General features: G+C 32.5%; 1 protein-coding gene across 1 annotated transcript; it reads left to right on the top strand.

Annotated features, from left to right (window-relative positions):
* Nucleotides 1-9320: 9320 nt before the first annotated feature.
* On the top strand, nucleotides 9321-17615 carry LOC133206254 (cholecystokinin receptor type A-like). Its single transcript, XM_061342202.1, has 2 exons — nucleotides 9321-9521; nucleotides 16486-17615. Exon 2 carries the CDS (start codon nucleotides 16490-16492, stop codon nucleotides 17576-17578), a length of 1089 nt encoding a protein of 362 aa, XP_061198186.1. The 5' UTR covers nucleotides 9321-9521; nucleotides 16486-16489; the 3' UTR covers nucleotides 17579-17615.
* Nucleotides 17616-65967: the final 48352 nt, after the last annotated feature.

Raw genomic sequence — 65967 nt, 5'->3', positions numbered from 1 at the left:
TTATGTTGATTCATACAATCCAACTTCCATATAAGAATTAAAACATTCTACCCCATTTGACAAGTCATAACTTTCGACAATTCCAAAACCTCTTAACTACACCCTTAAGCGTTTAAATAACATTGTGTACTAATTCTGGATAAACCTGAGTTTATGTTAATATAAAACGTTTTATATATTTATTCCCCTTTATTTCGAAAAAGAGTAGGCTCATTGGGGGCCGCCAGAGAAACCCAAAAACTTTCAAAACCGTTCATGGAGTGTTATAATTCCTACCGCCGAAATATGGCTGAAATATTGCCGACTCGGCGTAAAACAATAACAATCAATCAATCATTAGTCTGAATGAAGATCACTGTATTCCCCATTCTTTCCCTATCAAACAAGTGTTGTTAAGTTTGTTTTCACTCAAAAAATCTCAAATACATTAAAATTCGTTTCAGGGTACAATATACACAATGTAAGAATTTGACACCACTTCGGATATATTCTATTCTTTTTACTACCTACAGATGGCTAGAGACTTCGTTTTTTTGTGATCTCGACATCAAGTGTATTTCTAAAGGGATCCCGGTAACGCATAAACAAAAATAAAGCCATGATCATACAATATTGTTTTAATATCGCGTTGTTTTCCAAACAATCAGTCATAAACCATTCTCAAAATACGCTGGCTATTTCAAATATGTAAAATATTCATATATTGAAGACAAATCTACAAGTTTGTACATACGTGTAGATGCCACCCTACATGTAGGAAAAACTGATGACGTGATGATAAAATGATACATATACATGTAAAGTGATCACGTAGCATATGTTACCGGTTGCTATGTATATTTTCATCAGGTTATTGTCTGACGTCTTGGCATCAGTTTTGTCATGGCTTGTTGGACGACGTTCGATAGATCCTTGTGATAAGTCATTCCTGGAAACCCCATACTATCTTAACTATCAATTAATAGGAGAACATTAAGGTCACTGGAAACAGGATTGACACCCGGCCAACCAAGACGAGAGCACTGGACGTTAAACTTGATATTATCATGATAATCATTTTATACATTACAGATTTCATAACATTTCAGGCATATTCTATCGTGTTTGAAAGGGGACACGCAGCCAGAAAAAAACTTTTTTATGTGTGTGGAGGGGGGGGGGGGTAGATGTTCCAATTTTTTTCACAACCAAATTGTATTAATACAAGCCGTTATTTCACTATACAGTATTCACCATTAAGTGGATGGGGGAAGCCTTACAGTATACATTTTCAACAGTAAAAGATCTAGATTATGTTTTCAAAATAGTAAGGGGCCTGCCACCCCCCACCCCACCTCCCGATATTACGTGCATCATTCATGTCCAGCAAAACAGCAGGAGTGAAGCTGGTCAGGTCAACAATTGTCGAATATCTTTATCATAGGAACTTATAAATGTGTATTTTCAATGTATTCTAAGTATCTCTGAATTCAAAATTAAATCTGCATGTATAAATAACTTAATTGATATTCGAAGCAATAAAAAATTAAGTGAAATGAAAATTCTTATGTTAAAGTGCAACGATGCAACTTATTTGTGTCAAGTTCGTGTTTTTAACATTCGATAATGATCCAAATTGTCCATTCAATTGTGTTCAAATACTATTTAGAATAAATTCAAGTCTGAGTCTCATGTTTCTGTTGATGACATTGCATGAATTAAACTTTTCTTGATTCTTTAAAAATGAATGAATTTATGTTGAATACTCTGGATTAAACTTTTCTTATTTCTTCACACAATGATAATAATAATCTGTTCACATCAGAAAGCTTTTCAGGAAAGCTAATACTTGTCATTTTCAGCTTTAGTATTCTTGCAGTGAAGTCATATTGAACTTTAATTTAAAAAGAAAAAAACCAAGAATTTCTCGACTTTATTTTTATTTGGGCTAAACCAAATAGGAATAAGCTAAAAACTGCACCGAATGCACCCCCTGTTTCCTTCAAAAAGTTTCAAATATGATTTTATTACCAACATATTTTCAAAATTTCAAATTTCGAATAATTTAATAAGGCAGTTGCATTAAAAACAGGATAAAGAGGTAAATACTTTCTTACGCTCCTTTTCCTTTAATATGATGTATGCCTATAGCCTCATAACTTTGATCCTGACGAGAGTAAATTGATAAAACAGTTTTGAATTAGAGTGATATAAACATCCATTTAATGTGGGCCTTCTATCACGATTGTTCTTCATATCCGCTGAGCAATCGATGTAAGGAGATGATTTGTGGTCGAGATTTGTTGATTGTGAAAGTGCAAGGTAAGGTAGTTATGTTTACCCTTGGGAAAACTTTGTCAATAGGCTTAGAAAACAAGCATTTTTACTATAATCAACCAAAAAGTTAAGAATATTTCGGAGTGCACAATTACCATTTATATAGTCGAAGTATATCATTTATCACTCTGGAAAGATTCCAGAAAGTGTCCTAATCACACTTATTTTACGGAGGGAAATTGAGGGGGAAAAGTCTGATTATGTGATTGATCTAAAATCATGCCTGCACCCGAAATGAAATATATTTAATAACAAATTTATTGTACCAATACAAAAATTAATTTTAAAAAGATATACGCTATATAAATCAATATGGTCATGGAATAATGACGTCATGGCAGTTTAGGAATCAGTAGCGTTGTGGATTTTTCATGCAGTACTTGTCCTCAATGCAAAACGACATACGTACAGAAAATTTAAACAATAAAACAAACATACCAAATTCCTGTGAAATTTGTTCTGATTTTTGTGAAACTGAATACAAAGGAGGTGTTTTCATAATAAATGAATGTCTTCTCCGGGAATTTCGCGAGCTTGGCTTGAAGCTTATTACACATTTGTCAAATTGTTTCGCTTTTATGAGTTAGCATTTGAATCCTAAATTATTCGATTCTGACATTTTTATCTATAACAAGAATGCTTTGGGAGGATATACTAGATATCTAATTTGAAAAGTTGTTAGTTGGCAATTTTGCCAAGTAATCATTACGACTTTTCATTTTTGTCGTAGATTTCTGCTCTGCTACCTCTTCATTTCCAGAAATAGCGTTCATATGAAAATACTCAAAGCCGGCTTTAAATGTTTGATACTAGTACTTTATTGAAATGGTAGGAAATATTATCACTATTTACTCATGTTAATACTTAATTGCGTTTATCTCTGATGAAGTTTAATACTTAGAAAGTTATATACTGTTCCTTGTATGATTTCACGAAATTGAACAGGAAATTATGTTATCAATTTACAGAAAAAAATGTTTGCGTATTCATTTAACCAAATATTTTAGTTTCAAGAATATCATGACGTTACTGTTTCAACATTTTATTTGCCGATATTAAACATTATGTTTGGTCCTAGCTGAAATACCTACCGGGACAAAATGTAAAATATATGATTATCTTGAAACTAAAACTTACTTAAAGAATTTATTTATCTCAGATGAGTTCATATTTTGGGAACTAGACAATTAAATAATGCATTTTTTTCCAAGCCATGGTAATCAGATTGTAGAATAGATTAACAGAAAGAAGTTTGCTCAGTCAAACAAGGGACATTCCCTAAACTAATTGAGTTCTAAAAAACTATCGAGTATTCACTAGGTTTCTCTGATTTATATTTTCATTCAATCAAAATTTAAGCTTTTAAACTATTTTTTTCCTCGTATTCTCACAAGACGATGTAAAATTGTTTATTTATATTTCAAAATATTTGCCCAATTTCTCAACGAAACAATTTAAAATGTCCATAAAGGCAAATTTTGCGTCATCTGTTATCTTTGTTTGTTTTGATGTAAGTAAACAGAGGCATTATAACGTCCTGTCTTGTTTAAACATCCGCATCAACAGTTTATTGTAGGAACTTTACCACTGTGATGTTGATTTCGACCAGCAGTCAATTATGGGCATCCTTATAAGGGGGAGCTAGCTAGAAATCTAATATTTTTAGACAAAAACAGTGCCTTAAGTTACGTAACCATCACAAGTACTTTTCCATGCAATAAATTATACATTACCTCTTAAATCCTCCAATTTTTTTCTCATAGATTGGAGTATTTGCCCATCTGTTTTCAAAATCAAATATCACCTGACAGCGTTAATTGATGTATTAGCAATGCTTTGATAATAAATATAAATGGGAATCTTTTTTATTCGCTCTTTCTCGTTTTATTCACGTCTGTTTGAACAGTCATTATCTTTATCACAAAGTCTACAATCAATAAGACGAAGCTAAAGCATAACACAACTTTTTTCCTGATTTGAACAATAAATTGTTAACAAATATCATCAGGGAGTTTTTTTTTCATTGTCAATTGAAATGATGTTACAAGTGATAAAGGAACGCATTCGAAATTTTCATCTTCAAAAACCTTCAAATACTCAAGAAGCATTGCATTTTATACATTATCACCTGATTGTTTTCAATTAGGTTAAAAGTTGTGTTTTGAATTAAGATGATAAAAAATATATCCATTAAATGAAAAAGGTGAACATAACGAACAGTTATCGATCTCATAATTCCTTCAAACAATACCAATCGTTGACAGGGCAAAAAATATACGGACCCCTGGAAACACTACAGGGGGATCAGGTGCCTCGGAGGAGTATGCTTTTCCCGTCGACCGGTCACACCCGATGTGAGCCTCTTGTATTGAACAGGTCAACAGAGTGTCCGTAGATAAATTCAGTATTAAACAATAACCTAACAATTGGTATATAAATATAAACTTTCGACAAAACGATTGGTTGTATTTGCAATTTAAACTCGTAAAATTTGCCAAATTCTGACTTTAAATGACATTGTTGAAAACCCTGTAAAGTAACTAATTTGTCAGTAGCCTGCCTTGGTTTAAAATTAATGTGGATTGTACAGAGTATGCTTTTCGTAATGAATCAGGTGGGAGACATACCCACCATATGCTGTTGATATTGGAAAGTTACTACACCGCGGGTATTTGGCGATGGAGAAACTGAAGTCGTCTATAGTCAGTAAAACATCCAAATATGAAACAAATTTGGTAGACTGGTGTGCTTCATTTCGAATTCACTAGAATATTTAGAGTCGATAAACGAATTAAAAATAACTATTGATAAAACCATGCAAGTCGATATACATTATAAATTTCGAATATAACTCCACAGCAAGAGATTTCTTCTTATATGTAGAAGTTTTTCACTCTTTTTAATCATGCCATATTTAGAGGCTTTTGCGCAGAAGTTTAATGCAGCCAAATAAGAATACTGTTTAAAATCTTATGTATTTTTCTTCCTAGAAAGTGTGACTTCTGACGAAAATGTCACTGATCATTCCGATAGACTGTAAGACTTATATTGCCTGTCTTCATATTTAAGTATGATACCACTGGAACTTCACTTTCCTGAAATTAAAATCTTGGGTATAAGATCCTGTTTGCAATGTTAATATGCAGAAGCTTAAAAAACGATACTGAAAAACTACATCAGTTCATTGAATAAGACGGAAGTTATATGGCGTTGCAAAAATTCAAATTCCTATCTGTTCATAAAGTTTACATCACTCTAAGTATTACATATACTAATTAATCATTAAGGTTAAAATCAGTCATATACTAATTAATCATTAAGGTTAAAATCAGTCAAATCTGATTTTCCAATAAACGCATTATCCACTTATAGCAACAAGATTTAGGATAAAATTCAAAATATCAAAGTGGTGTCTATAATTCTGAATCAAAGATCAAGCTCACGATGTGACTAATACTTCATAAATAAAGGACCTTTTTAGCATACGATACATGTGTATGCATGCAAATCATATAAGAATAATCATTGCATTTCATAACTTGTAAAAAGTAAGGAGTAAAATCTATCTTCATTACTGCAGTATTGAATAACCTCAAATGTAACAATGCACTTATATCTTATTGAAATACATTTGTATAATGAAATATGGAGAGAAGGAACAGTATTCAAGATCAAAGTCCATTAAAACAATACAAATCGGGAGCAGAGCAAACACGGACCAATACAGACAAACAAGCAAACACAGAGCAAACACGGAAAGAGTGAACTTTAACTGATTATGTTGGTATGATATTATGAAGCTAAAAAAAAGTTTTAAAAAAGGAATTTTGTGAAAGATAAAATTTGAGCGGGGGAATGGGTTACACAATGTGAAATGAAATTTTCACAAAGATTTTTTTGGAGAAAAAGTATTTTGAACATTTGAAAGGCACAATCTTCAGTCATTTTGTTTCATGACATTTGCTTCTTTTTCAATGAATAAAAGGTTATAAAAAAAAAAGTCAGAGAATGCCTTGTTCTGTATATAGCTATGACTCCCTCATGGGCAAATTGGAGACGCAATTTAAATGCTCATCTATTTTGAAGCCATAAATTCAAAATATAAAAATTATGGCTTTATGTGATAATAAACATAAAATTATTATAGTGTTAATTAGACAACTCATTAGAAGTAAACATTGAAATACAGGGAACATTGCGATGTCTTATTACAACTATTGATAAGAATTTACCAAGAGAGGATTCAAAATTCCTCTCCATTATGCTAACAATAGAGAACGTTCCTAATGAGAAATCACACTGTCCTTATCATAATTATATTTTTTACGTATTATATAATTATAATACAATATAATTATAATGTATATTAATTGAATATTTATGGACATTATGAAAATAATTTCTTTTAAACAGAGAGGAAAGAATTTAAAAAAAAAATTGGAATTCCATAAACTGAAAAACTGGAAATGTTTTCTTTTAAAAAAGGAAATAGTTCAATAACAATATTTCCATTTTTATTGTTGATGATGACATACTGAAATGATCAAAATGAAAGATTTTTCTTTAACTTTCGGAACATAAGGTTTATTCATTATAACAAAAACCTTAATTTTTTCAATCAACTTGATTTGTCAATTTAACTTCAGATCCTGATATAATCTTATAGTACTTGCATTGTTTTTTAAGATAAAATTATTCATGACTTTTTAAGGAATTCATTTTGAATCCGGATAGATATTCTTTCTTTTATATGTTATACAATTTAATCAATATACCTGTTCAACGTATGATATGAATAAATACGTGTGACATTGTTTTTAGAAATATAAAGCACCCTGCCTTATTATAGAGGGAGTTTAGTCAGGGTCCCATCCCTGGTAGCTGCTCTATATATCACCTTTAATGCTATAGATCTGGTAAATAAATGGGAAATTCAAGATATATTCAAGAAAATCTTTGTCTCTGTTTTTCATAATAATGATCGCAAATCTGTGGTTTTCAAAACTCTTAGAACAGATCATAATTGCAATAGGATGTTAATGGCAGTCATTCATCTGTTTCAAAAGGTTCAACAAGCCATAATTAGCAAACCCTGAAGACAAGATATGGGAAATTCCCTATCATCATTCACTTGACGGTACGATGGCCTATTATAGGAAGAAAAAAATGACTGATTAATAATTTACATTAAAAAGAATTTTTTGCCTGGAAAAAGGACACAGAACTTCAAAACCATTCGACAGCATTTGTGTGAACTTTAATTTTCCTCAAAAATTTTAATTACTGTCATTTTGGATAAAATTTTATCCTTGTCATTAGATAACTATTAATGACATGTATTTTCTTTCTTACCAAAGGTTCGACTTTTTTATTTAGGCAGGAAGTAGCGGGAGGGGGGGGGGGTGATGGCTTGTCTTGCAGTTTTTTAAGAAAAGTCTTTTGCTATTCAATTTTTTTACTAAAATGACGGTTGCCTCTCTCCACTTTTCTTTCCTGTGAAAAGAGATATTAAACCCTTTCATCTGCAGAAAATATATTTTTGTTCAGGCAGTTTTTCCTTTGTTTTATTTTGGCTTGGTTTTTATTTATTTATTTTTTGCCTTGTCAAAGTTCTTTTATGCACCTTACTGCCCCCTCCCCTCTCAACCACCACGTTGAAACACTATGTTACGTCCTTGTGATTGTGTTATTTGATTATCTTTTTTCAGGAAAGATTTATTGTTTTTCTGCCAAAGCACTATATCTTTCCATGACGATATATTGTCAATATGCACCCAACTTGATCACAGAATTTGCATTCCACTAGCAAATGTCATTGAGCGTTGCCTTATCGCAAGCCAAACGAAAAGAAAATCATAAATAATTCTGAAAGTAAAGAATATTCCGCATGCGCATCGAAAGACTATGGTCTAAATATCCTTTGTGGACACTACATGTATATTGATATTTTATAATTATATCCTGCCTTGAAAAAAAAAATAAAGGACATATTGATTGTTGTGCTAGTATAGGATAAAATGAAGAACGTTTTGTTTTGCCTATTTATAAATTCAGTTGTAAAACTGCCCCTACTTTTGATTCTCTGAAAAATCATATTTCATTTTTATACAGTAACATATTTTACTTACATGTTTATTCACAATTACTCCACTTTATTCAACTGAAGATCTTTTTTTTTTTCAAGTGAGCTTTTACCAACAAAGAAGAAGGTACGATTTTAGCTTTATCGTGCCCTAAAAATTTAATGTTTTCAAAACGTTTTGAAACCGGCTTAAATATTAGTTGAGTATATGACTGTGATAAACCAGGAAAGAATTTGGCATGAAGGAGTACCATTCTGGAAACATGACGTCTTTAATTTGATGCATTTCTCTATTTTAAAAAGCCTCAACATGACCTATTTCGAGGGTTATTTTCGTTAAGAAAATAGTGTCCACAGCCGTAGCCCACTTTAATTTTCGGATATGTTGTGTAAAATTCTTTGAAAAATCACATATTTCAAAATCTTTGTGGGCAGTGCCTGTGGACAATATTATCTGAAAGAAAATTACATTGAAAATTCATCTGCAACTTTTATAGAAAATACGGGAAAATGCACAAGTTTATAAAGTCACAATTAGCATTTAGAAGATCATGTGAGAAAATGATTTGTATGATCTTTCTGCTTGGAATTTCAATGATTCAGAAAGCATAAGTTTAAATTTTTTACATCACTTTCATTTTTAAAGAAAAACACAGGACAAGATTTGTATTGAAACCGTATCTTGGTTTTTTAACGTTCGTCTATGTACTTCTGCTCTCTCAAATTAACTCATGACAAAACTATACAAAACAGATTAAATTCAATTCTGATGTATTAAATCAGCCCTTCTATATACCTTGTCATGAAGTGATGATGCTGAATCAATCTGTCTCATAAAAGGCTCGTGCACATCTATTACATGCCAACGAATGGGTGTCCGCTGAGTGACTCTAACACAATCTAAAGTGCTAAAGATCAATACCACCTTTGCATCGCCAAAGCATATATTAATATTAGAGTTTCTGTAGTTACAGCACATGATATTGCAATACAGCAGATTTGTCTGTGCTCACTTTTTGTTCTTAAAAACAAACGCGTTGTGTGATTTACGACTGTGTCAGCGTCATAAGTGTTTCTTCTCTTTTTTTTTCTTACGAGGAAAGAATGCATTATCTATTCTAAGGTGAGATATATTTTTCTGTATGTTCTTATTTTTTTTTTCTTTTATTTTTCAACAACCCCAATCCTTGAAAAAGAATGCTATATTTGGACTGTAAATACCTTGATTAATTGTAGAACTTTTCAGGTGATATACTTTAATTTACAATTTTTAAAACTGTAAGCTCTTGATAATTCAAAATTTCTTAACTTTAACACGGAATTTGAAAAAAAAAGGAAAATATTATGCTAAACTAATACAACGATTTTCAAAAGTTATCCCTATTAATCGAATGAACAGATTCGACAAATATCGTAAATCATTATTAGCATAGAGGAAACAAATTGTTAGAACTACTAAGTTATATGAAAAAATTGGATCAACTTAAGAGTGATTTGAATCGCCTCTGTGATTTTTTTCCAACAAAAGTTGCCCTTTCAACTATGTTCTGTAGGTCGGACTGTAAAAACCTTTTTTTACGTTACATAGCATAAAAAAGAAAAGGTAATGACCATTTGATTTAGATGATATAAGGACATTGTATCAGCATTCATTCAATATTCTTTTGCAATTAAAAAGCTGATAAAAATAGATTTAAATTAAAAATTTAAAAAAAAAGTTTTAAAAAATCAAAGCTTAATTAAGAATGACATCTAAAAGTACATTAAATTCTAGCTAACAGTGACATGCTGATTTTTGCTAAGCATATAAAATATATTCTAAACTTATAGTTTTTTGTATTGCAAAGGTTGTATTATTCTAATTATCTTCAGAGAGATACGTGAAGCAGAGTAACATAGCTCTATATAGCAATGCAACATATCAAAAATGTCAAGTTTTCAGCATTCAAACATTGGTTTACAAATTGATCATTTTCGAATTCATTTTATTAAAAAAAATTCTTAATTGGAAAAAAGAGTCTGAGGAGACAAGTACATTTTAAAAAGTGAAGATAACGAACAGTGATTGATCTCAGCAAACTTCAAACAATACAAATCTGTGAACATGTAATGAAACGCGGACCCCTGGGAATTCCAGAGGTGGGATCAGGTGCTTAGGAGGAGTGAGCATATCCCCTGTCGACATGTCACACCCGACGGGAGCCCTATGTATTGATCTGATAGGCGGAGTAGTCTATATTCAAATTTAGTATAAAAACAAAGGCGTAACAATTGGTATGAAATATGTTAGTCAAAATACGGCCAATGATAGATTATATTTGCTTACAAGGTCATTATAACAATAAAATTTACGAAATGCTGACTATTTAAGAGATTTTTGGAATATCTGAAACATTAAATTATCTGTAAGTAGCCTGCCTTGGTTTAAAAATTGATCGTATTTAGAGCATGCTCTTATAGCGGAATATTAGTACATGAATAAGGTAAATTGACGCTGGAAGAGCTGAATTCATCCCGTTTGACATACAGTTTAGTTGTTGGTTGACCCTTATCGTCTATAGCCAGTAAAACATCCAAATATGAAACAGATGTGGCTGACTCTGTTGTGTCTTTTATGTCGAGTTCAATGGGATATATCGAGTCGACATATGAATGTAAATAACAGCTATATTGTTATTTGATAAAAAGCCGTCGATATATCTGAATGTCGAGTTGAAGGCCACAGCAAGTGTTTTCTTTTCTCGTATAGAATTTTTTAAATAAATTCTGCTTCAAAGTAGTATAAAAATAGGTCGGCTAATAAAGCAGCACAATTAGTGCCCATCGAAATTCCAGCAGATTGTCAAAAAGGTAAATTTTGCTTATGTCGCTTAACCTAACGTAGTCCTCACATCAATGTAGGGTCATAAAAGCTTTAATGAACATTTTTTATCTAGAAAATACTGTAAGCAAAAGTTTGTTAGCTAAAGGGAATCGTTAGCTTTGAAAGAGAATTGAATATTATGTTGCTCAATGAATGCCAAAGACAGGAGAGGCCCTGTTAAAGTTCATGTTTATAAAGCATTTTGCAGGATTCCAAATGTAACATTTCAATATCTCTTCATATATTATACATCTCACAGGTAACAGGGATATGACTTATCATCCTCATGTGTTATCACTTTAATAATTATATATTAAGCAAAAAGAAGCATTTCGTTGCAAATGTAATTTTGTACTTCAAGTGAAGAAAGAGACCAAGTAAATAGCTCTTATTCACAGTATATCTGCATTAATGCTCTTTTGTTGATTGCACAGAATGTTAATTTATAAGCTTTAATATGCTTGTTCGTGCTTCCTGATTGAATGCTGGGCACGTTAGTTATGCCATTCCTATGCTGATTCAATTGATTAGTGATATTTATTCTATGGAATGTTTTTTAAAAAGTGTTCAGTGAAATCACTAATTTTCTTCGGGGCTTAGATTTTTTTCAATTCTTAATGTGAATGAACCCAGGAATTCATGTCCTCAACGAAATTTAAATTGCAAACTAGAATATGGTGTTCCTTATTCAGCCAAGAAATAAAAAAACAAGCTAATTCAGAGAATTTGTGTCCCCCGCTTAGGGAAAAAAGAAGAGCATGCGCAGTTCGGGGGGGGGGGGGTCGGACCCCCCCCCCCCGGGTTTGTAGAATTATTAAATGTATACATATATATTGAAGCAAATAAAAAATGCCAATATGGATATAAAGATTTGATTGCTTATTCTTTAATATGTGTATAGAACATTCTTCTTATATAGAATATTTATCACACTGTCATAATGATTTTATGAGTTTGTACAAGCCAGACGTCATAACTTTTTCATTTCACATGCTGAATACTATCATTTAGTAAATCCCAAAAAAAAAAAAATCCAAAAAAAAAAAGAGGATCGTCCAGGATTTGAACCCAGCACCTCTCACATACTAAGCGAGAGTCATACCGCTAGACCACGTAGACACTTGATTATGAAGTAAATTATATGCAAACAGTAGGCCATTATATAATGTTTATATTCACGTTCGATATTGTCAAAATTTTACACAATACATGGTGTCTAATTTAGCCTTAACTAAACAGTTCTAACAGATGTAATAAGAATATAAAGTCCGCCGACAACCTGTATTATACGTAATAACTCTCCACATGCCCCTGTGCTAAAAATAGTGCCAAGCGACTTTTAATGCAATAAATAATAATAATAATTAAAAAAAAGAACGGGGCGGGACACTTTGAGAGGGGGCGAGAGAGACCCTAGAGAATTATGGTATAAAATTTCATTGCAAAAGCTCAAAAGCTTCTTGAGCTATCGCCCGGAAACAAAAAGTTTCACACAGACGGAATGTATAAATTTTCAACCTTGAACTTTGACCTTTTGACCTCAACATCAATAGGGGTCTTCCTTAGGCCACAGGGGGTTGTTATGTAAAATTTCATTGCAAAAACTCAAAGGATTCTCGAGATATCGCGCGGAAACGAAAGTGCTAAAACAGAGTTTATGACCTTGACCTTTGACCTTTTGACTTAAAAATCAATAGGGTTGGTTCTTCTTTAGGCCAAAGGGAGTTGCTATTGAAAATTTCATTGCGAAAGCTCAAAGGGTTCTCGAGATATCGCGCGGAAACGAAAGTGTTACAGACAGACAGAAATACAGACCGTCACGGACGGACGGACAGACAGACCCAAATTAATATTCCCCACTTTCAGTGAAAGCGGGGGACAAAAATATTCGAGTCTCTGAGAAATAACATACAGCAAAGAAGACCCAGTGAATAACGTGTAATAGTTTTAGTTTTATAATATTTAGTTGTACCATCAACATTTTGAATATAATCACGTCAGAGATATATTTTGGAATAAATTTTGTGAAGATATAATTATTCATCCCGAATGATTAGATACTTTAGGAATACATTTCCATTTCTGGAACAGTCTCTAGGCAAATCAGATAACCCTATCAGAGGTCAATAAAAGGTTGTTAATAGATATGTTGTTTACAGATTTTGGAAAATCCGAACTCTTGAGGATTGTTCATAAATGTTTTAACCGTGATCTGCAAAAAAGCTGAAAATAATCTATGAGATTTTATTCTCAAAAGCAACAGAAGATCAAACGGGGAAACACAGAGAAGTTAATAACTAACTACAAGTAATCCAAGTCTGAAAATTCAGTATTTGCATAAAAATAGAAAAGCCACATTGATTTTAGCCTTATATTTACTAAGATTATATTATTCTATCGAGTTTTCTATTGATCTTTTGAAGTTTTGAAATCCATGTGAAAACTTTTAAGTTATTTGTTTCCCATTAAAGTATCGCTTATAGATGATGGAAAGCTTTACCATCGTTAAAGAAAATATAGGAATGTTTTTCCTTTTGATGAAGTAAGATAAAATGCTTTTGGCTGATGCTGTCTAGTTTTTCTTTCATTCTGACTATGAATACTACATTCCAAAAGTATGGTGTCATTTTATTCAAAGATGAGACCTCAGAAAAGTTAAAAATTCAGATGTTGGAATCCTTTTCATTCTATTTCTATGGAAAATAAACTTTATAAGATGTAAGAGTAAAGAATACTAAACGTATGTAAAACTTAACTAAATAGATCCTGAAAATTGGCAAAAAATTTAATTTAATTTAATTTCAAAACCCCTTGTTATTTCAGTAAACTAATCAATTCTCTCCGTGCCACCTTGTTTTATCCTGTCTGAGGCTAGGAAAAAATTCTTATACACAGCTGATTTAATTTTTGCCTAGACTATTGAAATACTTCTTATAATCCTGTAAACTCGGTGCTAAATGCATAATTAACATATTTTGATCAACAATATTTCATCATTATTTTAAAAAAGGATGCTTACTTTTCCTTGGCACCTGATCCCATTTCTGGAATTCCTGGGGGTCTGTTTTTTTATGTCCAGTTCATAACTTTGTATTGTTTGTAGATCTTTTGAAATCGATCACTGTTCGTTATCTTCACCTTTTTTATGTACATCTATTTTAACTTTAAATTCTAGAGTATATCAAGTGTCATTATGAACTTAAATGATAAATGTACTTGTATATCATAAGTCATGATGATTTTTATAAGCTTCAAATGACTGTCATGATGAACTTTTATTTGAGCTTAATATGTACCTTTACATTTAAACTGTTTTAACAAATTAAAGGGAAAGTATGCATGTGAAATTTAGAGGACTGAAATTTTATGTTGAATCACTGACTCTGCCGATGTTGCGTTAATTATGAAGAATTGACGTAAATATAGTGCACATGTAGAAGACATATCGTTTTTTAGAGTCAACGACACGGAGATTAGCTTATTTTGTATATACACCTACTGTAGGTGTGTATTGGATTAGTTTGAGTATAGAATAGGTTTCATTTATTCACTTCTTTCGCAAGAGTGTAATGCTCAAATCATTACGTTTGACAAAAAATTCTCTACAATAGTGGATTTCAATTTATGTTTGAAAAAAGCAAGGGGCATGGTCACAAAATATTGAATAAAGCTCTTCTAATGATTTTCCCCTCTCCCTATGTCATAGACGTATAGTTTTGCTTTATTTTATACTTTTCTGTTATGAAGTATTTTGTATCTTGCTATGAAGACAATTGAATGTATTGTTTTTCTAGATCGATGATAATTTCCCATTCTGCTTGATGTGTATGCTTTGAACATTATTAGTTTTTTATTCTTTCATTGCATACGACAATTGTATCATATTACGCTTACACCCAGTCATTTTACCCTCTCGGTCATGATACCTAATCAACATAAATTATACATACATACAGTGCTTCAAAATTTTACATATCTTTGACACAACTTGGTTTAAGGCTGAATTTACTGAAAGATTCTGCTTAATTTTTGTCTATCCCTTGTTTTCCAGTGAAACATCACGCTCTTTAAGGATGTATTAGACTGATTTGCAACAAAATTTAGCAGACATTATTCAAGTAACATTTCTCCACAGAAGCATAGAAAAACAAAATTTACACGACACAATGACTACGGATTCTATTATACATATATAATTCGGCAGATTTTAGCCATAGGGAACACAGCAATATTTTATCTAGGATTTTTCTTCTCCAGAAAATTAAAATTTGTAAATCATGAAACCAAAATAGGATTAGTGAAAAAAGATACAGATCTCCGAAATAATGGGGACTGAGAAACTTTGACATCGCAGGCAGTAAAATATATCATACATGTAAAGAAAAAAAAGATACATACTTCACTCTATGGATCTGAGATAAACAAAAGGAATGAATATTGGCTGTTATTCCATGCCCTATCAACATGTAGTGTACATGTACATGTAAAATCTCTGTATATCTTCTTATTTCATTTCATATCATAGCATTCCCATTCACGTACATACTAGACATCAAGGTGATTTACTTGAATTAAAAACATTTATCACAAAAGGGATGAAGTAAAATTGAGGACAAATAATGAAATTTCCAAAGTCTGAACAGTTCTTTTTCATATTTTCAGCCACTGTGGAATCAATTAGATTCGGGGGGTGGGGGTGGGGGTTGTTAGATTGCTATAAATATATGCTTGGTGACGTAAATTCGGTGGCAGACGTTATAGGATTCATAGATATTTGAATTTATTTAAGATTGTAAATTCGAGGATACCCACTAAATCTGTGACCATTCCATTCCTCATTTGAAAGTTGATTTCCTTATCTATAAAGTACTTTGTAAACTTAAGTTGTGCCTTACCGCTAAATACATATAATTATTATGAATTTTTCTGTTTGATCGTTTTGTTTGTTCTTCATCATAAATAGGCACTCATGAATGTTTAAGGCTCTTGCAATGAAATGGTTACAACCTCCTATGAACAACAAATTTTTGTATCAATTAACTGGACTACAATATTAATAATTAAATACATTTTCAGGTATCATTTGTAATTGTGTCACTATCAGCGCTAATTGTGTGCAAGCTAATGCGCAATAAGTTAAGATAAATTGAATAGTTCGCTTGCATTTATTGGTGCCAGAAAAACTAACATTGAAATAAAGTTAAATTCCTATATTTTTTTCCAGATAAATGGAGAGAATGAATACAACGTTGAAACCATCAGAGATTGTTAACAGCAGTGGTATAAATGCTGAAGATGGAGGGCCCATTGTGGCAGTAGTAGGAATGTTATCTTTCTTCAGCGTTATAGGAACAACAGGCAATGCTTTGGTTCTATACGTATACACACGAAAGCGCCACAAACTGGCTGCAACGGTTTTCATCATTTCACTTGCAACAATTGACTTAACGACATGTATTGTCGTTATGCCATATACAGTTATCATCGAATACCTGAAGTACTATGTTAAATACGATATATTCTGCAAAATGTATATGTTTTTCATAACTTCAAACGTTCCTTTTGCTGCATTTATTATGGTTGGTATTGCTTTTGATAGATACTTCTGCATAGTTCATCCATTTAAACACCTCATGAACGCACAAAGGGCAAAAATTATTACTGCGTCTATGGCAGTTCTTGCTGTCTCACTTGGGATTATAACGGCGTTGAACTACAGTGTCTATGACATTCAGATCTGTGGCGGTATTTCTAATACGACTTGTGTCAGGTATACTGGGGTTTGTAAAACGTCAGAGATTTTACTTCCGCATTCGTTCACATTGCATTATCAGAAACTATACACAGCACTCTTTTTCCTGGCCTTGGTAGTGGTCATTATTCTGTACGGACTTATTTACAGATCCGTTTTGATCCGTCGAGCCAAAAGAAGACGTCAGAGAAGGTCCATGTGTTCCTTACCACTTACAAAGGAATCCTGGTTTTCTGATTACCGATCTTCGATGATATCTAGCTTAAGAAAGCATTCAGATGAAAAAAATGAAAAGAACAACATTGATTCTGAACTTCTTCGACAGTTGACAATCCGTGAAAGGGGGCTTGTGGCCAATATCAAAACAGCTTTAATGTTATTTGTCGTAACAGCTGTTTTTATTTTAGTGTTTTTGCCTGCTTGGTTGATGGCACACCAATTAATCGGGTATAATCGAGTGATATTTTACATGTACTTTGCGTATAACGTAGCCAATCCTATTATATATGCTTTTATGAACAAGGCCTTTAGACGCCAGCTTAAAATTGTCTTCAAGTGCATGTAATGTCTGTTTTGCTGACAATGACACACTAACCGCTATCCCAAGCAAACAATTACATTCTTTCTTAAGAATAAAATAAATTGTTAATTATTTTGGTTCTTGTTTGTAAATACATCAGTTTATACGTTGTTTTTGAGTGGGGGGAATAATTGTATACTCAACTTTTACACGAGTTCTTCTACAGCGTACCTTCCTGTAATTTCTTCGAAAACAAAGAGTTACTGACGCCAAATAAATTGCCATCACTTTAAGTTCTTTATTTTGCAAACAATGCATATTGGAGGTTAGCTAGCGTTTACATTTTTATATAGGGAAATACCTTTTTTGTGAAATTATTGTCTCCTTGATGTTTCGTCAAGAAATAATAGATTTAACAGCAAATACATACTTTTGAAATCATAAACTATTAATAGCAAAGAATCAGATTACAACACACGTCACCTAGCATATGTTTTTGTTATATTTTAGTGCGACAGTGGTTAAATTTCGTATTACATATTATTGTGACGTTTTTTCGAATATCACACATTTTTTTCTGTTTGTTTTTTTAATATTGCTTACTTATTTGTGAATTTTCATTAATCATACCCAAAATGGCGTTCCATAATTAACTACATTACATAAAATTTCACCTGATAAATTTGTCAGTAAAAAAATCTTTCAGAGTAACTTTAAAATTGTAAAATATATATCTTTCCTCGTAACATTTTCATGATCAACAATGAAAAGAAGATTGGCGAAATGCCTGTATCGCGACAAACATGAAGGTAAAAAAGTAAATATCAATTATAACAAAATTTTTTGTTTAAAATATGAATACACAGATGAAAAAAAGTGAAGATAGAGAATAGTGGTCGATTTCAAATAAACCTACAAACAATACAATTCTGTGAACAGGATATAAAAAACGAAACTCAGGAAATTCACGTGGATTTGGTGCCTATACGAGGAGTAAGCATCCCCTGTCGATTGGTCATTCCCGCTCCCGTATATTAATGAAATAAAAACAAAGATGACATGCATTTAAAGTTTTAATTGGTGTCAGAATGATTTACAAAAAGATTCTTAAATTTTCAATCTTTATCTTAAAAAATATTCCATATTGATTTCTTTAATTGTAGTCCTCTCGGAGAGACCCTTCGCAGTCTCGAGTTTTCAAAGAAAATATTAAATTACGTTTGAGATGGTATCATGATAAAGAATACTGTCAATTAATTCATGCCTCTAGAACAGAATACATCTTCTGATAAAGATGACCTATTTAGTTTCTTTTCCTATTGTGATATTTCATTTCCATTGTCGACAGCCAAGTCTCTTGTTTTGCATAACTTTCAGTGTTGCTGCACGAGTTTTATCGATATATCAGCCACCGGTGACGGATAGAAATCGCTGATTTAGTGTTCCCCTATCGTTCTTTAATGACTTTTTTCTCACTTTTTGTTTTTTATTCGCTCTCAAAATTACTTGTATTTTGTAAGGTTTGTGCTTTCTTTGCCTTTGCTTCCAAACTAAAAATAAGTACAAACTAGAAAAGAAAATATGTTATTGCAAACAATATATATAATAGCATATGTCACCCCTAACTGACCACAGTCACTGGAAGTTAATGGAAATAAAGAGTATATGCACGTATAGAAAAAAGAAAGGGTAGGGCACTTATATTGAGGCAAATTCGGGTTTGAGGTATTGTGGATGTAATAGTATAGACGTTTTTACACCTCGAATTGCCTAAGAATTTTGCTTGACTGTTGTACTATCGGTTACAATCACAGGTAAATTTAAAGGTAAATTATGATTGGTCTTCATATATCTAAAAATTAATTCTTGAAATAAAAATAAGTAATTTGGAAAAAAAATGTCACTATAGCCATCTCATTCTGGATTTAAAAGTTGTAGAATTTTCTTAGGCAGATGTTTACTTTTGATTTTCATTTTCTACCGTTTGGTTTCTAACAGGAAGTATAGCAGTCTAGCAATGTGTTGTAGCACAGAACTTGTAAAGTTTCTTCTTACAACAGCTCATACTTTTTGTGAGGAGTAAGGTAGGGGCTTTGCAGAGCAGTTGCTTGAACCTGAAATGTATCTTTACCAGGATTTTATGAAGTTTAGGAATCCAGTATAGGTAGGGTATTGAACTCACTTTCGTAACGATGACTGGAATGTTATAATGTTTAAAAGACTGTGTGATTTTGAAAAAAATTATATACAAGTATAAATGTTTTGGTTTTTTCGACCCAGTTGTTCTAGAATAAAAGCTTTCAAAAATTATCAATTTGCTATTAAATTAGGGACATCGTCCTTCATCACACGAACGTGAATCGAATGCAAGATGCATATAGGCAAGTTTGATCCACTGGATCAGCGAGTACATGAATAACTGATTTATTAAACTGGTCCAGTGGTTCTTCTGTAGAAGCAAAAAGAATACATTATAGAGGAGGTACATTGTATTATAAACAAAAAATTAGCCCCATACAGGTGACTGCATCTGCTTTAATTATGAATGACTTACAATGATTGTGATTATTTGAAATGAAGAATACTTTAACTAGTGAAAAAAAACATGCATAAGTTTTAAGAGTTAGAATTCTAGGGAGACATCTTTCAAGAGAAGGTAGAAAAATTAAGATTATATATATATATATATATATATATATATATATATATATATATATATATATATATATATATATATATATATATATATATATATATATATATGAATAAATGATTTCGACAGACAGTTCTCTGGCTGCAAAAACCCCTTATTTTCATAGCGTCTTAAAGGCTATAAAAATCAAAATTCTTCTAAATAAGCTTTTATCAGACTAAACTACTAAAACCAAAAATCACAGTGTGATAATGATGCTGAAACAAGTGTATTCTAGACAACAGATCGCTTTTACGAAAACTGAGTGGTGAAACTGGAATGTCGTTAAGTGTATTAGCGTGATACATTGATCAAGTCCACGTCTATAATCAAGAAATATCAGATAGCCCCGGTTCTCTCTATTTTCATAAGAGATCATCATTGTCAGAAAGATAACCAATTGCTGATAGGGTGTTGAGGACATGGAATTTTAAGCATCCTTGAAATCACAAAGAACCAATAACTGTTCTCATAAATTTTTACAGACATAGGAATTGTCAATGTCATTTTTATCATGCAGGAAAGTATTTTCAAATGGTACCATTGATTTTACATTGATCTAGTAAAACTGCATTAATAAGCAAATGGTATTGAGAAGATAACATTTGCATATTTTTAATTTAAGGAGACAGTGGTAGTAATGGGAAAAATAAAGTGGCATGGAAATATCATTGGCATTTTCCTGTAATGATTTTATCCCCTTATGACAAGATATCTTTGAAAGATTTCATCAATACAAATATGTTTTTATGTTGCTGAATACAAGACGACTTGTATAGACTACATTGAACGTGGCGTTAAAATTAACTTTGTCAGGACACGATCGACATTAATTTGATTTGCAGCTGACTTGTACCTTGAGTAACCGAGTTATTTTTAATTAATATATTTCTCAAACATGAACCTTCTACGTTAATTGATTAGGAAGATAAAAAAGGGAGACTAAATACTATGAATCGATGTTAAAGTAATTCATTAGCCGCCAGCAAAGAAAACAAAGAATTCAATGCCAGTTTGTTCATCTAACGAGAAAAATGTCTAGCAGACTCTAAAAAAAAGTTAATAAATACAGATTCTTATATTATGTATATATGTAATTTTCCAATAATGGTTATATCATACTATGGGAAAAATAATTTGAGAGCGAGGACGCATCTCCATCTAATGTATGAAATAAAATGTAATATAACGTTGTAATATAATAATTATCTCTGTTAGATTTCCTGCTGATCAGTAATGATGAATTTATTAGAATTATGTTTATTATAATTAACCTAATTATGGTTATATGATCTTGACAAAATTCATTAAAACCGTGATGCTAAGATGAAATATAAGGGTATGCACAAATGATTGAACAATAATTTTTATTGGCCTTGCCCCTTGAGTTATGAAAAACTCGAAATTGGCGATGCATTGAGCCATCAGTTACTATAGCAAACTTTAGTTTACTAATTCATTATAGTGTCAATTTGAAAGTACATACTTTGATTTATTGTAATGAATACTATACTAGAGTGTTCAAAGGAACGCATGTGTGGGTCAAAGGTCAAGGGTACCGAGGTCGGTTACCATGGTAATTTACAAAAGCCATAGTGCCAAGCAATATTATATGTGTAAAATATCAAATCCATACCAATTATAGTTCTCGAGATATAGGGTGTGACATACGAACAGACAGACACAAAAAAAATCTTTAATTTAAAAACTTTTACGCGTTTATTACTTTATAATACAAACATTTACTTTAATAGTAAACTATGATAGTACACAATATTCAAGTTAAGTATTCTGTCAAAATACACCTTTTCATTTACTAAAGTAAATGCTACAAAATTTGATTTACTAAATTAAATACTCTGATTTACTTTAAGTTAAAACTTTGAGGTTTAGATTCACAACATGTAGTAAAAACTTTGAAAATTTGATTTACTATTATAAAAGTGATACTATGGATATTCAATTTATTGATGTTATTCTTATTTTACTTTAACTATATGATACTTGAGATTCCTTTATTAATTTTTTGTATAGAAATTAAATCCATTCTTTCAAAAAACAACTAATTTGTAACTACATGTAACATACATCATGCATGGAGCAAAAGTCAGGAATAATTAAAGGTATTTACAAATACATGTTACCGACTGATTGTCTAAACTTAATTAGAACAGTTTGATGATACTCGCTAAGGTTAAGTACACAGATGCTGTTATTTCGTGACCGATGATACTAAGGTTAAGTACACAGATGCTTTCGTTCTATTCCATTTAGATGCGACCGATTCTTCTGTAATTTGTAGTGATGCAGAAAATCTGATGACTCTGGGAATAATATTTTTCTCTTTCTGTTTTCGCACGTATGAATGGAGAGATCAACATTTGTTCTACAATGTGATCGAGAAATACAAAAAAAAAATACTTGTGGGTTACTTACGTGTAATGAATGATTTTGAATTAGAACGTATTCTATAACTGAAGAATCTATACGTATTACAAAATGAAAGGACACTTCGCTTACAGAGATGACTGTAAGCAAACTCTGTTACTTAGCAGGAAACAAAGGGGAAAAAAATCTAGAGATGGTCATTATAATTAGATTCATGGCTAGAATAAAAGGGAGAACTTTGACAAATCATAAAATGCGAAATAGTGGGTTTGTTCACTTACAAATCCACATCGGTCTATTGGCAGGACGTTCTCTTCGTGATCGGGAGGCGCGGCTTCGATTCTCGTTCGCCATTCCATATCGTAAAGTGGCTTTCGAATGTAACACGCCATAGCAACAATTAAAGTAACAGTAATATTTGTTGAAACGCAGATTTATATGATTGATTGTATCTTGTTTTACGTTCCATTCGAGAATTTCTCATTCATGTAATACAGACACGTCACCATATACCGGTGAAGGGCTTCAAATTTAGACCTATGGGGCCATTGAGCAGTGAAGGATCTTTAACGTACGTGTCAACGCCTCTCTTGACACGGGAATGCCCATGGTTGGACCAATAGTAAAGTGAAAAATTACTCTCAACTACTACGATTTTTTTTTCATGCATTGTATATTGGTGAACATCAAAGTGTACTTGCTGTAAAATTAATATAACATGCCCAAATACTAATATTGAAAATAATATCTAAAATAGCATGAATAACCATCGTAAAAAATGACTAGTTCCATATGAATGGGTCCTCATTCCAAGTTAAGTCCAGTTGTTCGATAATCAAATCACAACATATAAAATAACATAATTTGTCATAAGTTGTGTGGCCTTTTAGCGATTTAATAGACAAAAACGTATGAAAGAGCTAGGCTCATTTTGTGCATAAAATGGCCTTGTCCATATACCTTTTAATTGACTAACACCCTACGTCTCATTTCAAACATAAATGAAATACGAAGATAACGAACAGATATCAAACTCAATAGTCCATTGGAACAATATTGGGAGTAGAGCAAACATGAACCTCTATAAACATCAGAGGTGGGATCAGGTGCCATGGAAGAGGAAGCATCCCCCGTCCACCAGTCACACCCGCCGTGTGCTCCTTGTCATGATCGGGAAAACGAAAAATCCGTAGTCAATCCAGTGTGATAATAATGACCTAAATTTGTATAAAAAAAGTCAATCAACATTTGACTTAAAGATATATTTGCTAAGGAGACCATTGCATCGACCATTGAATTTGTGAAATGTGGACTGTAAACGAGACGTTGATATCCTTGTATCATCAACTTAGTTATCAATAGTTTGCTTTGTTCTAGAAATTGATCGTACATAGAACATGTCCTTGCATATCGATTCAACTTATTCTCCATATATAAGTAATAATCTTATATTGCTACATACATAAAGGAAGTTGACAATAGAATTGTTGAAGTCAATACGTTTATCATAAGTTTGGCTGTTATTTTGTCATTGATGTTTTTCTTTAGTAAAATATTCAAATGTGGAACAGATGTCAGACTTTGTGGTATCTTTTATCTCGAGTTCAAAGGGATATATTGAATCAATGTGGGTATGAAAATGAATATTATTAATTGGTAAAACGTTGTCGATATATCTAAATGTCGATCTGAAGTCCATAGCAAGAGACTTCTTCTTTTCACGTAGAAGTTATGAATAAATTCTATTTCATATACAAAATAGGTCTGCTAATAATAGGACACAATTAGTACCCATGGGAATTCTAACAGATTGTTGGAAGGCTTGACATACAAAAACTACATAGATATTGTCAATCAGAAACTCAGGTATCTTTTTATTATCTTGTGTGTACAATCAGATTTTTTTTTTTACAAAATAATTCTGCAGATGATCAATGACAAGGTTAATTTTAATTGCAAATTTACGAGTTCCATTTTTATTGAAAAAGCAGTTGTCTGTGTCGTCAAAAAGCCTAGACTTTAATTAACCATGGGGAAAAGTTGTATGAAGTCTTGAAAAGTCGACGACGGACGAAAACAGATAGCAGTAGGTCACCTATGTGAATAAAATGACCTACAAATCACTTTTGAGGAATTTATGGTCGTTTTCAATGAAGGTCAAAGTAAATAAAAGGTTGCACACGGCAAAAAACAAAATTGTATTTCAGCCAACCGAGTTATCACTAATTTGAGGATTACTAAAGAATTCTTTCTAGATATGGTTCAGTTATCATTAATTCGAATAAATAGCAAGGATACTAAAGGGCATTTAAGTGACCTTTTAATATTCACCTTATAAGTGGTTTGAAATGGAAATTTCTGCGATAAACAAGATTCTTATGCAAAGGACAGAAAGTAGGGTGTTATAAAGTTCCGCATGATTTTGAGCATTTGAGATATAATGTAGAATCAGACATTTAAATCTTTAAAAATCAATTTCACCTTAAATTAGCCTATTTTCACACTCTCACTTTTCACTAAGACTCTGAACAACATATTGGAACATTGATATTCTCTTTAGATTTCTTACTCTGATGCTATATTTTTACACAAAACCAGTTATAGTTATTTCAATAGTAAAGACCATGCGCAGAATCAGATAAATTTCAGCTTAAAATATTTTCTCTACAATTAGCTCTGTTTAACATGACGACCAAGAGTTACAAAAAAATTTGGTTTGGAAATAATTCTCTTCTCGTATCACATATATTAATATGTAGTAACTTAATTCTCTTATTACATGTATAATTTAAAGTTTTTAACACTGTCTAATTAACCAAACATAGACTTGTCAAACTCCCAAATGATCTTAATACATTACTCTGCAATAATGGTCTGCTTGCTCAATTCTTGTCTTTTCAACTCCAATTTTAAAGTCCCTACCCTTGACCACAGCTCTTTTTATACCCCAGGCTTCCGGACTCCCCTCTGTTAACTTTTGCCTGTCTGATACTAATGACTTTTTATAAATAATGGAAAAGGTGAAAATAAGATTGTGATCAATCTCACAAATTTTGAAAAAAAATACCAAACATAAAAAGGGCAAAAATAAGGAAATCTGGAAACACCAGAGGCGTGATCAGGTGCCTAGGAAAGATGAGCATCTTCTTTCGACCGATCATACCCGCGGTGAGCCCTGTGTATTGATTAGGTATTAGTAAACGGAGTCAAAATTAGTATTAAAAACATTGCCTAACAATTGTTATGAAACATTTCAGTCCAAATAAGATCTTGGTATTGGTTGGATTGGCAAACAAGTTCATGATAATTACCATAGAATATGCTAAATGCTAACTTTAAATAAGATGGTAGAAAGCTCAACTTATATGTCAATAGCCTGTCTCGGTTAAAAAATTTATCATACTTAGATTATCCTGCTGTGTACCAAATCAGCTTTGAGGCATAAATACCTCAAAACATCATTGAACATTGATACAGATCTAGATTTCAAAGATGGAGCCACGCATAGTGATTACATCCAATGGCATTGAACTTCTGATTAAGATAAAGCAAGCTAGTATTTACTGTGTTGTGCTAATAATTCATTAATATAAAAGATAAACAATCATTTATACTCCATCATCGTCAGTCATCCCGAGGAACTATTGTAAAAAGGCAGTTAAGGACAGATAAGTGTCTATTTATACAATATAAAGGAGAAAATGAATACACATAAAAACCCCTGCTTTAAAATAATCGGTTAAACAATTTCCGATCTTGGCGGAAAACACAAGGACGCCTTACGATGAATAATAAAATATCGGGCTTCTTTAATATCCAGAGGCCTATTTTATTTGACACCATCACACATTTGTAGTATGGAGGTTAGCTATCTGAGTATTAGTGAATGCAGGCTTTTTACTTGAAATTTAAGGTGAATGCTATTTAAATTAATCCTGTGTTTTGGAATCTTAAATTTTACAAACAATATAATTGTTTTCGGAAAAGTAGAAACTCTGTATACTTCAAACTTATTGTTAAGAGACCTCTATCACCCTATGGTTTATGATTTTAATAACAAAACCTATATTCGGCTTCCTTAATTTTAAGAAAATGAAGGCAATATTTGAAAGGTTTGTATGTTGTTCGATAGTTTACAAAACCAGATGTCTTAAATATTGAGATGTAAGGATAAGGATACCGTATGCGAAATTTAAAGACACGAAGCAGAAAAAAAATAACTTATAATCCTTAAAATGTAAGAAAATTAGAGGAAATTCGGGTTAGCCGACATCTATTTTAAAGTTTATTATTCAGCTCAATTTTGTCGTATGATGTGGTATTATCTTTTTAAGTAAAAGAAACATAACTGACTTCAAACTATTGAATCAAATGCCTTCTTATAAACAACAAAACAACAATATGATTTTTCCGACAATGCACGTAATAAGTTATAAATCTATGTGAAGTAAACTTTGCATCAACCGCACTCAATTTAGGCTGGAATCTAAATTGTGCATCAGTTATAATGCTATTTGTTGCTTACCAATCAATTAGCCTTCTATTTTGTATTGAATGATTTACAAAAACAACCCATTAAACTCTCTCTGTAGTTATATAGGTCACTTAAGTCTCCTTTTCTTAAATCTTGGAACAGCTACAGAATTTGACCATGCTGAAAGAAAAATGCCTAAGAAAAAAAGAAATATGATTCTTCAACCCTTAAAAATTATATGAATAATGAAATTGAAAATATAAGAGATAATTATTTATTATCTTATTGATAAGTATTCAATTCAAAATCAACTAGAAAGAGATTAATCTTTTGTTTTAATTTGTCTTTACTGCAATTGTCAGTCTACAACTTTATGTGATGTACTATCATTAAAGTTCAAATTACAGTTTTTTATGGTAACTGTATATCATACAGTTCAAAAGTACAGTCTCATGAGCTAATAAATGCTAGTTATCAAAGCCAAGCTTCCTCTCAAAATTCAAGATATAAGTTGAAATATATAAATATCTCGTTTCTACATGTACCAAAGTACCTCTCTATTTATCTCTATTATCGATATCTATCTCTGTGTATCTATATATATCTAATATCTATATATCTCAATAGAAAGCACAAAGATAGGATACTCATTCCCGCCTCAAACCGGGGTTGAACTATGCGGAATCCTGTCTCCTAGCAGTGTGGAACAGCGCGATATACCGCTCAGGGATGTACACCCCTACTAATGTGTTCGGAACCTTTTATTTTTCGATGTTCTCCAAATTATGAAACTCGAGGAGTTCAGAGTAGTTCTGAAAGAAGCTCTGGCGAGATATAGCGAGACTACATCGAGATGAGGTAAATTATTCACGGAAATGTGGCTAAGAAGTGACTTCCACATGGAGACATGTAAACAGAAAAGTTATGTTGCGTTTCAGTTTTCACCACTGTATAATATCTGTAGAAATGTACTTCAGTCTCCCTTGAACGCATTCAAACTTCAATAAGTATTCCAAATGAAATTATTTTCTGTAGTTACGTATTAAAATTTCTTTTTGGACACAAAATACTTGCATGGAAACTGGGACTATATAATTTTGGCGTCAGATTAACAAATGAGGTACCAACATGGCTTTAACTGAAAAATCAACTGAGTTGAATTGCATTGTGGGTTACTACGGATACAAACAGGAATTTTACGCTTGGGGAAAAAACCCAAATCTACAGGCGATCGGAAAGACACAAAAAAAAATTTCCATGCATTTCGTAGATGAAAAGTAATCTGTCCATTTTTATTCTATTATTCCCATGCTCACAATTACAAACATTTGTTAAATAAACGTGGAATTCTAGCTTTCTTAAAACCAAACTGTAAGCGTCTGTATTCCATTGTTGTACTATCGGTGATTGCAATTGTCAGGTGGGTTCCCTGGCCAAAAACACATGTAATCACGGGTATTGTAATGTAAAAAAAAACTTTGTTGTCCATTGAACTATTTAGATGCCTAAGAGATGCTGCTCGTTTTCCTTAACCTTGAAGTGCAGGTGTTCTGAACGTGGCACAGACTACATTTTATTATATACATTTTCTAGTTAACAACGTAACAACAAATTGCAAACGCCCGTGAAATCTTTCATAGTTTCTATTCATTGTATTTTTTTTTTCATAAAAACAGTTTTTTTGAATTGGTTTTTACAGTCCATTTAATATCGATCGTAGATTGACCGTAGATTGACCTGATCCACGTGTTCGAAGTAAAATGTAAACATGTAGTTGTCCAGTAAACGTTGCTATTCATTCAGCGATTGGTCAATTGTTCGTGGTAAGATCCTCTGTGCGCATTAATAACAATAGCCATATAAGGTAAGCAAAGGTTCATTGTAGAAGATATTACACATTTTTTTTTTACCAGCTTATTGGGCGATTCTGGAAAAATTGTCATTTCTGAGCTCCAATTTTCGCCGTAAATTCGCGAAGATTAAGTAGATTGTGATTTTAATACCCCCTCCCCCACCTCCACTCCCGCCCCTATCTATTTAAAATCATGAAAATCTCTCAGAGAGGTCTGGAAACATATTTTTCATAAGAAACAGACTATAGCAATTTCCTGTTTACTGCCAATTCTATTTATAAAACCGGTTCTACCCTATAACCTTTGAATGGGTCAACTACACCATGTGTCTTGAATTTAAGGACATACGCAATGTAATTTGAACTTTATTCTTTTTCTCTGGAGTCGAAGAGTTCCAATACTTGAAGGGCCTGTTTGCTACTCTTTTTAATGTCTATATATGGTGCTGTACACCTTTTCTTAAACAAATTTGGATGAAAAAATATCTAGAATATAAGTTTAGTATTTTTTGTGTATTTTTCTTTGAATAATACACAATTCTTCATCACTTTATATCTATTCAAAACCCCTGGTAATGCATGCTGATTTTTTGTCTGCGATCATCTAATGGTAATATAATTTTAAATTAAGGATATCTTGAAAAATTATCAGTAGGTAAGGTACGTTGCGTATGTCCTTAAATCACAATAACATTAATAGGGGTGATGTAGGCAAGTCTTAAAATTTGCTTTCGACGCCGGAGAAATTTTTGCGGCGCCACCCTACACTACACGGTCATTGAGAATAGAAGTGATACAGCTATAGGGACATTAGTTATCTATCTATCTATCTATATATCTATCTATATATCTATAAGGTCAGGATAACCCTTGGGTTTTTTTTAGCTCAGCTGAGCTGAAAGCTCATGTGAGCTTTTTTCTGATCACATTTTGCCTGTCGTCAGTCTGTCTGTCCGTTTGTCTGAAAACTTTTCACATTCCCGACTTCTTCTCAAGAACCACTGGGCCAGCTTCAACCAAACTTGCCACAAAGGATCCTTGAGTGAAGGGAATTCAAGTTTCTTCAAATGAGGGGCCACACCCTCTTTCAAGGAGAGATAATCAAGAATTAATGAAAAATTGGTGGCATCTTTCAAACGATTTCTCAAGAACCATTCGGTCAAAAAAGTTGAAACTTAAGTGAAACATTCATTACATAGTGTGAATTTAAATTTGTTCAAATCATGACTTCCGGAGATAGATTGGGTCTCAATGGCGGATCTCAGCTTTACATAGGAATATATAGGTAAAAATCTGCAAAAATCTTCTCAAGAACAGCAATGCCATGATTAGTCACATTGATATGAAAGAATCCTCGGGTAGTGTAGATTCAAGTTTAAATCATCACCCTCGGTGGTAGGATGGTGCCACAATGGGGGATCAAAGTTTTACATAGGAATATATATGAAAAAAAATCTTTAAAAATCTTCTTAAGAACAGCAATTTCATGATCTGTCATAATGATGTGGAAGCATCCTCAGGTAGTGTAGCAAGTTTATGCAAATCATGATCCTCGAGTTTAGGGTGGGGTCACAATAGGGCATCAAAGTTTTACATAGAAATATATAGGAAAAAATCTTCTTCTCAAGAACAGCAATGCAATGATTAGTCATACTGATATGGAAGCATCCTCAGGTAGTGTAGGTTCAAGTTTACTTTATTCAAATCTTAATCCCCGGGGTTAGGATGGGGGCACAAGGGGAATCAAATTCTTACATAAGAATATATAGGAAAAAAATCTGCTGATGAAAAAGAACAGGGTCATCTTGACTCAGGTGAGCGTTGTGGCTTATGGGTCTCTTGTTACAAATGCCGTTCTATTAAGCAATTCATGGCCAGCTTATCAAATCAATATTTCCTACAATTTTCTAGATATTAGATGTGACAGACAGATGCCTGGTAAAGTTATCCCCAAGTATCGCTCTGCTCTGCATAAGGGGTGATCAAAAAGTTCGCGAACGTTTAACGTATATCTCGGAAATTCTGCAGTAGAATATGATAATTTGTAGAAGGTTTACGAAGACAAAAGACTTACCAGAAGTTCAATCATTAATTGGATTGATAGTTTTAGTGAAGGCAGGGAGATGGTTAAAAATGATGTTTGTTCTGTTGCCCAGCGAAAGCAAGCTGGTAAAAAGATGTGTCCTTAGTTGAGCTATTTGTCTTGAAAGATCGCCATAAGTTACAATTAGAAAAATAGTTGAATTTCTGAGCAATAATACAATCATTAAATCTCTGAAATATCGAATACTTTAGACTTAAAACATGAAATATGAAAAAAAGAAGGCGCCCATACTTTTTCCATATTGGATAAACAACGCTCCCCGAGACAGAGGACTCGAGTTGTGGTCACCATGATAATTCTTGGAAGGGATATCCTTATCCATCCATCCTATTGCCGAGATTTGGTCATTTCTGACAGATGGTCTGTTCTTGTTATAAAAAAAATTACTTGCATGGTAAAAAAAAATAAGACTCGGAAAAATCTCTTTCTAGCTTCTATAAACAGACCGCTACGGAGCATGTCACGTGACCGCCTGGATCACGTGATTCACGCTTGGGCAGAACAATGGCAGATGTGCATTAAAATTGGAGAGGACTTCTTAAAAAAATAATGAACACTGAAACCTCATCCTTTTTCTTTGAAGGAAGTAATTCAATTAGTTCGCGAACTTTTTGATCACCCCTCGTATGACGCTTTAACTGGTAGTCATGGATAAAAATTTCATTTACTAATACCTCTCCTTTTTTTATTGCGTCCTGAAAAGCCCACTCAGATATATGTAAAAATTGAAAATAAATGTAAATATATATACAAATAATGCCCTGTTCACACGAAGAATTTTTAAATTAAACGTAAGTTGCTGCGAATTATATTTGAACCGCGTGAAGGCTAAGCGAAGTTAATTCGAATTAAATTTTGACGCATGCGTTATTCAATTCAATTGAAGTAATTCAATTAGTTCGCGAACTTTTTGATCACCCCTCGTGTGACGCATTAACTGGTAGTCATGGATAAAAATTTCATTTACTAATACCCCTCTCCTTTTTATTGTGTCCTGAAAAGCCCACTCAGATATATATATAAAAATTTAAAATAAATGTAAATATATACACAAATAATGCCCTGTTCACACGAAGAATTTTTAAATTAAACGTACATTGTAAGTTGCTGCGAATTAAATTTGAACCGCGTGAAGGCTAAGCGAAGCTAATTCGAATTAAATTTTGACGCATGCGTTATAGCAAAATTAAGCCACATGTCACCGATCAGCAAGTACTCATGTTATTTTTCAATGAAAAACAAAGGAAAATTAAGTTTGTCACTAAAAATGTGTACAGACATTAAGAAATTATGTTAAATGTATAATCTGCTCTGCATAACGTGACGTGATTTACAAAATAGCCTTACTGTATTGCGCATTAGTTTACTTTGTATTAACTATCATGTGAACGCAATTTAATTCGCATCAGTTTAATTCGCTCTATTTTACTTCGCATTAATTTACTCTGAATTATTTAAATAAATATTTAATGCGCATTCGTGTGAACAGGGCACTAGAAACACATGTGAGAGATGCCATAGATTTGGGAAGGTACCGAGAATGAGTTCCGAAAATATGCGATAGACGTCAGTAACATTGTTGACGTTCAGCGATAGGCGTGATCTTTGTGTTTGTTTCTATGTTTCTTTAAGTATTACATATATCTGAATAAAATATAGGTCAATAATCTATATAGTTTAAAATTTTTCAAATATGTGTATATGTATTAAAAATGTCCATTATTTAAGTTTTTCTATTTAGTGACATAACTTCTGGACCAACCCTCATAAACAAAAGAAATGCTCCTGTTGTGATGCATATGGCACCTGGGACCAGGGTATAGGCCCCAGGATGTTGGCTAAGTTGATAATATACACTTATCCACTGGTGGTGAGTGGGATAGCTCTTTTATCGAACCCGCGACAGGAACTATTCCCCGAGGGTTTGATGAAAGAGCTATCCCACTCACCACCAGTGGATAAGCGTTTTATTATACTGATGTATATCATAATTTCTGAGGGTTGAATTACCTGATGCTACATTTCATAGGCAAAACATGAAAACTTCAAAAGAATAGTTACATGTATAAAAGTTTTGAGCAAGTATTTGGAATAAGATTATAACACTGCAAGAATGAGCCTGAAATCCTGATGACGTCACAATGCTACTGAAGTCATAATGACATTATCAGTCTATAGATTTATTACAGGAAATCAAAATTGGCGGCAAAAATTGCATGGACATTTTCTGAGGGGTGGATAGCACAAACTATACCCCGGGGTATAGCTTTGCTATGCGTGGAAATTTTCAGACTATAAAAGATAGTTATTTTACCTTCTTAACTTTATATAGGAAACATTTTAACAGAAGTATAATAACATAAACTATACCCCGGGGTATAGCTTTGCTTTGCGTGGAAATTTTCTGACTATAAAAGATAGTTATTTTACCTTCTTTACTTTATATAAGAAACATTTTAACAGAAGTATAATAAAACATACATGTATTATCAACTTAACCAACATCCTGGGGCCTATACCCTGGTCCCAGGTGCAATATGCATCACAAAACTTTTCCATGGTAGGGGCTGTTTGGAGAAAATAGCATGTTTATTCGTTATATTTTTTATATGGAAAAAATGTCCTCATAGCCAGTAAATAGGTGTATACTATCCACCCCTCGGAAAATGTTCATGCAATTTTTGCCGCCAATTTTGATTTCCTGTTATCAGTCTATAGACTGATGATGTAATCACGACTTCAGTAGTATTGTGACGTCATCAGGTTTTCAGCTCATTCTTGCAGTGTTATAATCTTACTCCAAATACTTGCTCACAACTTTTACAAATATTCTGTTGAAGTTTTCATGCTTTGCCTAAGAAACTGTAGTATCAAGTAATTCAACCCTCAGAAATTATTATATACATCAGTATAATAAAACGCTTATCCACTGGTGGTGAGTGGGATAGCTCTTTCATCAAACCCTTGACAGGAACTATTCCCCTCGGGCAAGCCCTCGGGGAATAGTTCCTGTCAAGGGTTTGATAAAAGAGCTATCCCACTCACCACCAGTGGATAAGTGTATAAAATATACATATGTCTTTTAAACAGGATCATATAGTCGAGCAATTAATTGTATGATTTAATGATCAATGAACCCTCTGGCAAAAGTGTTTTTCATATCCCCTTAGTAATTTCAGGTCCCACGATGAGAAAAAAATTGATCAAAAGTTGAAAATGAATTATATATCTTTGAAAATGTAGATCTCTTTCTATACTCCTGCATATATCAAGCACACTTGATTCTAATGCCATAAAGCAATGAACCTCCTACCAAAAACATGTGCTTCATATTCCTAAGCTGATTGATATATTGTCATGAATGGGTTTAGTTCATCATTATTGAAAATCCACGTAGGTGTCTTTATCCCTTGACTTTTAGGAGACAAAAATTCTTTTATGAATACAACCAGGCTTAAAGTCCTTAATTGTGAAATTAATGTCGTCATACTCTAGCTTTCATGCCCCTGGAGGAATGAATGGAGGAATGATTCCTAAATTATAATTTTATTGTTCTACCTTTAAAATTTTTTTCCCATACAAATCTATACGAAAAAAAAGTCTAACATTTCCAATGTTTTACTGAGCGGTCATAAAAAAAACGATGTTTGACCGCTGAATGAGATATTGGACCTGTAGATGAGATGTCGGACCACTCACTTCACACAATGGGCGGAGCTAACACTCATTTGCATTCGTTGGTGTTCGGCAGTGACGGAATTGACCGAGTATAACCTCAGTTTACATCACGGAAGATAGCATAATATACATGCATGTCAAAAAAAAAATTGAAAAATAAAAGGTATAACAAAACATTTATTGATTGTGTTCTCGCGCAAAATGCGTTTGTCGACCCTCGAACCAAACTGTTTGGTTCTTGGGTCCGACAAAACGCATGCTGGCCTCGAACCCAGTCAATAAATGTATATTATTTCTAAATATTTAGCAGATAAACTAACGCATGATTCTTTGAGCAACAAGCCCTCCATTAGAATTGTAAAGTACACCCCTCTTTGTTGCATTCATGTACAATGTACCAGGGTAGGGCTTAATTGAAAAAAAAAAAACGCTTTTTATTTCCTGAAAAAAAATTGTCTATTATTGGAACCTTTTAAAAATACATTTTGTCTTATTCTCTGGGACAGTAGACAGATTCCACAAGTCACAATGACTACATTGAAAACATTTGTACAATACAAAAAATGAGTTTTGACTTATGAGCAATGATATGAGAATTGGTTGTTTTGGGATAACCATATCTGCATTATACTCGGGCCTTATCACGAGCTTAGCGGTGATAGTGTTATATAAAGGCCGTGTCTTCTGTCGCTATATTAGCAAATTTGGAATTTTTTGGTTTGGAATATTCACATCTGCACCATAAGATACTCTAAAGAATAGCTCAACTTTGATTTGTAAAGAGATTAGTTATTAAAAGAGGTATGTTCTTTAGTGCTAATAATTTGATATTTTACAAAAACTTGAAAATACTTTGGATTTGGATGTACATTAGCATCATACTTTGTTCTGTTGGAATGCTCTCGGAGCCATTGCTCATAGCTCTCGCACGCCTTCATTTGCTGTAAGTAGAATTCTTTTTTCTGTCCAGTAATTTGAAAAGGGTTTGGAGTAGGAAGTCCATATCTGCAGCTGGTTTTGTTCTGACCAAGTGTATGCTGGATTGCCGTCATTTTGCATGGGTCAAAGGGCACGACTTCCGTTTCTGACAAAAACATTTCCTCAGAAATGAAAAGCATGAAATTCTGCATGAAACATAATGCAAATTCAGAGTTTATAACCATCTAATTGTTTGGTCATAAATATGATTAAGTGATATTTTGACAAGGTCAAGAATAGATTGTTGACAATGATGAGGAATTTTTTACTACCTTCTTAAGTTTGTTTCAGAGAAACATGAAAGTTTGTAAGATACTGGTGGTTGTTTTTGTGGAACATTTGAAATCTAGGAAAAATTGCAACATGACACTTTCATAACCGGTAAGGAATTTGAGTCGCATTTAACAGTTGGCAATTAATGTAAACATCAGTTTGATTAAATACCACAACACTTGACAAATTGTATTGAAGAAGAGTTCGTACATTTAACAACATGATATTGGGGTATGGTACAAAGAATCGTTTTCTCCTGGAAGGAAAGAGAGCAAAATCATTGAATTCACAAATGATTCTGTTGCTTAAATTGAATTTCAAAGTAAAACGCTTCCTGTGAGGCTGAAGGTACATCATATATACAGAAATACAGTACTGCCTTAATGGCCCCCAACAAGTCAGCTAAAAGACATAAACAAGAAGAACATGTACATGTACCTAGTGTCACTCTTGGTTTGCTTAACCTTAGATTAAGAACATGAAACGCCTTTTTTTTAAATACGATGTACGGATCCTTTATCCAAAATATCTCATACTGCTTTGATACTGAATAAAATCATCAACAATCACAGTACATATTTTCAATTATACATTATTTTAAACTGCTTTACATATCATTTTCATGGATAAATAATAGACTACTAGACTTTGACCCGTGCGTGCACGGGTTGACATTGTTATGAATGCATCCATGTGCATATCGGACATTTACAAAATAGATACATCGACACATTCATATTGTAAGGTATTTTTGAAATAAACAATGAATGTGAATATAATTCTGGTTTTTTTGTTGTTGTTTTTTTTTTGTTTTGTTTTGTTTTTGTTTTTGTTTTTTTTTTTAATTGTTGCGTAACGGCGTAGCGCAGAATGGGTTTGACCACCAGTTAGCTATAAATCAAGTCTTGAGTTCGAATCACGCCGGAGCTTACATAAATTTCACCTTATCGAACAAATTTAGTAAAAGAAATTATGGATGTTCATTGAAAATATGACAACAGCAAAGAGTTGAGCACACTGCTGATACATATCAAGCAAAGTAATGAAAATGAAGAAATGTGCTAAGCTGGCATTTTTACACAATCAGTTATTAAAGTAAAGGTGTAAAAATTTTTGTAACAATTTTAACACTGCAGGCCTCAACTTGTTCAAAAATAAAAGGGTTAAGCACTGCTAATGCATATACTTTATATATACACAGGTAATAGACAGGTATATAATCTGTAAAAGACTGTCTGTTTTGATAAAAATTAATGTAATATCCTTGAATAAGTACATAGAAAAAGTAATAAAAATAGAAGCTTAATTGAGAAGAAATAAAAACAAATTGGTAATCTTCAAGTAACAATGATGTTTAAAATATATAAAACAAAATACAGTATTCTTCCGATTTATCGGTATTAAAGGCCAAAAATTCGAGTCTGTAATTTTTATATAGTAGTTATTGTAATTTTTGGCGGGAAAAGAATGCCTAATTCACTAAGATGTGATTCTAACCCCTTCAGTTCCCCTCAAAAAAGCATAAAAGAAAGGGGGAATAAAAAAATTGGGTAGTTACATTAATGTTGCTCCTACGATCAAGAGCTTTTTGCCTCCGTTGAGATGGCCAGAGATATTTAAATAACATATAAAAAATGTGTCTCCGAGATAGCGAATGATTACCACCCACGTGGCCTCAATATCACATTTGTATGGATATAAACTCAGAAACGATTACGATAATACAAACATAGGCGTCAGAAGCAAATTGAAAGTGGGGTGGCTATTTGAAAGTTGAGGGGGGGGGGGGGCTAAACCAACGAAAAAAGGTAAGCCCCAATTTTCAATGCCTATATTATGTCTATCTTTGCAAAAAAAAAAGTGGGGGGGGGGGCTAAGCCCCCCTAGTCCCCCCCCCCGTTCCGACGCCTATGACAAATACGTGTAAATTTTCATTGGAAATTTGCCATATATTCTATTAATGATTTCTTATTAGAGAAATTATACAATAACAAATATATATCTACTTAGTATTTACTTTTGTCTTCTCTGATTTGAACACACTCTCGACCATCGGCTCATACATTCGTGTATGAGAGGGAAACGAACGACAACTCTGCAAGGGAGATTAATTTGAACACTGTGAATGTAATGCGCACGCGCAAGATTGTAAAATCCAAAAAATCCAGATGATTTCCGGAATTTTTTGAGGAATTTTCGTTGATAATTAATTAGCGAAGCTTATTTGAGAAAAAATAAAAACAAATTGGTAATCTTCAAGTACCAATGATGTTTAAAATATATCAAACAAAAGACAGTACTCTTCCGATTTATCGGTATTAAAGGCCAAAAATTCGAGTCTATTATTTTAATATAGTAGTATAGATAAGTACTAAAAACGTTGATGTCACCATGAGTTATGGCGTCATAAAACTGTTTCTGTTCGTTTGATTTGATTGATTGATTATTGTTGTTGTTTTACGCCGAGTCGGCAATATCTCAGCCATATTTATTTTCTTTGAATGGTTTTGAAAGTTTTTTGGGTTTCTCTGGTGGTCAGCAATGAACCTACTCTTTTTCGAAAACCAGATAAACGATCTTTAGCGTGTCAAGGGCGTTGTTATTCTTGAGAAAGGACACCATTCAACGTCCCATCCGACGGACTTGAAATTTAAAAATATATGAAAACAATTAAATTGAAAATTACGAAAAAAACTAATTAAAATATATACATCTAAACCATACTGTAAAAATCAGTTACTTATAAGTATTGTAAAATTGAACTAGGATTAATGTTTGTAAAAAAAATCATTCAGGTCGATGTTCTCCGTTTCGTAGATATATGAATGGGTAAACCTTGAATGTCCGATACGTATTCTTGACCCAACGAATTCGTCCCAACGTTTCAGGCGGAAATAAGATTACTGATTAACTTTGTTTTGTTTGGCATACAGTTTATTATCATCATCAAAATCCCAAAATATTTGCCAAAGAGAAATTACGTAAAGTTTCACTAAATACTTTAGATCGGTGTAAGGAATTTTAAAAGGTACATTTTCATATTAAAGTGCAATGTTCGCAGAACTATCGGCCTTGTTATTACACGGAAAACCAAATCAAAGAATTGTTAAAGTTCTCCAATTGAAATTTGGGACAATAGCTTCCCTGATTTATGCCCATTAGACTTTATCTGTGGGGATATCCAAAGGAGAAAGCAAACTTCCATTGAGAGTTTCAAGTTTGCAAGCGATGAGTTGCTCATGTGCAGAAATGGGATCACAAACTTTAAAAGGAAACTTTATCTCATTTTCAAACTTTGTTTTCATACCCGGTATCATTAATCGAAAATGCAACTATATGGAGAGCTGCAGATCTGTACCTGGTCTGAAAAAATTGGGATGGACGACCAGAGTGCCCTCCCCCCTTTTTGAAAAAAATAGTAAAAATTTAGTGCGCACAAAAATGTGCTGTTTCTCGATTCATTTTTCCGTATATCTCAAAATATTACAAATGGTGAACGTGTTTCTATGTTTCTAACATATTCTTTTACTGCTTCCACAACAAAACTGTCATGCACGAAGCGCATTCGACCAAATTGTCTTGCCACCCAAAATGGCAGTATAAAATAAATAGGTGAAATATTCGATGGTCTCAACTTCAGGCTAAGGAGGTCTATTAATAACGGTTTTGCAAATGTTTTGTTGTGAAAGTAGTAAATGAATATGCTAGGACCACACCGTAATAGTTTGAGATGGCAGCTTAAATAAACGGAGAAATAAATCAGGAAACAGGGCACTTTTTTGTGCGTAATAAGTATATCCACTTTTCTCAATGGATGGCACTGTAGGTCTTTAATCGTCCATCCCAATTTTTCTCAGACCAGCAAGCTACATATCTAGATCCACAGCTACTATATGTAACATACAACTATATTATTATATTAAATTTGCAAGAATAACTAGTATCAGAAAGTAATCATAATGCAGATTTTTATTGATAAATAGAAAATATGTCAGAAAGACAATAGCACTGGGTCATTTGAATTGATGTGCTGTTATTTTCATATATGCAAGCAAAGCTAAAATATTGTGTTGGGAAAAAAAATACACAGACTGTTGGAAGGAACTCTACTATTGTCATTTTAATAATTGGTGTGCAAGAGAAAAAAAAAAGTCAATGAACGGTATAGTATCATCTTTTGTTTCCTTCATTATCTTTCCTGAACTTTGATCAGAATCATTTAATCTTCTGACCATGATTAAACGACAGTATGACGTGAAGAAACAAAATAATGATTATAAACGATGATTATAAAAGTGGTGGTGTTACCGTGCTTGACGGGAAATTAATAAAAAAAAAATCCTGAAGAGAATTTGGCAAAGAGGAATGACTCTCATTGTAAGCCAGAACTTTGGCCATATCTTTTTTCCATAGAAATAGTTCAACACTCACACTCTCACAGTCCCACCCTCTCTCACACATACATTCCTTCTCACACATGTATGCACACATAATTGAGATTTAAAACACGCCTTTCGTAAATTTAAAGGAACCAATTTCAATTAATTTCAATTAATTACACTACAAACGCATTTACTTTAAATCAGCATAGCATACATGAGTATTATATGCCTATGAAGTCATTATTCGCTATTCAATTTGATGATTGATGGTAATTTAAATAGAGAAACAGCTTGCATTTTGAAAATCAATTTTTAAAACTCAGAGCTATGACTGTTTAAATCAAACCTGAATAAAGTACCCCACACATTTTCTTGATATGGGAGTTTTTGAAAGACCTCTGTATGAGATCACTCACTAAATTGATTTACTAATGAGTAAACGAGATAAAATTCATCGTATTACATTAGTTATAGTCTGAATCAATAAGAAACATCAATTTGAAAGAATTTTAGCTGCTTCAAAATTCCTACGCATAAAAATATAACAATAATGCAATAATTTTCAGTTGTGCTCATTTGATATTTTTGTGATCCATTTACCATTTGTGTATGTGTTAGAAAAGGGTCATTTTTAAGGTAATATGTGTGGAGGTGTGTATACATGTATTGATTTTATTTGCAACATAATCGTGCTCACGGAATTTGGAATAAAACCAGTCCTAAGACTGTGAGACGTATATTGTTTCAACACTAGCATAGGCAAATAAATCACATCGGAAGACTGCAAAGGTTGGTCATTTGTCCGTTTTAAATTCTAATACCAGAATATAAACCAGTGCTACTATAACAAAAATCGAGACTTCCGATTATGATTATTTAAAGGTTTATAAATTATAGATAATTAGTTTATTTAAGTTTTAGTATAACTATGAAGAAAAGTGTACATGTAATACCCTCCGAGGGAGGGAATATTATTTAAACGAAAAAAAAATCATCAAACTCAAAGATTTCAAAAATTAGTACATGTAATATTCATTCATTGACATGAATCAAAATATGGTTAATACTTTGATTAACATATAGGCTTATTGTTAAATGATCTTTTTTTTAATTTTTTTATTTGAAAATCTGTCAGTTAAAATGAAAGCTTCAGTGAGGATCCCAAATATACTTAATAAAGGACCAAAAAGGTTAAATCTATGGAATGCACATTTTAACTGCTAAATTAAAGTAAAAGCAAATCGAAATATATCTTTCTTTTTTTTTTTTTTAATTAAAAATAGAACTAGATTCTCTTCATAAAAACATAAATTTCAGATTAATTCAAACATGAAAAGTACCTGTAACAATGATCTTCGATTTTTTTTGTGGGGAAAGGGAAGAAATCATGAATACTTAAAAACGCTACATTTTAAATCAACTTTGAAAAAAAAATCGTTCTGGATTAATAGCAAAAAAGGAAAAAAAAAAATCAGCTTTCGTGATATCTTTCCTAAGGCCAGCATTTTTTTATTTTTAGGTTCACAAACCCGCCGCTCAAGTTTTTGAATTTTTAGAAAAAAAATAAAATTGAGAAAAATGGATTTTTTTCTTTCCGATGTTGAATTTGAGTCGGGATCGAGATTTCAAATTTACGAACTCGTACTTCCGGTTTAAGATGAACACATGGCGGGTAAAAAAGGTAGATCTGCATAGTCCATAGCAGCATCATAGCTGGTTTAGTGTAAAATTTATCGATAGGAGTGCCATTCAAAACGTTTCATCCGTTCAGGGGACAAATAAAATGCTGACGACTTTGTTGCACAATGACATGTTGGTTAGGTAATTATGTATCCGTGTTCAAAAGTATCTGCATGTAAATTAATTTCCTCACACAGGTTAAAACTTGCCCATGGTAGCTATAGCCAGAGACATTGCTTAGGCCTTTGCTATAGCTTACAGTCTAGGCAACATTCTTCAGAAAAGGATTGCTTATGTACCTGATGAAATGAATAAAACTATGGCAGAAATGAAGTCCATTTGAGGGTGAAATAAACAATATTAAACCTAAACAAATGAAATATTTCAACTTTTAAAGAAAACAAGTACATACAGTCATGTAGAATTGTTTTTGAATGTGGCAGCCAGAAAAATTAATTGACACTTAATTGAAAAAAAAATAACCCCGATCCCCAATACTCCCTGTCTGTTATATGATGGGAATATTTACTTAAGGTCTCAAGTATATTTTTAGAACAATTTCTACACAATCACTTTTCACATATTTTAAAAAAAATGGAGCTTAAATATTGAAAGAGTTTTTAAAAAAAATGATTTTTTTTAAATTTGTATTTTGACCAACATCTCAAAATTTATGTCTCTGTCCCCAACTGGCACACAATGAAATAAACCTAGCCTAGTTTTATATGTATTGAGAGTAAAAGATACCATTAGTCATAATTTGGTATGCCATGAAATGTACACGTACATTGAATGATTAAGAACCACATAGGCTTTATTCATAAAAAGCCCATAAAGAGCTTAGGGATGCTTCAAAATTCAGCTGTGTCTGAAAAGATGATTTTTTCTTCAAATAGATTCTTTACACTATCCTGCAGACATTGATATCGGTGAATACCTAGGAACACATGCCACCGTGCTATGATATGTCCATAGGAAAATTATCAATTTTTCTCTATCTTTTACGTGAGAGTTTTCTGTTTATATCCAAGCTACACGTCAGGATTAATTCAACATGAGGAAAGTTATGCCGAGTCCAAGGTTATCTGAAAGAACAAATTTACTGTCCGACATTGTTTTTTATGATTATGATATAAGCTTGTATCAAGGAATCCATACTAGCTAAAAATCCAACAAGAAAAAAATGAAGAGTAGCTACAAATCGCATTGTTACGCTGCAAATTTAATTGTTTGGCAAAAACGAACGTTTCTGTTTTCTACAGGCATCTTTAATTTTTTCTCTCATCAGTCACGCTTCCCTAAGAGATATACCTGTTGTTGCAAATCTTTTACAGATGCACAAATGTACCTTTGCGTCCAATAACGATTACGCACCAGACATACATCAAAGCTGATCAGTCCCCCCCCCCTTTAACTGAAATTACTCCCTAAGGGCCTGCATTGTACATCCTCAGTCTATCAAATATACGAGTATACATGTAGTACTAGAGTTTATTTTATAGAATAGTAAGAAAAACAGCAATATATTGACCACTTTTGGCATACAAATAATATAAAAAAAGAAAATTAGAATTAAGTACTTTTTTCAATCATTGAATAGAACTCTGATGAATACAGGTAAATTAAATCTTTCAAATTATATTGATATCGGCATCCTAATGAAATTGATTAAAGTAATGTCATTTACTATGTACAGTGTATGTGACAACTGTGAAGATCAAAATCATGTTGCCTCATATTTACAATGACGCAGGAGAAAACGCATATATAATTAAAATTTTATACACAAGTAAATAAATCTATCTGACAGGTATTGAAAAATATGAGAACGGTTAACCAGATGCTTCAAATTAAATGATTTACCGCCTTTTTTACAAAGGTACTCGTCAATGCTTATCAGATATCAGAAATACAAAGGGAAAAAGAAAACAAAAATTAATTATTATATCAAAAATTTTGCTGAAACCGCCAAAGATGGAAATAAAACAATGTGATTCAAGGTTCTTTGAAGTTTTAGAAACAGTCTTTAAAAACATTGATATTTTTACCCTATAAAGGTATGTTAAAAATACAAATTTCAAGAAATTGACTTTTCCATTAATTAAACCTTAGATACTGATGCTAATAAGCATGATATGAAATACTAGTAAGGAATGGTTCATGGTGTTTTGCAATGATAGGAAACACTTAATAAACTATGCATTATAAAATAACTGATGTACACAGAAGAAACTCAAGTACTGTATAAGTATAAAATTCATGCAATTTTCTTCAAATGCCTGGATACCTATAGTTTTTTTTTATCCTAAAATGTTGTTGTTGATCAATTTCCAACTAGAAAATGCATAGTAGGTGTCTTTATTCGCATTTCCTGAATTTTTTTTTGAGATTTACTAATTTTTCTTATATAATATCATTAACTTTAATGATGAAGTTTGAACAATTACCATGGGTAAATTCACATATCTTTGAGAATTCAGAGACATTTTTATGAGCATTTTCAATTATTCAATGCCTGACTTTCAGAACCTAAGGATCGGACTACCTTAAAGCACATTTTTACAACAACTCGTTAACTACATGTAACAAAACTGCCCCAAGTGAAGAAATATTAATATAGAAAGCACAAAGAAATTCCCTTTTACAAGGATACCAACTTCCGCCCAAAAGCCGGGGTTGAACTCTCGACCTACGGAATCTGTCTCCTAGCAGTACAGGAACAGTGTGCTAGACCGCTCGGCCATCTAGAGAAATCAAACCAGAAGTCTCTCATGAGACTGAAGCTCTACTGGTTGTATTTATAAAGGAAGATAAAAGTAGCACTTGGACTTGAAACTTTGCAACAGCAATAAATAGAATAATGATCCTTGGTTTAGTCTGTTTATGTGGCATGATTTATTGCAATCAGAATAAAACTGTAGGAGGAGTAGCCTTTTAAAATAATTTTACAGAAATTTCGATTCAAGTATCCATGGCAACATCATTAAACAAAATCAAAAAGCAATAATGACAATTATGTATTTCAGTATAGTCTAGTTGTATGCCAAGTTATACTGAAATCAACAAAACATGTAGGAGGAGTAGCGTTTTGGAAGTATATCAGAAAAATTCTATTTTTAGTAACCATGGCAACACCATTCATCAAAATCCAAAACTGGTACAGAGAACTACGTAGTTTAGTCTACTTGTGTGTCAAGATATACTAAAATCACACCAAAACTGTAGGAGGAGTGTCGTTTTGAATGTATTTCACAGAAATTTCTATTTTTAGTAACCACGGCAACACCGTTCATCAAAATCAAAAAACCAATAAACAGAATTATGTATCTTTGTGTAGTCTACTTGTGTGCCAAGTTATATTGAAATCAGATCAAAACTGTAGGAGGAGTAGCGTTTTGAAAGTTTTTCAAGGAAATTTCTATCTTTAGTAACCATGGCAACACCGTTCATTGAAATCAAAAACCGATATACAGAATTATGTATCTTAGTATAGTCTACTTATGTGCCAAGTTATACTGATATCAGACCAAAACTGTAGGAGGAGTAGCGTTTTGAAAGTATTTCACAGAAATTTCCATTCTTCGTAACCATGGCAACACCGTTCGTTGAAATCAAAAACCGATACACAGAATTATGTATCTTAGTGTAGTCTGCTTGTGTGCCAAATTGTATAGAAATCAGACCAGAACTGTTGGAGGAGTAGCGTTTTGAAAAAGTTTTTACAGACGGACGGACAGACAGACAACTAGACAGACGGACACCTTACTATCGCATACGCGCTTCTAATCTCTGACCAGTAGAGCTAAAAACGATGGAATTCTCGCGGCGCTGTCCTACACTACACGGTCATTGAGGATGGAAGTGAAATACAGTTTATATATATATATATATATATATATATATATATATATATATATATATATATATATATATATATATATATATATATATATATATATATATATAATTTTCTTGAAATCGAGTTAAACATTTTCTTTTCAGAGACCTTACAGTGCAGCATGTTATAATCAAAAACCATGTTATATTTTACTTTTTACATATCTCAGTGTACACAGATATATCAATTACAATATATTTAGTTGATTGCTAGTAACAAATAATAAAAAGCACTAAAACATATTTAGTCTTAAATCAAAGGTTACTTAAGTATTTTACGCGCAATGTAATGACTACTGTGAAACACTAATTTTCGCGGAGACTTAATTTTCGTTGTTTTCGAGGTATGAAGAGATCCACGAATTCTTGTCCCCCACGAAATGACATATACATAATTACTCTACAATTCTCCATCTACGAAATTAAATCCCCACGAACCCATATTTTTCCTCAAATCACGAAAATTTGATCCCACGAAAATATGTGATTTTACAGTATTTTAAAGTCTGATTTCACATTCTTCTTTTTGAGGTCTCATACGCTACATTTCAAACTACGAGTACGTGGGTTTCATAAAGAAAGGTTTCTTTTATATCATGCATGGTTAGAAGTTTTGTTTCTCAGACAAAAATACAAAAACTTTTTTTTTAAAATATGTGAGGAATAACTTGGCATATATGTTGTGTACCATCTTGATGTTTTGTTCCCAACAATCTTATAACATATCGTGTAATGTAAACTTTTATTTCTTTTTTACGAGTTCCATTTCGTGACAGTCACTTTTATTAATTTTCTCTTTTTTTTCTAATTTGACTTTACTGATTTACAGGAAATATCTTTCATTAAATACTGTCCTATATATGTATATAAAATCATTTTTTTTTTTACTTCAAAGCAAGAAATCTAAGACCAATCTTTGGTCCATGTTTTGGGCTTTCTATTAGTACGATGTGGTAGTTCATGATCAAAAACCTGTTTGTCATTCCATATGAAATTTAGCATTGATTTTAAATGATAGGATACACAGAGGCCCAGAAAGGTCACAAAATTTATCAATTTCCGCATTTTCTCATTTTATTCAAATTTTCATCAATTTTAAAGCACATCTTGTTTTAAAAAAAACAACACACAGAGCAAAACTTGCCTATCTACCCAATTTATATATTTCATGCACAAGATTCAGATACATACAAAGCAGGTAACAACATTGTCTTTGTTTGTAAGGTTCATTATTTAAATTGTATTTTAGAAAAACTGGGATTTAATTCAACAAGTGGTAATCCGACTTATACCCATGGCTCCCTTTTTAAGGAGGAAAATTTTCAAAATCATTTGTCAGTTTTGAATATTTTTAATATTCCTAACAACCAACATGAATTCGAAATACCATCGAAATACCATATCTATATTGGATTCCGAAACTTCATAAAAGTCCTTACAAACAAAGATATATAGCGGGTACTAGTAAATGTTCTACCAAGCCTCTTTCCTTACTCCTCACTAAAATATCAAAAGTAGTAGAGGAGGAACTTCAGGAGTACTGTGCAACAATATATGCGAGAAGTGGTGTAAATAAGTTGTGGGTAGTAAAAAATTCCTAGGAACTTTTGGAAAATTTGAAATCACAAAAATTTACCAAAATCAACAACATAAAAACTTACAACTTTTCAACTTTATATACAACCATTCCCCACGATAAATTAAAGTACAGGCTTTTTATCATTGACAGCTGCTTTTTCACTAAAAATGGAAGTCGTATCTTTACTTATCTTGTCATTGGTCATTTGCAAAATTATTTTGTTAAAAAACATTCTGATTGTACACACAGATACTCTGAAGTCAATATTAAAAAGATGCTTGAGTTTCTGATTGACAATGTCTATGTGGTTTTTGGAGACCAGGTCTTCCAACAATTTATTGGAATTCCCATGGGTACCAATTGCGCCCCGTTATTAGCAGACCTATTTTTGTATTCAGATGAAGCAGAATTTGTTCAAAATCTTGTACGTGAAAAGACGAAAACACTTGCTGTGGCCTTCAATTCGACATTTAGACATATCGACGACGTACTGTCAGTTAACAATGGTTATTTCCATTCGTATGTCTGTACGATATATCCCAGTGAGCTTGAAATAAAAGATACCACAGAGTCTGACACATCTGTTTCATATTTTGATATTTTACTTGAAAAAGATTTTAATGGTAATCTAACAAATTTTGTGACAAACGTGATGACTTTAACTTTTCAATCGTCAACTTCCCTTACTTATGCAGCAATATACCTTCATCACCTGCATATGGGGTTTATATCTCTCAGTTGATTCGATACGCAAGAGCATGCTCTACGTATGAACAATTTCTAAAACGAGGTAAGTTATTGACAAACAAGTTGATGAAACAAGAATATCAGCAGTCTCGTTTAAAGTCGTCATTTCGTAAGTTCTATGGTCGATACAATGACCTTGTCAGCAAATACAATTTATCATTAAGTCAAATGCTGACTGACGTTTTTACATATTAATTGTTAGGCTATTATTTACACGCTGAATTGTCGACGGATTTTTCTGTTATTACCCGATCATGACAAGTAGCACAAGGCGGGTGTGACCGGTCGGCAGGGGATACTCACTCCTCCATGGCACCTGATCCCACCTCTGATGTTTTAGAGGTCCGTGTTAGCTCTGCTCCAAAATTTTTATTGTTTAATGGACTTTGTAGCTTGAATATTGTTTATTATCTCGATACATTTCATTGTACATAAAAATGTCCGATAAGCAATCTTGTGCTCTATGTAACCGAACCTATATGTACCTAAAGATTTACAAAATTCCTTCATAATTGAGAAAATTCGGTAAAATGATCTACTTTGTATATCTTCTGTGGCCTCCACGTTCGATTTGAATAAAGATTCATTTTGGTTTTTAAATAAGCATCATTTAAAGTTCTAAATTGCAAACTATCTGTGGTTTGATTTTAAAACAAATAAGCGGCCATATTTGGTCTTCACCATATCTAGTGCTTTAATCTTTAGTATATGATTACTGAAGACTTCAAGTGGACAGTATTCAATCTTGTGCACATGGCTACTGATGACCCAAAGATGTGTAAGGATCATGACTCAGCGATATTTCAAGGATCAGGAACCCTGGGCTATAAAATGTTTGAATTATGCATGTAACAAACAAATCTCCTGACGTCAATAGCTTTGCAATTGCCAACTTAAACGATATTTTATTCCTTCACTTGTTGTTAACATTACATCAAAGTTTCAATTATGGCATGCAATATAGTGACAGTCAGGAGTACAAATGGAGGAAGAAAGAGCGGAGACATCCCTTTATTAAAAAAGAGGGGGTGTAATTTGGAGTCTAGAAATTTCAGGTAAAAATATTACAATTGGCATATAATTCATGTTATATGCAATTTACAAATTAAATGGAGTAATATCGAATGCAGAGTTTTGTATGGTTGCAGATTACATCCGCTCATTTTCAAGCAAAATATTCAAAAAATGCTTATGTTAGGTAAAGAATACTTTTTAACCACAATTGGAGTAAATGCCAAAATTTCGACAAAATATAAATTGTTCGAATGGGAACACGTGCAATGGCAATATTCAAACAATTAAATGTTCTCTTTTGATGTCTTACACCGGATATGACGGTAACAACATACATAGCCCGCGTTAGTAATGTCAGGCGTTCCGTTTAAATTGATGCAGTCGGAAGAAACCACTTAACCATTTTAGAAAATTTGTTGACCTAGGTGTGGTCATAAACATGAAATAAGAAAGATAATTGAAAGTTTAATAAGCTAATAGAATTAGACAAAGAGAAGCAACTCTCAGACGAAGAAACACTGAGCATGAAGTAATGTGTCGAAACATTGTATCAACGTATATACATGTTTTAAATAAAAGTGATTTATTCTTATGCTTTGTATTTCATTACGGTTAAGTTATAATCAGATCCACAAAATGCGTTCCAACTACGTGTACTTTCTAAAAGGGTGGGAAATATTTTAAGAAATGAATTCAATTTTTGAGAATTCATGAGGACATAAACTATGACGTTTCACGCCGGCATATTTCATGAAGCGCGTTAGCGCTTCATCATAAATGTGCAGGCGTGAAGCGTTGTAGTTCATGTACTTCATGGATTCTCAAAAATTAAATTTATTTCTTAAATTTACATTATTTTTCTGATGACTTGCCACATATTTTCGTCATTTAACGATCTTTTTTTTTTCTTTTAAAAAGTTTGCACTATTTTTTGACTTCAACTATGTCACAATGGAAATATTCTTACTCAACCCATGGTAGTTCATGAGAACGTAAACATTTTCTAATTTGGAAAGAGTCTTAAGGGAAAATATTTGGAAATGTAAATATACATGTCATAAGAACCAAGAAATGTATAGGTCATGTAGACTAAGTAAGAATGAAAGCCGATAGCCACGTCAGAATTGTAAGGTGGACACCTGAAGGACGAAAAAGACAAGGAAGACTAAAGGAAACATGGAGAAGAACCATAGAAAGAGAAAGGAAACAACCCGAATTCAGATCATGCATGGGGTGAAGCCACCATAAAATCCATTTGAAAGATAGACAAATATGAAGAGAACAAATCCACTGCCCGATTCTGACATGAAGATTGATTGTATGTTGTTTAACGTCCCTCTCGAGATTTTTTCACTCATATGGAGACGCCACAACTTGCCAGTGGAGGGCTACAAATTTTGACCTATAATCGGCTCTTAGAGCCACTGAGCAGTGAGGGATCTTTTTCGTGCCAGCACCTACTGCGACACGGGACCTCGGTTTATACAGTCTCATCCGAAGGACCGGTCTCCACGTCCCGCAGTGGGATTCGAACCCGCGACGTAAGGATCAACTCCTTACTCCGCGACTCTAGAGCAGACGCTCTAACCACTGCGCCAGGCGGGCGACTATCAATAAAGAAAACTTTACTAAATTCAGAATTGATTATGAATTATATATATCTGAAGCAATGCGCGCCTTCTTCACCCATCTTCTCTGGTAAATATGCAAGCTTGTGCTTTGTATTTTCCTGAATAAAATGTACTGTGCAATTTACGAAAATTTCTGTAAAAATGAGAAAATCCGAAAATTGTCAGATTTTTTATGACTTTTTTATGACCTTTATATATCCAATAATCCAGAATTATATCTCGTTTTTTAACAGGGATGACAACAAGTTTTAACTGATGAACTTTTGCATCGTTCTTAAAAAAACATCCTAAACCAGGGGCCAAAAGGGAGTCTTAGCATATATAAGGCTGTCACAAAGGGTTTTCATTTATGAGTGTTTGAAAGAAAAATGTTCTACTTAATCCCCTATACCTGATTAGTAACATGCAAAGTTTCAATTAAATATCATCGGAAGATTCCGGCGAACTTTGGCTATACCATTTTTGGACCATTTTCTGAAGTAACTAACTTTAAGAAGTATAAAACGTCATGAAAGGGAGCGTGCATCAGAAAATGTTTCTCTCCTTATTGTATGGGAATATTTTAATGAAGAGAAAGGTTTTAAACGTCCCCGTAGAAAGCGGGGGCGGCCCCTCACGTTTTTCCTGATAATAATTTTCTGCTGTAGTTTTGTTTTGAATGCTTTTGAAAACCGATGCTAAGAGCCTGGAGTGCCTGTGATGTGACTCTATGTATGAGTGTCGGGGGCATCGACCTCGGAACACCCCTTTCAAAAATTGCTGGATCCGCTCCTGGAAAAACAAGTTAGGAAAAAGATCTAGTTTCACAGACCTTTATATCATGTTTTGACGATGATTGGGATCCTTTTTATCCTCGGCGACATAATGATCTCTCACTCTCTCTTTCTCTCTGCAAAAACACGGTAGCTCAGTCGGTAGAGCGACTGACCAAAGTCAATAAAAATGGGGAGTAACTGTTCGTTCGTCAAGCGCTCGGCACTTTGAAGTGGCAGTTACGGGTCCTTTGGATGATACCTTAAAAACCGAGGCCCCGTGTCACGGTAGGCGTTGGCACGATGAAAAACCCTCACCGCTCAATGGCCCAAACACGGCCAGGAACACGTTAAGTTCCTAGACAGTACCGTTGTCAGAAACCTTTAAAGTTAAGCACTGAAACTGGTTCGTTGTCATGAACATACAGGTGAGGTTATGATAAAATCGGTCCGGTGTCATGCAAAAGATACAAGACTTTGTACATAATGCCTAAAATTTAACGTTTTTGACAAATTCTGAGAAAAAAATTTGAATTTTGGGAAACAGATACAACATTCAGTATTCCATACAAAGACTTATGTATTTGATATCCTTAATACATTTTGAGGAGTTTTGGTTGGCGATCAAATGCCCATGTGTGAGGGCATGATCGTGAGCTGGAAAATTATATATTTTTTTTATTTAATTCATCGAAATGGTACTTTTATTTTAAAATATGAAGAAAAACTTCATTTTAAATGTATTAGGCAACTGACAGCCTTTTGTAGCTAACATGTTTTAAGAAATCGCAATTTATAAGCAAAAAGTCCGTTGTCAGTACATGTTAAGTTTATGTGGTCCGGTGTCATTTTTCTTAACATGCAAGTAAATCAATAAAATGCAACAGAAATGATCAAATATACGCTTAATTTAAAAGAATACAAAGCATATTACAGCTAAGTGTGAGAAGTGTGGGATCTTTTTCGTGCCAGAATCTACAAAATTAAAAGTACACTATGTACTTTCACATAAGTGATCTGATCCAGAAGTTCTTGAGAAGAAAATTTTGAAAGAGTTATTCTTAAGTATTCTATTTAAACTTTGATCACCTATTGTAGCCCCACTCTTCCCTAGATATGATCTGAATAAAAATGAATCTACACTTTATAATAAAGCTTTCACATAAGTTTCAACCTTTCTGACACAATGATACTTGAGAAGATTATTTAAAGATGTCACTAAATTTTTACTAATTCTTAACTATACTTCCTTGAAAGAGGGCATGACCATTAATTTGATCAAACTTGACTCCCTTTATCCAGGTTTGCTTTCTGGCAAATTTGATTGAAATTGGTCAGTAGTTCCTGAAAAGAAGCTGAAAATGTGAAAAGTTTACCGACAGACAGACGGACGACACAAAAATGTGATCAGAAAAGCTCACTAGAGCTATCAGCTCAGGTGAGCTAAAATGTCAACCCCTACACCAATTATATCGGCACTCGTATGAGAATTAAGCAAAAAAAATGAATTCCAGATAACATTACTACTGAACAAATAACTTTCAATCTCATATCCATGTATATATAATGAGAAAAAAGAATAGACTGATTTTTTCAGATATCTCAAGAACTACGGTATTTTAACATATCATAGTCAAGTAAACCAATGCTGGACACGAGCAACACCATTTCTCCCGACAGTACTGCGAGTTATGCTAAATAAATACAACTTGTTTACTTATTTATCAGCCAAACACTTTGTCTATCCTTCTGTCTGTCTAGGTGTCTCTCTCTCTCCTTCTCTGTGCATGTGTGTCAACCTCTCTCTCTCTCTTCACGACCTTAGGCTGTCCAAAGTTAATTCTATGTTTAACGTCACCCGCGCGCGTAGGTTTCAGAGAAATTGGTACTTTGAAAAAAAACAAACAAATCCACATTTTTAATGTTTCTGTTCCGGTTTGCTCTTACTTTTAGCATCTAAAAACTACATTCCATAGTGATAGACAATACTTGGGCCCTCTACGAGGTATATTTGAGCTGATCGAGTCTAATCAGTCTATCATTTAAAGATACAGGTTTACTGAAAATGATTATTTAACCAAGAGTCTGTACATGATTACAAATACTTACAGTATTTTAATTCATGATGAGTAACGACTCATTGTTTGAAAATTCTGTTTGTTTATTTTTCCCTCCCGCCCTTGTAGGTTTTGAAGTTTATAGGTGACGTTAAACGTAGAATTAATTTCAGTCAACCTTAGTAAATATCGGCGAAAAAATGTGCAAATGTTCATAGTACATATTGCACATATTGTACGACCAAACGTGCCCATGCTTGACTGTACATTTTGTCTTTCATTACGTAGGAGGAAGAAAAGGCTCGTCTCGGTACAAATTGTCGCCGGCGACAATATGTATCGATGGACGACGATATGTGCAGTCAGGGTAGGTACATTTTGTTGCCGACGACAATATGTACCGTCACACCCCTCTTTTTGATGGCATGCTTAACAATACCTAAAACAACATAAAATCGTCCTTCGTAGTGTAGAAAGTACAGTAGCGACAACGGACCGATGACAACGGACTGAATTTTCGTATCTTGTCATGACAACGGACAAAAAAATGAAATAAATCAAAATTTTCAGTTTTAATTTGTTCTCATTTTTCTGTAAAGGCTTACAACATGTCTTGATACTGTCTGCACCAATTGGTGTGTATATTATATATTCTATTTACGAAAAATATAACATCTCAGTAGAAAAATGAATCAAATCCCCAAGTGATTTCAACAGGGTTAGTGTCGCCAACGCAAACTCTTCTTTTATTACTTCTTTTTAACGGCTGAAATTCATACAACACCAAATAGGGTGTCAGCCCTGTTTCCCATTGCAATTTCAGATATTGTTATAGATAATTTAACTCGAAAAATGAAAAACTTCTCACAGTCTGTGTTCTTAAGTCATGACACCGGACCGATTTTATCATAACCTCACCTGTATGTTCATGACAACGAACCAGTTTCAGTGCTTAACTTTAAAGGTTTCTGACAACGGTACTGTCTAGGAACTTAACGTGTTCCTGGCCGTGCCAAAGTGCCAAGTAAAGGTCTAAATTTGAAGCCTTTCACCGGTATATGGTGACGTCTCTATATGAGTGAAAAATTCTCGAACGGGACGTAAAACAACATACAATCAATCAAAAACATTATTACATGCATTTATCACGGTAGATAAAGCTTCATGTAATCACGCATATTCAACTACTAATTTCCTTTCAAATGTTCTCCGATTAAAGAGTCTGTGTTCTTTGTACGTGACTAGTACGTATATTCAAATCGTATATATACTTTAAATATATAAATAAGTTGGTATTATATAATATACTAGTCTGCATAATCCTGACATCTGTGTTTACTGGAAGGTTACCACAGATGTAGGAATGATCACGACTAATATACAAAGCTACTCCATCGGAATATCAAATTGAGAACATTTTGTTAAGTGTTGCATGTTTACGCATTGTATGTGGCATCTGATAACATTTACATTTGCAAATATTTCTTTTTAGTTGAAGATCAAACGTTCATTTCTGTGAAAACCTTTTAGGGGTCCTGCAGAAATCATGACGTGACCGAATCACAGGGCGCAATGATATTTAAATGAAGTCACAAGGGAAACACCAAAATGAATCGCAACATTACGTATTTAAATTGCATAGATTTGAATCTAAAATTCATACAACATCTACATGAGAAGGAGAAAACTCTTGCTGTGGCTTTCAACTCAACATTTCGACATTTCGACGACGTTTTATCAGTTAACAATTATAGTTACTTTTATTCATATATCCCTGTGGACTCGAATTAAAAGACACTACACATGTTGCCACATCTGTTTCATTCTAGTCGACAATGGCCATCTACACTAGTGTATAGAAATAACTAAACTGTATGACAAACGGGATGAATTTAGCTTTTAAATCGCCGATTTCCCTTATTTATGTAATATTACTCTAACATCACCTGCATATCGTGTTTAGGTCTCCAACTGAAATATTCAAGTGAAATATGTAGATAGCGAACAGTATTCAAACTCAAAAGCAGAGCAAACACGGGCCTCTTAACTTAGTTAGAATAATCTAACTGTGTCTCGGGACAGGCCCTCAGCAACCGGATCCGTAGGACATTTATCATTTTAACGGTAGAACATTCTATCTATGGTACATATTTTACCCGTTTAAAACCCGAAATTGACTGCTGGTTAACTGCAAAAGACGATTTCCACTATTTTACTTTTTGACTTATTTCGAGTCTCCCTTAGCAAAACACGAACTCTGCCATTATAAACATATGGGAGGCGGGGCTATCATTTTGTGAGCTCAGTGCTAACAGTTCCTCTAGTTTTAAATGTAAGAGCTTGTCAAACTTGCATGACCTATTAACTACCTGCAGTGCCAACGATTTATAGTACATATTTTAGAAGCATAAATTTCATTTTAAAACAGAACGAAAACAGATTCGTTTTTTCTGAATGCATAAATATACCATAGGTTATAGATATATAAAAATATTTCAAACAATATTGAACTATTTTGCAACATTTTTAGGTTACACCTTATTGCAGCGTGCGATGGGTAGTAAGTGTACTATTTTGTTCGAATTAATCGCCTCAAATATAAATATCGGTAATAAACAACAAACTTAAAAAGTTCCCTCTGAAATGAACTTAGTAGGTACATGTATGATCAAATCTACTGACAGGCCCTTCGGCCTTCACAAGACCAACCAGGTTCATTTCCCAGTGATCCTTTTAACATTATTTATTTTTTAAGTAGACAATATCGTTTTTGTGTCGCCTGCATAGCAGAACGACACTTATTAAGGATCACTTTACCCGGCGTCTGTCTGTCCGTCTGTCATACCTTATATCTTGAGATGTGAAAAAGGTATTGATTTGATATTTTGCACATATATTACTTGGCATTACGGCCTTTGCAAATTTTCATGGTTAACGATCTAGTGACCTTTGAACCTGACCTTTTATCTACTTTTCAAAATAGTTCATAGTGCCGATATACAGCACATTCTTGACATATTAGAGGTAAGATTGTGCTATTTAGCATGTGCATAGCTTGTCAGAAAATATTACGAAAAAACAGCGTTAGAGATCACTTGACCTTGAACCTACTTCGCAAAAATACTGTGGGAAGTTAATTCAGCTTACGTGTTTTGAATGTTTAGAGGCAGGGTTTTGATAATGAGCATTTATTTATAACATACTTATGAGATTATGACACTGTACTTTGAAACTGTATGATATATACAGTTACCACACAAACTAGAATTTAATATTTAATCGGAATCGGTTTACCAAAATGGATGGTTGTAGACTGACAATTGCAATAAAGACTATAAAAACTCTTTTGGAGGATTCTTGGATTAAACATACAATAAAATGATAAATAGTTATTTCTAATGATTTCGATTTCATTACTCATTCTAGTTTTGTGGGTGGGGGAATCATATTTCTGATTCTATAACAGTCTAACTATCCGTAGAATATTATTTTTATTAAATCCATGAACTATAATGCTAGTAAAATTAAATAAATAGCTTACCACTATAAAATTTAGTTGCATCTTTGATGATGCTACATGTATAAAGTAGGCGACACAAGCGTTTCTTGGAATATTTTAATTATCATTTTTGTACACACTTTGTAAATTTTGACTTATCTAGCTATAGGATTAGGATTCACAGTTCAAAGCACCGGGGGATGATACAACACCACGGGTGTATGTCAAAATCACTATCTATAGTTTAGTATTTCTCATGCTTAATATGTTGCAAATGAACATAAGGTTCATATTAGTCACTAAATTACATTCTAACAAAAACAGGTTGCAAAACTATAAATAATTCAAAAGTGTAAGTGGGTCAAAGGTGATTGAATTAAATGGCAAATATATATTTCAGTACAAAAAAAAAATCCACATCTTTCTGTACACTTGTATGTAATACACGTATACAAATAGTTTCTTGGCTACGTCGGGGGGAGGGGGTACATTTAACAAACATCTTGTTTATTTATCAGAGAGAATTTGAAATCTTGTGTCAATCTTGATATCAAGAAAATATTCTTATAAATTTGATACATTTACGATTTATGTCATCTATAGCATAAAGAACGATAGGGATTGCAGTAAGCTATTTTTATCTAAATGAATATTCATGTTGGGACACCTGAAATCGCTTTTGCTACAAAAAATAATGTTTCATTATCTTATTCTTTTATTACATAATTTTTGGACAAAAAAGAATTATAGTCACCTGCAAATATTAATGTTTATCCTTAGAAAAAATATATATTGATTTACAATAACTCTTTGTGTATTTGACGTCCGAAATGTGTTGCGTCACACTGATGACATTGCTAACAAAAAAGAAAAATTAATTTTTCACATAAATACATTTACAATTGATTTTGTTGAAAGGCATTGAAGTGTCAAAATAAGATTCAATTCATTGAATGGCCATGTTCAAATATTATTGGCTGTAGAATTTTTATCTAGATGTCTTTTTGCAGTGATCAAGAAAATAAAATGATTAATTACCTAACATGCTAAGCCCCTACACAGATGGGCAAAAAGTGAACAGAATGGGGATTTTGTCGTGCAAGAGTCAACAGGGTTTTTTTTCTTCATATCTACATCCATGTTGATCAATTTAATGGTTTGAGACTAGCTGTAGTATGACCCTTGCTTTAAAGATGTCAAGATTAGAATAATCACTGTTTTGTTTAAAGTACATGTATGTCCCATTAAAAACTGTGTGTGATATGTAAATATATTCATCTTGTGTAAAGAACTATTCATACAATGAAGAGTCTTTTTAACTTTCAAATGACTATAAACATCATTGAACAAGTCATATAAAAAATATTGCTAGAAGAATTTGAAACATGACTGTGATACGGCCTGTTGAACTGGGTAACGCCATCTTTAGTTAGATCAGTGTTCAAATCTCCCTTTTTTATGTTACTTTGACTTATGTTTTCGTTTTCTTGGAAAACTAATCCTTTTTTTTTACACAACTTCAGAAAAGGAGTTTGGTAGTGATAACTGTGTCCATTGGAAAAACTAGATATTAGGGCTTAATAATACCAAGTAAGAATTAATTGACAAATTAAAGCAAGAACATTTTTACCAAAATATTACCTGTTAATTATTCTTAAGATTACACGATAAGTACAGTGTAACTATTCCGATAAAGCATTCGTTTTAAATCAGTAAACATCTTGACAATTTTATTTACATGTATTTATCAAAAGTATTTGCCAAGTTTCTGAAAATTACGCTGGATTTCTTTTCCATTTTAGTTATTAATTATTTTATTTCTTTTCATAAACTTTAAGAGGTTTTATTTTACTCTTATCCAAACAAAAAATATTTGTACCCTTTTCTTTGAAATATTTTGAAGACATCAATTAGATTTTTTTTAAAAAATCGATCAAATTTTCTTATCATTAACAGTAAACGAGATAGTTTCATTTTTGAAAACCAAACTTTCAAACTCAACCCTGACCTTAAGGTACTAACGTTAACTTTTTCGTCGGTAAGAGTTTTTTTTTTTTTTTTTTTTTTTTTTTTTTTTTTAAAAATCTTTAAGCAATTACTAACGTCGTAGAAGAGGGAGCTCGAGATACATGACAATATTTCTTTCTAATTAGCGTCCATCAATAAAAAGATAAAACTCGGATCATCAGGGATTAGAGAAGTGCACAGAGATTGTCATTCCCGATCCTGCAATTTCTGTCAAATGTTACAGGGAAAAATGATAAGTTTATTGAAAGGACATAAAGAGCTAATTCGTTACCATAAGCGCTTACATGACGCTGACTCATAGGCAGTAATTCAAATCAGCAAGATTGGATAACCAACAAATGTTGGTTAAAAGGTACAAACACGAGAAATAAGTGTCAATATATTTTACCATGGAGACACTATACGCACTTTGAAAAAATATGTATAAAACAAAAGTTCTGGCCTTCGATTTTAATAATAGACGGTATACTTTTGTTATATTTCTTTCGAAAAACTGATGAATTGATCTACCTTCATCGGGAACGAGAAGACAGGTAGAGGGTCCCTCAGCTTTTATAAATTAATATGAATTATTTATAAAACCGAAGTACAGTTGTTCTGGTAAGTGATGTAGTTCTTGTTCCTTTTAATGATAAAAATTTCATTAAGCTCTTCATTTTTGTTATTAGAAAGTAAAATGTTGAACTACATGGGATTTTGAAAAACTACTGATCATGTTAGCTATATAACCCGTTGGTTGTCTGTTAAATATTCCGCCGAGCTGCAAAACCTTCAAAGTGTATCCACAATGATTCCTCATAAAATGGCATTTAAATGATAAATAAAACATGTCTATCTAGTCTTTATCATAATAAATAATTAAATTATCAAAATTTGAAAGAATATTCACTAAGCCTTACACATTTTTTTTAAAGTGTGCTGATATGGTTGATATTAACGCACTTTGAATTTTTTTTTTCAAACTGCGTTAACAACGCACTTCGAAATTTTTTTTTCAAACTGCGTAATTTTTCAACGTGTGTTGTAACATACCCTTCTGTATTATATACACATGAAAAAGTTGATTCCCTTGTTATAATTCTCTGCAGATCAGGAAATTCATTCCAAGCTTAACTTTTTTTGACTTTTTCCTTTTTTGTTTTATTTTCCTGGCTCCAGGCTAGGATCAAGAATTAAGTCGGTTAATCATAAAATGAATATTTCTTATAAAATGACACTCAAAATTAAAAAAATAAAATAAAAACATGAAGGAACGCAAATTTAGAAACATTTAAAAATTTGAAGGCGTTCTATTATAAAACTATAAGACAACTAAAAGATTCCGACAAGTCAGAACTGCTTAATGATCCTGGAGCTAAATTCTAATGCATTTTATCAACAGAACAATTTTCTCTTTATCATTCACATTAATCGAGTTGTAAAAGATAGGAAAAAAAGATAAAAGCTTGGAGAGAAAAAAAACTTAGAATTTATACTTTTGGCATTCGAATGTTTGACATATGTGATATATGTGATTTTGGCTCTCCCACGTCCCTCAATGGCAAAAATTTTAAGCAAAGGTTGTTTTTTGATCAAGGGAGGTGTGAAAATATTGCCGTGAAATCAATTTTTCGTCTCAAATGTTAATTAAAACAAGTAAAGATACAATCGATCTGCTCAGACAGATCGTATCGACTTGAAACCTTAGAAGCAAAAGAATAAGGTAAATCGATGACTATAATGAGAAAGGTCACTAAGGTCTGTTTAACTAATAGATGTTTATATTTTACCTGCCATTAATTACAGAAACCTGAAGTGCATCGTTATTAACATTATAAAAATTGATTTTTCTCTTCTACGTAAGCAGCCTTCAAAATCCATGTTCAATTCAATTTCTAATTATAATTGGAAGTATCACGATCCGTCTATAATTATTTTGCACTTTCACTACTGATAATTTAGCGACTTATGAAAATGAAGCAAACACACCATAAAATTTTTCAAGTGAAAATAACCCCAGATAGGTTACATTTTTAAAATTTCATTTAATATCAGTCGTGGAAAATTCTTGTTGTGTGAAAAATAATGAAGGAAACCATAAAAGGTCTATAAACTTCCCCTAAAATAGCAAAACTGAACTGATGAGCAAGCAATTGATTCTCAAATGAAACGGTTTGTTTATCGATACTCACTCAAACCTTAACATGCCTTCCATCAATATCAAAACATTAAAAATGATACCACGTACCATACAAAACAACCCAGCAAATAAGATAAAATTGTAAGCAAAATTAAATCACTTAATACCAGTTATTTTTATTTAGAGAATTTACGTTACATTCTTTGCTTATGACCTTAAACGAAATATGTCTTAAATTTCTTGCACCACTTCGGAAAAATCGAGACAGACCGAAATGAATTACAATGTCACTGATAGGTTTTACTTAACATCTAGGGCGGGGACATGCTTGAGCTCCCGTCACAAAAATCTGTCAAATAGTGATGTATGATGTTTAATTATACATTCGCTTCAGAACATGTTTAGCATTGCAAAGATTGTACCATTCGTGCATACTGCGTCTCCTTTTATCAAGTCCAGATTATCGGTAGAATTACTCTAACCTTAGAGTTGGTTAATACATGTGAACATGATGGGTTTTTTTACCCTAACTGTTATATTCTTCTTAATCAGGGAACTGATTTCTTTTTTATTGAGTATAAATTGATTCAAAATAACCTCAAATAGAGTCATGCAATCTGGTAAAGATTTACTACATGAAAAAAGACCTTAAAGATTATAAACGTATCTGGAATTCATTTGAAATAAAATGCATCTTTAACATCAAAAAATGTAGTATCGAAAGATGATTTATCTTATATTCACCTTGTACTGTTCTTTATACAAACTGTTACCCACCGATATTGAATTCTTTTCAGTTGCTAGAGATTTCAGCAAAAGCATACACCAAAAAATTGCACGCATATTTCTTGGGGGAAAAATAAAGCATGATGATGGAAATTATGTATGTCTCATTAATTGAGTTTACCTTAGCGGCTGTATGCTAGTGGAGTAATTGTTAAAAAAATTATATCTATATTTACACTTAAAAAGGTGTCAAAACATACCTGTGATAGATTTTTGTTAAGCATATATGTAATAGACGAAAGCAACACACAAATGAAAATACATGTTTTATAATTCTGGAACTATTATACAAAATATAACTTGAGATCTAAAGGTGCAGGTGTTCTGTACTTACAGACAATGCATTATGTATACATGCCATCCACTGACAATAATGATGGAAAATTTAACAAGACCAAGATCAATTGTTAATTTTGGTATTGATGGACAAATATTAGCCATAATTTTCAAACTCGTAATTATTGGCGCGTTATTACGTAAGATAATTTTTGAATTTGTAATGACTACATGTATATTGCCTCTCATTTCCCCCCGAGAAGTTTGTAAATGCATAAAGTATATACATGTATTTAATTTGCAAAGATTCCGTTTAATTTCAAGAAATATACATACATGTACATTTATCAGTCTTTTTATGGTTTTCTATTTCAAAATCAGATAAATGACTAGTTTTTTGTAAAAGAATTAGAAATACTCAATATCTACGTACATGTAGATCAAACTGATCTTGATTGTAAAAGTTCATCTATCCTCTGTTGTTGCTTTTCCATAATAAAGCACAAATATCTTTTGAATTAGAAATGAATTCAATTGAAAAAAATTGGAGATGAATGAATTATTAATAGAACTTTTTAAATAACTTATTATATGTCTACAGGCAAATCATAATTTGGATATATTATTCTGTAATGAAAGATCTGTTAAATTGAGGAGAGTATATTTTCATTGAAGCCTAATTTGAAGTTCAATTGAACTTATCACTAAACGGTAAAATATATCCTATTTTTGAACAGTCTGTCCATCTCTCTGCCTGTCAACTGTCCCTTTATTTGGATTTTTTTTTTAAAGATTTCAATATATTGTTATCATTATTCAAAACCCCTAGGTCCTTTACATGGCACCGAAACATCACTTGGAAGAGTGTTTGCAATTCATCAACATAATGTGAAATGTAACCAACCCTTCTCATTGAAATATAATTCTGTGTTTTTCTTTACATATGCAACAGCTGTTTATTTCTCTTCTAATTACCTTGAGAGCTTGAAATAAAATGACAACGATACCGTTAATGTGACTTAATTTTATTGTTGACACACTGGAATCAATGAGCTTTACTCGGTCTGTTGGTCAATAATTTCCTTCCTTATATCATGTTATCTTGGGGTAATATTTATTTTCTATGCTTACATTGCTAAAGATTAAAGGTAATATACTTTGAAGAAAAGAAATAAAGGTCAAGACTATGCGGGTGTGTAACAGGATGGACTTAACATTTGACAGCAGTAGAGCTTAGATCTTACGGTGCGTGCTGGGCATAAATAGAAGGCAAATTTATATTGCAGTGGGACTAATTTTATTTGACGACCTCCTGGGTGCATTAAAGTGAATAACAGCAATTATCAATTAAACACATAATTTTTGTTAATTACATCACTGAGCATGGAACATGACAATGCATTTTTGATTAAAGGTTTATTTAAGCCAGGTAATGTTTCAGGTATGGAATAATTCAAAATTGAAAATAAAAACCTTTAAGCTAAATAATTTGATATTACTGCATACTAGTGTGTGAGTGTAAGATATTTACTCCCATGACAAGTAGTTTGCAAATTTATGTACTTGTGTAGGACATCAACTTTTTCAACTGAAGGTAACAATAACGTAACATCATTTTATTTTGACACTGATAATTTTTAACTTTGAATAGAAATTACTCCTAATCCGTTAAATACAACGCAATAAAATTCAAACCTTCCCAGGGGAAATTTAAATGCAAACCATCAATTTTTCCTCAAAAGTCGTTGGCTGTGCTTTCAACTGTTTTAAGTCACAAAACTGAATTCCAAGATGTTAGCTTTGAGGGAAAGTTCGCTTAAAAGTAGTTAAACGACATACAAGTATCATGGTAGATGATCTTAAGTAAAATCTATCATTGATCTAATTTTAATATTATAAGAAAAGTGTGTTCTGCAATATATAATTGTTATTAAATTAGTCTACAATATATATTATTTTTTTCTTTGTATTATTCTTTAATATAGATCCATAAAAACCATGGAGGAAATGATGCTTATTGAACGCCACCTTCAATTTAAATTTGCAAAATAGGAAATTTTCTATTAGAAATAACTGAAATTATTTCTACCTTTATTCCAAGAATAAAGAAGCAAAAAATTGAATAAATTCAAACATTGACACAGAATGTTCATTATCGTTAGTTAAACATATTCGAAAACAGTTTCATCATTAAATTGAAATTAAATTTTTTACTCTCTTCTCTCTGATACACAGTCTTCAGAATCAGTTTTTGGATGACTCTTATTTAATTTAATGCTCCACCCTGTCTTAAATTAATTAAAACACTATTTTACTTTCCAAAGATATCAAAAGAAGCCCTTTGATCTTATTAGAAATAGCATACTTAGTAAGATTGTGTTTAGTTATTTTGGCTCTATAACCTCTAGATACATTGTTGTCTTGAAGATTTATTTTTATCGCTGTGGCGATTGATGTGCTCAGATGGCTTTCAGAGTGTTGATAAATACTGCACACTGGTGTCTGTTCAAAATGTCGGTATGTTAACCATTGTTTTGACACAATCTATCCGTTTTCTATCTTCATTGTGGAATTTTCTACAAGATAATTCATTCACAAAGCGATCACTTCATTTCTGAAACATGCTTAATAGTTTCTCTTACTGTATGTCAGATTATTAATGATGTTCTCTGATGTAGGGTGAATACATGTTGAAGGAAAATAATTGAAATACACAAACTTTGATAACAGCACTTTAGATTTTGTCATTTGATATAAAAAGGTGAAAGAATAATTACAAATTGTAAAATTGCGAGTAAAATCTGTCAAACATGATATTTTTAGAGAACATTTAGCTGATAAATTGTGACATACCAGCACAAAATCTCAATGCAGTGCGTTAGACTTAAAATTGTTGTTGAAACTGCTAATAATACTGTTTAAAAGTTTAACTCTGAATATTTTACCAAAAGGTAATATTTTTAAGATGTTAAAATCAGTCTAGCTTATAATTATCCGAAATTATTATTTCTTATGATTATATATAATCATATATCATTTCTTATATTCTTATAACGATTGATTATTTTTGGTTGAAAATGTTACCAGAAAATGAAAGATTAATTCAAGTTGAAACATATTATCCAATCGAAGGATTCCTCAGTTTTATTTTTTTCATGTTTTGCAAATGTACCAAAGTCTGCAGGAAAGAAAAAAAAGAGATTAATTTGTATTTATTCTATAATATACATTGTACTACAGTGTATGTTTTGCATTTTGATAATTCTCAAATTCAGGCTTCATTAGTAAATCACTTAAACTAGCATTTTATATTTCAGTAGACATAACGACATACCTCCACTTTCAATTTAAACTCATAACTGCTGTTTTGAAATCAAATAAACTTTTCTTCCATAGTAAAAGTACAAAAATACATAAACATTCTTATAGTAAAAACAAATAATATTATAATAATCTTGGAATTGAAGATCTGTGGTACCAGATGTTATTCAGTAAATTAAATCCAAGAGAAGCCCTACAGCATTTGCTCATTAATTTTATAAATCTTC

This window comes from Saccostrea echinata, unplaced genomic scaffold (genome assembly GCF_033153115.1).
Source record: "Saccostrea echinata isolate AGI-Se365-2 ecotype Australia unplaced genomic scaffold, CSIRO_AGI_Sech_v1 ptg000054l, whole genome shotgun sequence".
NCBI classification, from domain to species: Eukaryota; Metazoa; Mollusca; class Bivalvia; order Ostreida; family Ostreidae; genus Saccostrea; species Saccostrea echinata.
Note: the sequence above shows the minus strand (reverse complement) of the source record. Positions and strands in the feature narration are given on the sequence as shown.

Coding starts and splice junctions, on each gene's coding strand:
- LOC133206254 (XM_061342202.1), top strand. CDS start 16,490: ATGGAGAGAATGAATACAACGTTGAAACCATCAGAGATTGTTAACAGC.